The 72089-nt window shown below is 38.8% G+C and overlaps 2 protein-coding genes across 2 annotated transcripts; both read right to left on the reverse strand.

The window, feature by feature from the left end:
* Positions 1–231: 231 nt before the first annotated feature.
* On the reverse strand, positions 232–27588 carry LOC131981033 (BMP/retinoic acid-inducible neural-specific protein 3-like). The gene is made up of 8 exons (XM_059345321.1): positions 27201–27588; positions 26795–27083; positions 20403–20605; positions 13443–13645; positions 10366–10471; positions 8332–8568; positions 5480–5702; positions 232–1553 (listed from the first exon to the last, which is right to left on the reverse strand). Exons 2-8 carry the CDS (start codon positions 27049–27051, stop codon positions 419–421), a joined length of 2364 nt encoding a protein of 787 aa, XP_059201304.1. The 5' UTR covers positions 27052–27083; positions 27201–27588; the 3' UTR covers positions 232–418.
* Positions 27589–46197: 18609 nt separating this feature from the next.
* On the reverse strand, positions 46198–52772 carry LOC131980192 (serine/threonine-protein kinase pim-2-like). Its single transcript, XM_059344401.1, has 8 exons — positions 52573–52772; positions 51673–51996; positions 49652–49746; positions 49510–49557; positions 49185–49403; positions 46879–47059; positions 46618–46785; positions 46198–46509 (listed from the first exon to the last, which is right to left on the reverse strand). Exons 1-8 carry the CDS (start codon positions 52616–52618, stop codon positions 46418–46420), a joined length of 1173 nt encoding a protein of 390 aa, XP_059200384.1. The 5' UTR covers positions 52619–52772; the 3' UTR covers positions 46198–46417.
* Positions 52773–72089: the final 19317 nt, after the last annotated feature.

Below are 72089 nucleotides of genomic sequence, written 5' to 3' on the forward strand. Positions count from 1 at the left end.
CATTTCTGTGCAACAATCACAGTTTAGCGACATCTAAATCAAAACATGCCGACAGCTGTCAGCTTGTTTGATTATGCTGTCAGGCAACTGTCAATCAAATCTGATCAAACTGCCCACACACTGTCCCGATGAAGCAGACTATCAAATCTTAATTTATTAATAAATAACACCTCTGGCTGTTTTAAGTTGGATTCTGTTTCATATTCTAATGAAATACTTAAGATCTGAAAGTTTTCATGGGGCTTTAATCCATAAAACTACACTGAAATTATGAAAACATCAAATTTAATTGCACATAGTGTATGTACAACAAAGCCTTGAACAACATACCACACACTTGACACAAATGGATCCAGCTGACAAAGGATACAGGCCTGTTTGTGGCAAGGAAATAGTACAAAACATCAAATAGTGGCCATTAACTACAGAGTTTATTTGCCTCGTACTCCGCGTGGTTTGGCTGTCTGGCACTGAAAGCTTGCAGGGCAGTGAGTATCCTGGTCACGTCTGCACTGGACAGTTTGAGTCTGTGGCGGAGCAAACAGGCAAACAGATCCACGTGTGGGGCCCCTGGAGGCGAGAGCCGGTTAACCCTGTATCGCAGCTCCACCAGCTGCAGCAGGGCCGAGTCCTGTGATCCCTGAGTGTACGGGTAGTCTATCTGCAGGATCAGGTCCTGAATCGCCTCGGGGTCAAAGTGCACGCTGTATCCAAACAGCTGCATGCTGTTCACTTTCATGTAGCCGATGTTGTTAGACGGCTCTGTCGCCTCCAGAGGCTCATAGAACAGCGTCGTGTTCTTGCTGGCTCCTGTCGCTCCCACGGGGTCCCTGATACGACTCCTCAGGTAGAAATGAACCGTCTCAAAAAAGCTCTTCCATCTGTTTCCTAGAGTTAAAGTCCAATTATAGCAGTCCAAGGGGATATCCAGTCTGATCCGCTCCCAGTCAGGGTATCCGTGCTGACCTATAGGCATGGTCCAGCTCTCTGAATGGCTGCCTCCGAAGGGATTTACAAACAGAGACAACGCCGGCTCCAGAGTGCTGTTTCTGGTGAGGCAAAACTGCAAAGCGAGTCCGAGGAGCATGTGAACGCGGTTGGACTTCACCCGGTTGCTCTTGAGGGTGAGCAGCATTCTTTTCCTCCAGGACGGGTCAAACCAAGTGTTGATGCGCACGTCATTGCTCACAAACACGCCGTGAAGAGAGATGCGCGGGTCGCGCCGCTGGAGCAGGTAGCGCAGCTCCAGATCCTGCAGGTCACGGTCACTCTCCAGCCCCAGGTAGGGGTCCGTAGGGTCGGGCACGGCGGGGCGGCAGGCCCCCTGGGTCAGGGTGAAGCCGAGGTTGCAGCCGGAGCACCGCGTCCTGTTCTCTGCGGAGCAGGAGGAGCAGCGGGAGCCGTCGCCCACAGAGCAGGGAATGAGGCCCTGGCACGGCGGATGGTTGTAGGGGCAGGAGCAGCTGCGGCTCTCGTCGCTGTAAACACCCACCTGGTTGTTCTCACTGCAGTATAAAATGGAGAGGGCGTAGTTCAACCAGAAGAGCAGAGGCCTGCGGACGAAACGACAGATGCGTTAAACACTTAAAGAACTACGGTTGTCAAAAGTATCCATACTCAAAAAAGTATCCATACTAAAACGTTGTATCCGGATATGATACTCATTTTCAAAAGGATCAATAGTTTATTGTTATGTGTGTAAAGCATAGCAAAGGAAGGAACACTTAAGTTTTTTTTTATTTTTTATTAAGCTTGCCTAATATTGTGCAAAGCATACAACCTCAAAATATTGTTCTAATTGTTATTGTTTATTGTATTTATTTATTTTTTGCACTACCTCAGACCTGAAGCTTGTTATCATAGTTGCAGTTTCTTTTTGCACAACTGTTTTTTATTATAAATATTTAACCTGTGGTTCTGTTAATTTTTACATGTTGCATTTTCTTGTTAATAAAAATATTTCTGTTAAATTTTGGGGTCTTTGTTTTTATCCTGGTGGTATCGAAAATGGTATCGAGTATCAAATATTTTCCTGAGTATCGGTATCGAGTTGAAAATTTTAGTATCGTGACAACCCTATAAAGAACACAACTGGACTGGCTATCGCAGAATATCATATTCACAGTAGTTACTTTGAGTCCTTTTCATGTGTTTGTGATTATTCAGTGATGGAAGTGTTTTGCCCAAGAAGATGAATCCTGCCTTTCACAAAAAATATGTGTTGTTTTGATGTGCGGCAAAAACAATTTTATCCAAACTGTGACTCAGTTGGAGTTCAGGAAGCAAAATCTGATCAAAATGAATATTTTAATCTGCTGAATTCCTCTTCTGTGGTGCAGATGGATGGTGATGACACGAACAGATGCACATACATACATATTTCTCTGTCTTCTTTCATTTCAACTTTATGATACTTTTACAGCAGATACTGCACAATAACAAAGTTATTAAAATACAATTACAATATGCAAAGGCAAACCAATAAAACACAAATATCCTTTTGCAGTATAAAGAACTTACCCGGCAACCCTAGACAACTATTGGATTCTTTTTTACAGGCAGAAGGGGTGTGATAAAGACGTGTAATTGGATTGTGGACGGAGGAGGCAGTGGCTGCATTTGACTCAGGGGCTGATGGATCGTGTCATTTAGTTAATTTCCCTGCCAGAAATAGCGATCAACATGGAGTGTTCATGAGAGAGGCATAAATCTGACTGGAGTTATGACCACAGTGAAGGCTGCAGAAACAGACTACCCAGGTGGGAGTGCTGCTCAAACTGCAGCTGCAACAGTGAAAAAAACACACTAATAAATATAAGCAGAGGTATCATTTATTACTGGCCACAGCAGCTTAAATCCATTATTAATGGATGGTAGATTAATACTTTATTAAACTTTAATAATAGTTATTTTACTGTTAACAAACAATGAAAGGATAATGAACATTGTTTAATATGTATTTATTCATTATTTATATTTTTAATGTATTATTTAATAATTATTATGTTTATTTTTTATTAATGGTATAATGTATGTTATTTAAAATGATATTATTATTAAATAATTTTTATATATTAGATTGTTGCACACATTCAAGTATTTTCTGTACGATATACATGTTTCGTTTTTTAATAATTACTAAATCATTATTCTCTAAACATTGTTTGGATGCTATTATAAAGTTGCAACTGATGATTATAATTCATTATTAATGGATGGTAAATGAAAACTTAATTTAACTTTAATAATAGTTATTTTACTGTTAAACAATGAAAGGATAATGAAAATTGTTTAATATGTATTTATTAATTATTTATATTTTAAATGTATTATTTAATAATAATTATGTTTATTTTTTTATTAATGGTATAATGTATGTTATTTAAAAATTATATTATTATTATTATATATTTTTTTAAAATTATATTGTTGCACACTTTCAAGTATTTTCTATACTACATATGTGGTTTTTTTTTAATGATTACCAAATCATTATTCTCTAAACATTATTTGGATGCTATCATAAAGTTGCAACTGATGATTATAATACTTTGTCACATTGTTGATGGATCCGTTGTGAAGCATCTATAAACATAATTTAGATAAATATTATCAGTGGGTAAATAATCACTCTGTGATAGATCACCAAGAAAAGATTAAATGTGGTGAATGATTGTAATGCTTTTCAAGCCTTGTTAATTCAATCAAATGTATTTATATAGCATCATGTCATATATGTGTGCTTTACATAAGAAAAAACTGAAAAATATGTCCAATAAACAGAGACATCGGAGCATGCATGCACATAAAAAATGCACACAAGCATTCTGTGTGTTGGAGCACGTCTGAGCTCAGCAGGTACACTGATCCATTCTCTGCTGCATAAATACTGAAAGTCATCTCATGGGACTTTGAAAGTGGCACATGGAGGAGATTTCCACCTTGTGCCAGGACAGATCTGCTGGGATTGTAAACTGAGAGCGTGTCTGAGACGACTGTGGAGCCGTTACAATCGATACAAATGCATGCAGGAGTTTCTTTGTGTCAGTTTGGGACAAAAAGCCTCCGATCCTGTAGCTGTTGAAGTGAGTTGGAAAAAAGGCAACCTTGGTAAAGCTGCTGACACGACATTTAAAACTGATTACTCTGAGCTTTTTAATCCGGTCCCCTGTTTTCAGATATCTTCATGTAGTAATAATTTACTAATTATTATAAGCATCAGTTGCATCTAAATCATGGGTCTCAAACTCGCGGCCTGCGGGCCAATTGCCGCCCTTGTGACGATATTTTGTGGCCCTCACCTTGATATGAAAGTTTAATGTGAGTTTTATATGAATGGCACTTTACTGTGTTGTGTGTGGAAGGTCCCTTTAATTACTTTTTTTGGTAAAAATAAATGTTCACTCCATAAAATAAAAAAATAAAAATGTAAAATAAAATTTTCAATAACTCAATGTCATGTAAAACCATTGTATTTAATATGTAGGTCTTTCCAATGTACATAAAAAAAGTTTTAACATGCATTTTTTTTTACCTGATCTGTGAGAGGTATAGACCATTGCATTAAATATTGATTGAGACGGTTAGTAATGGAGTTAATAATGAAATATAAACAATGTTTATTGGGATTTTTTGTTTGTGTGACACTAATTAAACATGCCCCTGGTCAAATTGACCCCCGAACATTATTGCTCTTCCTGAGAAACGAACATAACAGGAAGGTTAACCTGAAAACTGGAAAACATAACAGAATTTTTTTTAAGTCAACCAAGTCTGAAAGGTCTAGTTTCCCATAGGATATGAAAAAAAAATCTTTTAATTTTCTGGCAGAAAGTTTTGTGTCAGAAAGCCATATCGCTCATTTGCTCCAGCCGTGGGTGGAGATACTCAGACGGGGGCTGTATATTCTAATGAGCCTGCATGGGACACAGGGAAGGGAGCCAGATCTGATCCAGGCAGCCCACAAAAACTGAATGAGCTTTCTTGTCGCAGCTTCCGAGCTAATAGGCACTCCAGATACCCGAGTGTACTTGTGTGTGCACAAGCTTTGAAAAAAAACGAGTTTTTCATGATACACCCCCTCTAATTAAAGTTAATTAACCATCAGTGTAGCATTTATTAATAATAGCTATTACTGTATCAAGTGTTGCCATGGAGGATTATATGAGGAATTTGAAGAGGCTGGTTTTTATTGTAGTGCGGTTTAAAAAGAGTGTGACTGTTTGGCCAGACATGATCCCGTTTGTCTTTCTCCTCTCGGTGGAGCGGAGGAGCAGCTCTGCTCCTGTCAGCACTTTTCACCTCACTCCACGACTACTTTTCTTCAAGTGCCTTCTAATAAGTACCGTCCCGCTCCGCTGCGTTCTCCCAGCGACTGGCGCATAAATCATTTTCATAATTATAAGTTTTTGGGGAGCACCTTGGGTTAACAGGCAGCAGTATAAATATTCCCCTCTCTTGTTCTCGTCTTGCCTCTTACCTCGGCCTCTGCAGCAGTATTTTGGGCTGCTTTCGGCACCTCTTGCTGAGGCTGAAGAGCTTGTTAGCCGTGCGGCGAGCTTTGGTGAAAAGCTGGTTGCTGCTGGTCTCCAGCTGCCTGTAGCGCTGGAGCAGGCTGCCATCCGTCCTCCACATGTGTTCCACGACAGATGTGTTTACAGCGTAATGGGTTGGCAGTTTCCCAACAAAGCTTCGGAACTCCTCTGACAGAAAAAAAGAAAAAAAAAAAACATGAATAAGTAAACTCTGCCTGCGGCTATGAGCCTCAGGGTAACAATATCCCCGAAAAATCTGTCTACTCCTCATTGTTTGTCCCAGAAAAGCAAACAGCTCAAGAAGAGAAACAACAGCTGCAACATGCCAAGAAAGCATGTTTTGTTATTTTGATTTTCTTTGGAGGGAGGAATGCTGATCTCATGAGCATGTCAGAGAATAAACTTTCATTTTTGCTCTCTGTGAAAGGATATATAAGTTAATCACCACCTGTTGCTGGCATACAGCACTGTACACCTTCAAAGCAACCAGTCGCTAATTAGACATGAGTGACACTGAAAGCACAATTGCTGCTCCTGCCTTCAACAATGTGGAAGTCAAGCCACTGTAACTCATATCGCATGTGTCAAAGGTAATCACAGAAATGATCCGAGTCTGAAAAGTTCCTTGACGTGTTTTGATTCTGCAGGAAAACTTTTTCAGCTGTGACACATCTGCATTTCACCCAGCGCGAATGATTACCACAGACGTGCACACATGAAAGCACGGCAGCATTCTCTTTATATATATATTGTTTTAAATTTAGAATACATAATTTAAAATTCCAAAATCCCGAACCTCTGCAGCGACACCACGGGGGTCCGTATCAAAGGTGCGCCACTATATGCTTTGTTGAAACATCAATACATCCCGCTGTGGCGCTATCATAGTATAGCTGAATAAACTTGGCTTGTAACAGCAGGTTCTTCCTCCACATTTCTGCCACAAAACAATCTATCAGTCGCTGCAAACAAATTGCTTTGTAAACGCCAGTCGAAGCTACTAATCTTCCGCTATGGTGTGTTTACGGTAATTATAGCACTGTCTCAAAATTAATGCAATAATACATTATTAGGTGCTTGGAAGCTGGCCAGGCTTTGTGTTAACTGTTGGTTCATTTATGTGTGTGAACGCCTCCTTGGAGTGCCCAGAGGCGAGGGAAATCACTATAGAAGCCGTGAAGGAGAAGAATACAGTGTGCTCTTATACGCCAGGCTTTTCACTCAGTGTCACATAATCAATGAAAGAGCTCAACAGTGGTGCAGGGGTTACATTCACCAGCCTTTATGATGAGCTCAGTGTTGCTCGAACTCAACAAGTTAGAGGAATAATGCAACGTTTTGACGTTATGATTTCATATCCGTAAGTCTCCCTCAAGGCATGTTTAAAAAATACGCCATTATGATTGATATTTTCTTTAACCCCTCGGTCAGCTGGTAGGCTCGGCTGACATTATTTCAGAGGCTGTAATGGGTTTAATTAATACAGCAGAGAAACTTCTGTCTAAGGAATCCATTGGTCCCAACTGTGTCATATCTTGGCGGGAAGTGTGCCAAATAACGCTCAACATTTTAGGGAAGTACTCACATGGTCATTTTCAAAGGTGTCCCTTGACCTCTGACCTCTGAAATGGGTTCTATGGGTGCCCACAAGTAGGGTTGTCAAAAGTATAGATACACAAAAAAGTATTGATACTAAAACGTTGTATCCGAAAACAATACTCATTTTCAAAAGTATCGAGTATCTGAAGCTTGTTATCATAGTTGTAGTTTCTTTTTGCACAACTGTTTTTTTATTATATATATTTAACCTGTGGTTCTGTTAATTTTTACATGTTCCATTTTTCTTGTTAATAAAAATATTTCTGTTAAATTTTGGGGTCTTTGTTTTTATCCTTGTGGTATCGAAAATGGTATCGAGTATCGAATATTTTCGTGAGTATCGGTATCGAGTTGAACATTTTAGTATTGTGACAACCCTACCCACAAGTCTCCCCTTTACAGACATACCCACTTTATGCCAATCTAAAGTACAAATGTGTTGTTTTCACCTATTTTATTTGAATATTTCTGCATACTGGAGTCCCTAAACAGTCGTGGAGTTGCATAAATTGGGTATGATTGGAAAGCTGAGATTCTTGTGGATCCAATAAGCTCAATCTTATTCATGTGTGATGATGTAAGACCTGATAATATCCATTTATTTTTACTGAGAGCATCTTTTAAAAACTACCTCACTGTATAAACTGAGCTGCTGTGACCTCTAGGATAATCACAGCCTCATGAAACTTTACAACCACAAACTAGGGACCTAGAGCATTCAGAGGATATATAGTTGTCCATATTTACAAGTGCAAGTTTTTGTTACCAAATCACAGCAGGGAGATTTTTCTGTTGAGGTCTTAAATGTCAAAATATGTCTTTGACTAATCTTTTTTTATGTGATTCTTCACCTCTGAATGGAAAGACTTTTTAATATATCTGTGTATTTTCATGCAATCCAGCCCTTAGTGCATTAAGATCACCAGAAGCATAATTTCCTTTGACACAATGACTGACAGGTCTCTTAATTAATCGCCTGGCAGCTGGTGGTTAACAGCCAAGAATACATTCAGAACAAGAACAACATGTGTTTTTTTTTACCATAGCTCTTAGTTTTAGATGTGTTATTTGCTTCTAAGAAATATCCTGAACTCAGAAGAATTTATAAAACCTTTGGGTTTTTGAAAGCACCATTCAAGCTGACATTTTCAGGTCTTGTTTTTTGGTGTGTCGCAGTGAATTAAAATCCTTGACTCACCGGATTCCTCAAACTCCTGGTTGGTCAGCCTCCAGGTGTCTCTGATGCGCAGCAGGCTGCTTTCCAGAGTCTCCAGGTCAGTGAGAGGACAGTTACACTGAGGAAAGTCCACAGTGCACTCACACCAGCAGTCGCTGTTCTGGCACACAAACTGGCCCTCAGATTTACAGCCGATGTAGTTGAGAGCCGCCTGAATGAAGCGGCTCTGCAGGTAGCCAGGTAGGATGACCTGCAGCCCTGTGGAGTAACGACGTACAATTGTAAGGTTTTTAAAAAAATATATAAATGATTATTGAGTGTAGATAAGATGTGAAGATGTTCAGCAAAGAGCTGGGTCTTTAGTCTCTTCTTAACCCTTTATTAGGCAAAGAACCGTATTTGGTAACTTCAGCTGATATCCAAAATAAAAAATAAAAATATTGTGAGAAAAAAGTTGCAAATTTACTAGATTAAAGTGGCAGATCTACAAGAAAAAAAGTTGCGGATTTAAGAGATTTAAAGTAGCAAATCTACGTGGAAAAAAGTCACAGATTTATGAGAAAGAAGTGGGAAAAAAGCAACTTTTCTCGCAGATTCACCACTTTAAATCTCTTAAATCTGCGACTTTTTTTCTTATAGATTTGCCACTTTAATCTAGTAAATTTGCAACTTTTTTCTCAACCCCATTTTGATATCCACTGAAGTTACCAAATATAGTTCTTCGCCTGATAAAGGGTTAAAGACTGAGAGGGACTCAGCAGATTGGATGGAAGTTTGTTCCACCACTGAAGAACTACAGAACTATATCTCAATAAGTTAGAATATCATGGAAAAGTTTATTTATGTCAGTAATTCAATTGAAAAAGTGGAAATACCACATTTTATAGAACCATTACACACAGAATGAAACATTTCATTTCTTTTCATTACAATGATTATGGCTTATATTTAATGAAGACTTAAAATTCAGTGTCTCAAAATATGTGAATATTACAAAAGACCAATTTTAAAAAGTATGTTTAATTTGGAAATGTTGGCTTCTGAAAAGTATGTCCATCTATTTGCACTCAATTCTTGGTTAGGGCTATTTGACTTGAACTACTGGAAATGGACTTTTCCACCATATTCTAATGTATTGAGATGCTCCTGTTTAGTGGAGAAGAGTCCAGTTTGAGACGTAGGGCCCTTCAGCTTCTTACTAACTATACGTATAAAAGACTGATATAATCTTATTAAAATGTATTTTAAGTATTTAAAACCAAGCTGTGTGTCTGAAAAGTGAAGCCAATACGGATGTGCCTTAAACCTGCATTCTTTCTAATTGTCAGCGGGGGGCGACTCCATTGGGTGCAAAAAGAAATCAGATTGTATAGAGGTCTATGAGAAAATGACCCTTTCTCTCGCTTGATTATTTGATCTCAGTAAACGTTTTCTTGAGTTTATTGTCTCAAAAAGTTTTGAGTCTTTTTTTAATACAGCACGATGTTCATTTTGTAAATGATGGTCCTATTTAGAATAAAATAGACGATAATGTAGGGTATGCTTTCAGGCTTGGCTACCATGTGACTGCCAGGTTGTGGTAGTAGCAAGTTGTTGATCAGTATACAGGTGTAGTAATGTGTTCAAACATTATAGCCGTTTAGCCCTAACTTGTTTGGAAAAAGATAAAAGTGATGTTTGGCGTTTTAAGTTTCTATACCTTACTGCAAATGTGTGAGTTGTTTTACACTTAGTTCTGTGGGGTTTATTCTTGACAGTCAAATAGTGGAAAAAAAGACCCTTGCTCAAATATTTATGTCTTGGAGCTATGGGCCACAGGTTAGGAGGAATCATGAAAAGGACATTGTTGGTTTGGGCTGTTATAATGTTTTTGTTGACAATAAAAAAAGATATAGAATGATGCAAGCTTTATCCTTCAAGGTTTATTTTGACATTTTGGGAAATATTCAGTCTTGCTGAGAGTTGGATGAGAAGATCGATATCAAGTTCATATCTGTTCAGTGAATATAAAGCTCGTGAGGATGTCACCATCATGATCGGAGGAGCAGATTTTACCTTGTAGCTGAACCTTGTTTTCAGGACTGTGAACCAGGACGGAGCTGACTGTGTCCAGATTGTCATAGTTGCTGCATCCGAGCGGACCAGTTCTGGTTTCTGTCACCTGCAAGGAAATCAAAAGAATGTCATTTCATTATGAAAGCTATACTAGTTCCTTCATCTTAAGATTTTGGACCCTGTGCCCACTTCACTACAAAGAACAATATCTTAGTTTAGTCGACAGTGATAGTCATAGGTGACGTCATTCCTCCATGTCCCCGTACGAAGTGACTCATTTAATTTGTGAGTTTTCAAATAACGATGGCCAGAAGAACATAAAAGGACTCCTCAAGAAGCATTTCATGTCTCGAGTGAATTCTGAATGCAATGAGTCACTGAAGTAATACTGACAGGTCTTCAATTAGAGAGCTCTTCCAGACAGAATACTTTGAAATCAACTTCCCTCAACTCAAAACTTTCACATCTCTGCTTATTTTTAACAGCAATTAATCTTTCTCTTAAACTCGGAATTATTGACACGCTGAAACACATAACTTACTGCGTATTAGCATAAGTTTACGCTCAGGATCCGTCCTATTTCTCAGCGAATCCTCAATACCGTGTGTGATTTTAATGAATGGCCACGTATCGCAGGTGCTGCTTTACATCCCTCATAAAACGCAGTATTTATCTCCTTCACTCGCTCGCTTTCTCTCGCTCTGATCTTCAATCTGCCTGAACTCCACACACACTGCAAAGTGGCAAATGAATGGAAGTCAGCCCGGCTGGAAATTAATGGAATGATATTTCTAATCCATCAAGCTGATGCATAGCCATAGGAACATGTTCTCAGTTCAGGGAGGGGGAGGGGGTGGAGGTGGGCGCACTTGTCTTCATCAGTGGCTACTCACTTTAGCATCTACGTTTGCCCCTCAGGCTGATTAATGCGTACACTCTAATGGCCACTTCAGATGATAAAATGGATGATTGGTGTTTTATAGTACAGAACGCACCACTGCCGCTCCGCTCTGCTTCTTTACTCCCCTTTTAAAAGCTCGATACCAGGAAGGTGGTGGCTTAGAGACCTCGTATCTTGCAATATTGTTTTCTGCTGCTTTAAAACAGTCAGTCAATTAGTCCGTTATGGGTGATTAGGCAAGACACGTTTGACCATCTAACTATAAAACTTCAACAAATTCATTTATCTGAGTGTGATGCAAATCAAATCAACCCCCGTTCCTTCTGCACACGTGAGTTTTATGTGGCAATAAACTGCGAGAGAGAGAAACAGGAGAGACAGATTTGCCGCACCCCTGCAGCTACAACAGGTGAATTTCCTGGTGTCGGGCCAATTCTGTAAATAAGCATTTGTTCTTAATCCCACCTGATTAAATGAGTTATGGAAGTAAATTCCCTGAGCTGGATTTAAAGGATTTGTTAGCTCATGTTATCTTCAAGTGGAGCTCTCAAAGTGTCATGTATTAAAACTTTTCTAAGTACTGAACTTCAGCAAATATTTGAAGTACTTCTTGTAAACTTATGCTCTTCTGCCCTCTTTGCGGGAGAAATGCTGTTGCTACACTAAAGCTACGTTTTACGGTTAAAGTAACTTTTCAGATACAGATTTTACACAAAAGCTAATTGATGTGTTGAATAAGAATTCAAATTTGTGAAATATGAATCCAGGCAGTAGAGTCTGGTTGATTTCCATTATGGTAGATTCAAAAGTAGCCTACACCAGCAATGTGTGCTGATGGCGTCACATCGCTAAATCCAACTTTTATTGATTAATCATAGGCAACATAACAACCTGATTAAAATAACATTTTGTCCGTTTGTAAATGTAGCCACTAGTGCGTGACATGCAGTACGTAATTTACTGCTGAGCCGTGGCAACATGAAGAAGATTAGTTAGTTAGTTAGAAAATTGAAACACATCAATACGGTACCATTTTGGAATTGGAGCTGATGGGAAAGGTGGGTTGAAAAACAGACTTCTTTTTCAGTGTTTGGCAAACTGGCTTAGAGCATTACTGCTACACGCTCTCTCAGTCTCATTATGTTCCACTCAGGGGCAGCTGCTGAGTAAAGGGCGACACCTAGTGGTGAGATTTGGTATTTCATACCGTTCCGCTCTGATACTTGGCTTAAAATTAAACCAGTTTGAAGCTCCACCTCAAACCAATCATCATTTCAGTGCATTGACATCCAGATCCAACGCTATAATAAAAGAACAGTGTTGGGCCAGACAGCATAATGACTACTTTTCATATTATAATGTAATATACAGGATTATCCTCCAAACAACATACGGACTAATATAAAATGAATCCCTCTCAATCCTCACTTATGGCCCAAAAGAAGTTTGAGGCAGTGTATCTGCAGAGACCCTGCCCTCTGTCTGCATTTTCTCTTTTCTTCTAATTTTGGGTTAGGGTATGGGTGTCAGCAAAAAGCCATTGGGCCCAACATGGGTGTTGAACCCCCAGCCAACAACCCTGTGTGTAACCGATTGTCATTCCCAGGTCTTCAAATACTGCACATCCAGCAGTTGTTAGTCTGCCAGAGAGGACCTAATGCAACAGACTCGCTCTACAAATCACTTGTGTGTGAAGCAGCATGCAGTTTTCTCTCCAGTGTCTGCTAGTGTTGCCAGTAAACACAATGAAAAGAGCCTAGACTACAAACGAGAAAACTTCAAAAACAAAATGAGATCCCAAAAAAAACACCAACCAAACAAAATCTTTGAGGTTGTAACTTCACGTAAATGACCTGAATACTTCATCCACTCTTGATCTCAGGCTTACAAGTTATGTAGATGTGAATGTACGTACTTTAGATGACCCAGGATTTCATCTGTGCTCTACTGACTCTCACCGAGTCCATTTACACCTACTACAGTGATTTTATTTATTGATTAGTGTCTTCGGCTTAACCCAAATCCACCTCAACGCTTTATATCTCACTGTCCACATGTATAAATGCTGAAGGCTAACAAACCCCCAGCTGGGGAAACTACACAGCTGCATGATTCATGGGCTTCATTTCGACCAGATTGCTGCTGTATTTACAGGTTTACGTGACTTTCCACATACCCGTATGGCGGTGGATGCGATCTGGAGGTGGTGCAGCCTGCGCAGGGTGCTCTCTCGGTCAGTGAAGTAGGAAGCAGCCAGCTGGTGGAGCGCCTCCAGAGTCACCGTCCCCGTAGTGTTTAAGTTGCTACCGTCGGCTCCGGTGGGCGAAGACTCCTGGCTTAGCTTCCTTTTGTCCACAAATATTGTCAAAGACTCCTCCCCTGGTGACAGTTGGGCAGAGGGAAGGAGACCTCCATTAGCTCTGACAGAGCAGCACTAATCACCTTTCATTAGTATCTTTTCAGATCGGATGGAAAAGCGCAGTAGTGATTAAGTGCTGTGGGGGAGCTGATGGTTTGGATGATTGGAGGAAAAGGCACGGACAAGGTCTCTGCGTCTATTAAAGTCCTCGGGAACAGAAACCTTATCCAAGATCGTTGATCAGCTTCCCCTAATTGTTCTAATTATCTTAATTATATTGGGCAAAAATTACATTAAATACAAAACAGATCGCAGATCTTCTCAGGAGGCAAGTATGTATATTCTGCACTGCAATTATTACATTCTTTCAAGCTATTATATCCTGATAATAATCTTTTCATTTTATCCTGAATGTTGAAGCATGTAAAGTCTGTCTCAATACAAACTCTTCATATTAATCATTTATCATTTCTGACGTTTGATGGTGAGATGGTTTATAGCCTCATGTGATTAATTGGTGGTATGGGCGCTATAAATAGCTACAGCTGTGCGTAATGACAGCTGTAGGAGAACTTTGCCAGTGTGACACAACTGGTGAACTGCACTGCTTCTGTTCTCTTCTTCTCATTGACGGGTCTAAAACGTTTTGGAACAGGCGTAAGCAGTGACATGCAAACAGATATTCAATTTGTACATCTATTATTAACTGCGGGAGTGAAAATGAGACACATGCGCTCGGTTCCAAGATGGCTATGATTTAAAGAAGAACAAGGCGTATAAATCAGACCACCCTCTCTCTTTATGGGTACGTTGAGTCGCCTCCGGTCTGCAGACTGCAGCGGTAGTGTTGGCGTCTCCAGACAAGGAGTCAGTTGTGCACCAACATTGGCAACCATTCGATGTATCAGAATGGTTAATGTAGCTAGCTTGTTACGACTTTTGATTGGCTTTCCAATTTGTGACGTACCTGATCTACCTAGCATTCATTTGAATTTCAGACTGTAGGGAAGACATTGATGTGCAAACAGCTCTCTAGTGACTAACTTTGCTCAGATACAAGTCAGTATAGTCAATAGAAGTTGGGGGAAAAAAATCGATACAGCATAGTACCGCGATATTTTGCGTGGCAGTATAATATTGATTCATGGCCACCAAGTATCGATACTAAGAGTTCCAACGGCCAGTGGGCCATCAGTATTTACGTTGTTTACTTTTTTTCACTTTTATGAATATAGTAGATATACTGGTATCATATGAAACTAGAAGATCCAAAGAATCTATAGGCACCATGTGGGTCAGGATATCCTGTCAGGAAGTTGTGGAAAAAACACTACAAAGTTAAGATGTTTTTATTTTTCATTCAAAAGAATTCAGAGCAGTGAAGCCTAAAGTTGAGGAAAGTTTGATAAAATGCTGCAGTTGTTGTCAACCAACATGTTTGATATCAGTTCAGTTCAGTTTAACTGAATACTTTGTTGGTCAGTCTGTGGGTTTGACTCTCATTGTGGAGAAATAAAAAGACTGAAGTGAGATGAACAGACTGAGAATTTTCTCTTATTTGAAAAAATAATTCTTGATTGAATTTAATTTTGTGGACACAAAATGCAGTGAAACAGTTAAATCGCAATATATTGTATCACAATACTCACCATGTTGTAAAACACTTAAAATCGCAATAATGTATACATACATACGATATATCGTATCATGACTCAAGTATCGAGGAGAAGTTAAGTTTATGCATTATGTAATTTTATTCTTAAATAAGACACATTTTCATCCCCAGGTTTAAACTGTAGAAAAATCCAATGCGTTATGTGCCTCTCTTCTACTAGTTTATCATACTCTGCTGCAATGATACAGTTTTTTTGCCAGGGAACCAGACAAATCTAAGTGCTCATGTTTTATTTGCTTTGGCTAGTTTTTTGTCTTTTACATTGGCTCAGTTGATTGCTTGCAAATTTGCAGCACTTATTAATGTACTCACTGCACTCATATTTATAGCTCTTGAAAAAGACATCTGCTAAATGCCCAGTCTCTTTTTGTCATCTGAAAGAAGTTGTGCATCACCGTGGCCTAATTGTTCAGTTAAATACATTCTCTCATACCAGTGTTTTGTATTTTATCTTGATACCATTTAAGAGCAAGTATCTGTATTTTTTTCACATCATACTTTTTTATGCATTTGTTCCCATCTCTATTTGTGAGATTTACGGATCTGGCCCCAGTACTTCTTTTATGATGATGCAATTGACTTTTTCTGGGTATTGATGCCAACATTTTTCCCAAACTGCCTCATCTACAGTGCTTCTATTGCATTGGTGGATTTCTCCACATTTCTCAGTATAACTTTAAATGTGTGAGCCAGTGTGAAATTGCTGCATTCAGCTGTGGGTAACTACATTCGCAGGTAAAAGCAATAGCATAGTGTCCACACTGTGACCTACATAACTAACAGGCCATTAACCCATCATATCTTGTTATGCGGGTGTTAGATAGGGTAAATCTTGGTGAGGGAAAAAACTGGCATGGCCATTTTAAAAGGGATCCTTTGACCTCTGACCTCAACATATATGAATAAAAATGAGTCTCCCCTTTACAGTCATGCCCACTTTATGCAAATCCTTCTGTAGGCTGATTCCAGCATGTTTCTACCAGTTTTCTACCTTTTTTTCTGGCAGTGTAGAAATGCTCTGCAACTTCATGGATCCTAAAACTAACAATTCTTCTCAGGTCCATATTCTACTTGGGAGTTTCCTGGAAGGAACACAGGGAAGAGTTTATAAACTATTGATTTTCAGAGATATTTTTTAAAAGGGATTGCTTGGTGCTTTGGGAAAAAGACTTGGTTGCCAGCACTCAACTCTAACGTAAGTTGTTAACTAGACATCAGCTATTGGTTTCCCTTTTTAGTCACCTTATATTTTGGGTAAATTATATATTTTGCAGTTATATAATAATTTTTAATAATAACTTATTCTAGTAAGCATAAGAAGGTACTTACTGTGTGCTCTGTTGAACTTGTGAATGTTATGTGTCACTAGATGTGGTGAATGGTAAACATCTCTTTGCAGTATAATTTTCTGTCCAGCTGCAAGCTCATGAGATATTTCACAGCCCAAGACTTCACAAGTTTCCTTTTTGTTTTTCGTTAAGCTTCATCTTGTTCTTTGTCAATTACATCAAAGAGACTGGTCTCCCCTCAAAAACAACCCAATAGGTTGTTTGTACTGGCAGCAAAATATGACCCATATTCACGTACTAGACTGCCCTCTAGCAGCCCTAGTAAATATGAATGAATAAATAACGGAAGTCGAATTCGGGGCTAAACCTAGATCAGTGGTTTTGTAGCCTAAACTCAACGAAACTGCATCCTTTTCCCCTTTTTTTTTTTTACAATACGTGTATTTTTAATGACATGTGCGCTACTTTTAGAACGCTCCACTCAGCACCCTGAAACGATCATATGTGTCGTTATAGGTAATATCGACAAACTATCTATTCTGTCGTTTAGGTTGTTCAATTTACAGTCATGCCCACTTTATGCAAATCCCGTGCAGTTTGTGATAGAGTTTTTCTCATGCAGTACAAGTATTTATTATTTCTGCAAACAGTCTTGGAATTGCATAAATTGGATACCACTGGAAAGCTGAGAGTCTTGTGCATTAAATTAGCCATTTTTAAAAAAAATCATGTATGATCATGTTTGTCCCCATAGTAGCAATGTCATGTGGTGAGACCAATGTTTTTTAAAACTTGACCTCACTGTATAAAATGAGCTGCTGTTACCTCTAGGATAATCACAGCCTCATGAAAACTTTACAACCACAAACTGGAGACCTGGAGCATTCAGAGAATGTTTGCCTTTCCCCCTTTGACAGTAACTGGGTTTCTCAGCAGTTTACAGGACAAAAGTGGCCAGCATATAATCACCAAAAAACATTTGACATTTTGAGATTGAATGTCCAAAATGTCTCCAAAATGTCAAAAGTTTTTTGCTATCAAATCACAGCATGGGTTTTTTCTATGGTGTTCCGCACCAAATCTGTGTAACAAATGGATCAACCAAAAAATTGCTGCAACAACAATGTACATCATAGACTCTGTTTATAGTAGACTTTCACAATTTGTTTTAATTGATAAGTAATTGTTATTTGATTTATGACTAGAACAACTTAAGACACAGTGTTGAGCTCCATCCTTCCCAGCTTTCAGTTGATGCACAACACTTCTATGTTGCATCATGTGTTGACCATTTATCTAGCAAGTGATATCCCCTATCCCCCATCCATCAACAACAACAACAATGGGGCAGAATGATTAGGGGTTAATAAGTAATAATTGTTTTGTATAATGGGCTGAGTTACCAGGGAAACACAGAAGATATCCTGGATTTCCTGGATCTTGTTCACAGTGTGTGCTCTTTAGCAAACTTTAACAACATTAAATCCTCCCTTAACTCTAACAGCATGTCAAGGCCATTTTGTCAATACAAGTTTCACTGGCTCGTTTCCCAAACTGGCCTCTCGCCACACTCTCGTCACTCCATATAAGGTGACATTTGCACTTGCAGTGCTCTGTTCTGTATTGAGGAGAAGGATTTACAGTAAATAAATGCTTAAACAGCAAAGCCCTCATCCAGTGCTGCTGGAATGCTGGATCTATGGTGAGAAATTGGCAAATTACCTTCATTAAAACACCTAAAATATATTTTACTTGTTAGGGCTTAATACATACTCCACAAGAACAGAGAAATTTGTTCTCCCAGGGCTGCAAGAACAGAATAACATAATTTTGTTCTTGCAGCCCTGGAAGAGAGAACAAATGTCTCTGTTCTTGACACATCATCTGGGCAGAACTTTGTTCTTCTGTGGTGTCTAAGAACTATTGTTTGGGTATGTATGACCCTGTTTCCATTTAGCAGTAACATGTCGTCTGAGTGATCCGTGATCCACAAGTGGACGGCTCTAAATACAGGTGACAACACTGTCAGGACGCATTGAGATTGGATGTCAAAAACCACATTCGGAGGTGGTTCAGGCCGCATGTGTCCACATTCAGACAGTAGTGAGAACCGGTATGTGACTCTTGTCCACATTAGGGACCGCCTACTCAACTGCCGCCCCCTGCCGGAGCAGAAATGTCCAACTCAGCTGGACATTTCCAAAATCCCCAAGATAAAAAATTACGAGTGCGTCTAACATCTTCGGTGATGTTGTTTTGACTGTAACACGCCAAAGAATGTATTGTTTTGATTTATTTTTCTTCTACTACTACTACTTCTACTTCTTTTTATGCAACACATTTGGTTTTTCGCAAACGGAAATGATGTACATGTTAATTTACATACAGAGCGGGGAAGTGGAATCAGATCACAAGTGTTCCCTGAAGACGCATGTGGAGATGCAGCTACTGCCAGGTGAGAACACACAGACTGAGAGCTGTCCACTTGTGTTCTGATCACACAGACCACATGTTACTGCTAAATGGAAACAGTGACGACTTCCCAGGAGTTCTGTGGTGGAGTTTCTCATGAAGTATGAAATGTCCAAGCCAGAAAGAACTTTTTTCTTGTTCCTGCCACCTCAAGAATAAGAACAAATGTGTCTGTTCTTGTGGAATTTGTAAAGCGATTTATTCTGATCGAATGCCCCCAGATGATCCTGTTTTCCAGTGCTTACAAAGACTGTTTCGGATCAAACTTATAAAAATGATTCATGTGTACGACTGCTAAATCAAAACAACTTGACTGTTGGTCGAACACCAGATGCTTTCTTAAAAGATCCCTCCAGCTCGACCTGCTCCCTATGAAGTTTAAAGGCTTTACAACAAAAGCACACAACTTCTGCTTTTGTTACTGACAAACAGATTCTCGTGGCTCTTGTCAGGTAAACACAGGTCATATTAGGCATTTGAACAAACAGCATCCTCCAAAAGGCAATATCAAAGCTCCCAAAACATTTGAATTGCCCTTTCTATTTTGACTTTTGCTTGCAGCAGACTTCAGTTGGTTACAGGACTGACAACATCAGCTACATCAGTCAAAGTCAGATAGAGTTGTTCCAGGTGAGATAAGAGTTTCACTGTTATGAAACTGTGTTGCATTCTGGTCTGAGGAGGTAATTGTAGCTTTGTCTTTTCCATGATGGATTCCTGCCTGAGAGATTTTTAAACCCTGCTATGAAATATTTAAACTACAAAGAATTGTTTTGTCTTCAGTTCTGATATCCTGAAAGCCAAACCGTATGTTTCCTGTGGATTTTTAAGCCAGTTACTGTATTTGTGGGAGAAACATAAAGGCACCGAACATCAAAATAATCCTGGATTTTCAAGGTACATCGCCAATAGCTGTTTTCAACTAAATTTAAATTTGGATAGTTCCTCTAAATCTAAGTTTCTTACAGCACACTTTTCAAACCAACACGTTAACATCTTCTAATATCAGATAATGTTTTACTTTGCTTTATTAAAGATAGAAAAGAAAAGTGAATTGCATGTAAGCTCCATTTAGAGAAACGCACTGTTTTGACAGCCAAAACAAAAACATTAAATCAGCCTTTCACTGCCTTCTCCAATTTATTTTTTGTACACTAAACCGGAGCGATTTGATGTTTCTTGTGAGCCAAAAAAACACTGATCCAGAAAAAAATTATTATATGCTTTGTTGTGTAGAAAGCAACAGACGGTAAAATCGGTGCCCCATGTGCAGAAAAAAGGAATCACATTAGAAGCTGTGTGAATGAGGCTTGCTTTGAAGCTCTGCGTACTCCACCGTACCTCCCAGAGTGGCAGAGACGAGGAGGTGGGTGCCATATTTCTTGATTAGACTCTCTGTAATCGTCTGGAGGGTTGGCCGCCTCCCCAGCTGGCGGATGGTGTGCATGAAGTCGGGGTCGAGGGGCAGAGCCAGGCCACCGCTGCCACCAAAACCGTCCCGCTTCTCCACCGCCAGGCTGTTGACCTTCCATCGACCAAACTCCCTGGAGACACAATAACACACACACACGCACACACAGGCACTGAGACATTTGCTCACTTGGCTCAGACCTCTCCTGGTGTATGAAGCCCCAGGCGGCTGTTTAACAAGCTGTGTAGAAAGCAAGGTGAATGTGTGTTACATGCATCGAAAGCTCATATATAATACTGTACAGCGCATTGACCGCACATGCATGCCCGTACATCATTAGAACACTATGAAGCTGTAATGTATACCTCGGGGAGCTGTAATAATGTGCCTCTGATGTAAAAGAAAACCACTTCTAACTCCCTGCTTGTATTATTTTTTTAACCAAAGGGACTATTAGATTGGTGTGGGCCTTAAGTCAATCAGGTTTTGGTTGGATAGTTATCCACTGTTAGATTATATACTCTCACTTTCCCCCGGGAATCACATAAAGTTCATTAGAGCAGCAACATGTTCATTTAATTCACGTTATTTAAAGGGACAGTACGGTATTTTTTTGAAGTGGGGTTGGATGAGGTACTTACCCATAGTCAGTGTATTACCTACATTTCATCCATTTATCCAGCACTCTTCATTTCAAATTGCCTGCCCACTTGTCCAATTTGGGGGTTTTATAGTAACTGGAGGGAGTTTTTTCCCCCCATCCAATAGTTAAAATCCTTCTGTAGGCTGATTCCAGCATGTTTCTACCAGTTTTCTACCTTTTTTTCTGGCAGTGTAGAAATGCTCTGCAACTTCATGGATCCTAAAACTAACAATTCTTCTCAGGTCCATATTCTACTTGGGAGTTTCCTGGAAGGAACACAGGGAAGAGTTTATAAACTATTGATTTTCAGAGATATTTTTTAAAAGGGATTGCTTGGTGCTTTGGGAAAAAAACGTGGTTGCCAGCACTCAACTCTAACTTAAGTTGTTAACTAGACATCAGCTTTTGGTTGCCCTTTTTAGTCACCTTATATTTTGAGTAAATTATATATTTTGCAGTTATATAATAATTTTTAATAATAACTTATTCTAGTAAGCATAAGAAGGTACTTACTGTGTGCTCTGTTGGACTTGTGGATGTTATGTGTCACTAGATGTGGTGAATGGTAAACATCTCTTTGCAGTATAATTTTCTGTCCAGCTGCAAGCTCATGAGATATTTCACAGCCCAAGACTTCAAAGTTTCCTTTTTGTTTTTCGTTAAGCTTCATCTTGTTCTTTGTCAATTACATCAAAGAGACTGGTCTCCCCTCAAAAACAACCCAATAGGTTGTTTGTACTGGCAGCAAAATATGACCCATATTCACGTTCTAGACTGCCCTCTAGCAGCCCTAGTAAATATGAATGAATAAATAACGGAAGACGCATTCCGGGCTAAACCTAGATCAGTGGTTTTGTAGCCTAAATTCAACAAACTGCATCCTTTTTTTCTTCTTTTTTTTTTACAATATGTGTATTTTAAATGACGTGTGCGCTACTTTTAGAACGCTCCACTCAGCACCGTGAAACGATCATATGTGTCGTTATAGGTAATATCGACAAACTATCTATTCTGTCGTTTAGGTTGGAGATCTTGTTGAAATGGATGCACATTGTCTCTAAAACATTGTGGCCGTGCAAGTAAACTCTCCAATGCATGTGCAGCAATGTTGCGTTTCCCTGGTTACTCCGGTTCCAACTGTACCAGTTACATTTAAATATCACAAATGCAGCAAATATTAACAATGTATTTATTTTGGGGTGCATGTTTTTTCTGTCCCTTTTGCCACTGATTGCGACCAATTGGTTGCCAATTTCTTAAAATGGTTGCCAATTGTAACCCAGTAACTTTTTTTTGTTGAGCCCTGTTTGCTTTCTTGCACAAGTACATTGATACCAAACTCATGTCTGTACAGTTAATATCAAGCTACTGCCAGGAGCCAGTTAGCTTATTAGCTTAGCTTTTACTTTGCTTTTTATACGGATTAAACAAACAACATACAATGTTTAAATAGGTGAACTTTAGAGGTGCTTGTAGGCAGATTTGACCTTTAAGCCAAAGTTAAGCTAGCAGTTTCCTTGTTTCTAATCCTTGTGCTAACATTAATGCTAAGCTAACTAGCTGCTGGCTGTAGCTTCATATTTACTGTAGAAACATGAGAGTGGTATCAAGTTAACTCTCACCAAGACCATTGAGCATATTTGTCACATATCAATTAGCTCCCATTTAATAGATAAATCAAACCAGTGGTGTTCAGGTGTAAAAACATACTCATACAAACATACCTGAGCTCCGCCTAACATAGCTAGAAGACTATTGCTAATCAGGATGACAAATATACATAAAATAAGCATTACACCAATCTGTTGGCATATTTATGTCTTAATTTTTCTCCTTAAGAGAAGTATATGGATATATATCGGGGGCAAATGAATGGGAAAACCTGAATAAAATTGTGGAGAAGCATACGAAGTGCAGATGCTTTTGTGGATGCTCACTGAATGGTTTGGTGAAAATTATGTGAATAAAAATGTTTTGGACCAACGCGTAAAACAATTATCTCCACCACCATCTCCGAAAATGAAATAAACTATCATTTTCACATCTATTTGGTGATGTCTGTGATGCCATATGTCCTTTTGTTATATCTGGCTCGGTTTGTTTTCCTCACCGTCTGCTGTAAGCAGGTGCTTTCATTGACATCAAGAGATTAAACTTCAAGTTGTTTTTTCCATAATTTGTCACCCAGATTCATATTTCCCAACCAAAATCCTAATTTCTATTTATTTTTAAATTCCCTGAGCTACTCCACAATATTTCCACCTCGTGCCTGGTGGGGAATCTTTGTTATTTGTCAGTGTTCTCTGAACAAGCTTGTCACGGCTTTAAATAACTCCTGCGCGGATAAAACAGAACTTATTGTAATGCAGCGCTGCGACTCCCACAGCTCCTGAAAGATGTAAAACCAAAATAAAGTCCCACATCATCGGCTGCCATCATTTGTTATCTCGTGCCCTTTGGACACAAGTCTCGCTGAACTCTCGCTATTCACAAACCGTCTGGGAGATACCGTTGTTACTTCTGTCTCTGTATCTCCCTCCCTCCGTTGCATCAGTTAATGTCTACCTCCCCCACCGCGCTGCCTGCTGCTCTGTGTACCTCCCTCTCCTTCTGGGAGGCAATCAAATCACTGCCATGAGAAAAATGATCGGCAGCGAAATAATTGGGGAACCGGGACAGTGTGGAGTGTGTCATTACAGCCAATCATCATAACGAGGGGACAGGCTGAGTGTCCGTCCCTGATGGACAGATGGGCGTTGTGGTTCCAGCCCAGGGTTTAGCCTTCAGCTATTTCATCAGCATGCACATATGGCAAACAGAGGGGTGTTTGCTGTAAGAACTCATCTATCTAAACATGACGGCATACTGTATGTACTGTAAGCAATCAATAATGTTGAATCTAGTTCCTAGGAGGGAAAACATTATAAAAGAAGCAGTGAGGAGCAAATCATCAGCATAATCACATGCTGCTGCATGACTGACAGCCACAAGATGATCATGTTGGTGTTTCAGTTATTACAGAGGTCAGAGGGACAGAATGGCAGTTTAGCCTCCGGGCTATTTGAAAAATACTGAGCATCTGCAACTCTGTAGGGACTCGTAAGATATAGCAAAGACGTATTTCTGAGAATTAATTTTTATTCTGTTCCGGATGTTATCTTGGAAAGGCATAGGTCAAAACAGGCAAATGAACTGACATCTGCTTGACATCAACTCCTCTGTCAGTTATCATCTTGTTACATTTTTTATCCAAAGTTGGGGCTCATTTCCGAGTCTTCCTCAAATTCCTTAATCCCTAATCCTTAAAACAGCCTTTGGGTTAGAAATGTGAGCAGGCAGTTTACAGGTCGCAGTATCGACTGCTTCAGGGTAAAAGACCCTCGAGCGGTAAGACGTCAGTGAGTCAATACAGATGGCTGCCCGCCTTCGACAGTCCAAGCTGTCCGCTCCTTTGTCACTTTCAATGATTTTCACTAATTATGGAAGGGGTTTGGAGAAGAAGAAGCCTGAAGTCAGGGGGGCATTGGGACATGTGTGCAGCCAGTCTATTGAAAAAATGCAGCTGTCTCTAAGAGATAAACACCAGAGTCTGAAAGATTCCACAACGGAGATAATGGACCAGTTGATTCGTGCACCTACAGATACACACCATGAAGTATTTCTTTTGAAAAAGATGCTTGGGCCTTGAGGCATTGATAAGTCACCTAGATGCTAAATATCATGCATTTCGAATGCTATCAGCCCATTAAATAGCCATTATCAGTTTTTACCAGTGGCATTATAATGCTTCAGGCAGAGAACATTGCAGCTACCCACACGCTGTGAAACAGTTTCAAACATGTGGTTAATGTTATGAATTGAAACACAACTACTTGGTTAGGTTTAGGAAAGATCGGTGGTTTGGATTAAAATGAGTCATGCTGCTCTCATGTTATTCCTAAGAAAAGTAATGTGCAGGATTTTGCAGTTATGCCATGATATTGTGCCCGATTTTGTAGCATACAGTCGACAGACTTTGACACCGGTATTTGTATTCTGTTGGGAACGTATTTACTCATGTTGTACACCACCGAGTAACTAGCCACAAGTTTTTTCTTTGCATAAACGTAACTAAGTCGGTCTGTGTTAAAATGTTACCAACTTGTTTTAACATCAATCATTACACATTTATTTTGAAGAATATTGCACAATCCACGTTGCACAAGTTTACGTAACAAATCATACGAACCCCATACATGAGAATACTCTAACTAGGAAGGCATACATTTGTTATGAAACGTAGGTCCTGCACATAAGTTAACTTCCAACTAACTTTAACATAAGTTCAAATAAGTCAATGTGTTGACTTTTGGTTTCATAAGGGACACACGCAGTGGTCACGTGTTTGTTACGAATACAAATACGAAAACTTTATTATCCACTGAGTGGAAATTCCTCTTTGGTTTCACCATAGACATGTCTCAAAACAAACAGAATAAATAGTAAGTATGTTACTTATGTGACGTAATTTATGTACATTGTGTATGTTAAGTTAACATACATAGATACATTAAAATAAGTAAACATACCGACTTTTGATTTCACACGTATACGTGTCACGTGACACGTATCTCCAGGGTCAGACTCCTGTGTTTGTTTGACCTCCTCCATATGTGGACTTTACCGTTCTTTATACTACTTCGTCTGACCTCCTACTTTGCTCTGGTCACAAATACTTAAAACCTTCCTGGGGTGATCCAGCCTAGCCATAGATGATAACGCCCTACTGAGCCAAATAGGAGGTAGACTAGGTTCATACCACCTCACATCTATACTCCCTTTGACAACTGATAACGGCCATTTAATCAGCTGATAACATTCAAAGCAGGTCCTCAATTTCATGAAAACTGCACCAATAAACACAAGAACCAACTTCACAAAAATGCCTCCTCTCAGCAGGATAAACATCACTCAGTATATACACCCTAACTGTGGATAGACCAACAGAATATGAACAGACACAGACTTTTGATTAAAAAGAACAAGCATACGTAATAACCAATATATCTAATTCAGACCCATATTATTGCATTTGTGTAACTTCAACGCTGACAGGAATGTATCTATCAATGTGCTATACAGTTGAGACACAGCAAGAATACAGCATATTTCATATTAAGGATACTTGTGAGGATCATTCAGACAAAAGCAGCAGCAGCAGCAGCAGTGAAGTGCAGCTCAGGGACACTGCAGGAAGTCACTAAAAAGATGTAACTGTCCACACACATTCAGGGGATTAACTCCTCCTGTATAGTCAAATGTCAAACCCTGAAGCAAAAACCAAAGCAAGGAATAAATCATAAATTGCTGCTATTCACATGACTGATCAGTTTTCACTCAGAGTATTTAAAGGCTTGAGCAAAGGGCACACTTTGCATCGCTACAGTGGTTCTTCAGATTCGCTCATCAGCTTGCAACTAATTCAGTGCAGGTGTTGATACCTGAGAGGGCAATCTTGAGAGTGTGCAGGTTTTTCAATCCAAACACTACAGCAGCTGCTTTCGCTGATTAGTTCCTATCTGGCTCAAAGTGCTCATCAGTGAAATGATCCAGAGGCAGGATGGGTGTGATGAAAACCTGCACACCTGAATGAAACATATCTATACATACAGCACACACAGATCTCTCCACCCGTCTCACCTGTAGATCTTGTATCTGGTGCTGAAGCCTTGCTGGTACCTCTCCGCAGCCTCCGTGAACTCCAGGGACTGGTGGAAGGGCCCTTTATCGGACAGCAGCCAGCCCAGGGAGCCGGGGGCGCCGTCGCTTTGTCCGGCGGCGGCTGCGGCTCCACCTGCCCCGGAGGTCCAGCAGCAGCAGCAGCAGAGCCAGAGGCTGAGAGCCGCCCCCTCCCATAGCAGAGACAGCCGCTTATGACTGATTCTCTGACAGCTCATGCTTCACCCAGCGACACCTCATTCTCTCCGGACTGGGGAAGAGGAGTGAGACAGTTTCACACATATTTTAGGGGATGAGAAAGTAGTGCGCGGCGCGAGTTAAATCGATCAAATGTGTTATGATGAATTTAAAAAAAAAAGACACTTACCTGATTTGCAATAGAAATGCGCTCTCAAGAATAAGTGAACTCTATCTTGCGAGAGCTGCGACTAAAACCTCTCCAGTTCAGCGATCCGTGCAAATTCATTAACGCGTGACGAGTCCTTTTTTTTTTTTCTTTCTTTCTACTCCAACTTGATTCCCGCAACTTTTATTTCGGGAGACGATCCGTGCATGCAGCCGCTCCACGGGCTCGAGTCACGGACGCACGAGGAGTTCATTCCGCTGTTGGCGTCCGTGCGCTCAGTGATATTTCCAGAGGTTGAATGCAAAAGGTACATTTCCCCATCCTGAGCGGAGTCCCTTTAACGCACCGCGTGATCCTTAAAGTTATTCTTCTAAAATTCTTGATAAATGTTGCGTGTGAGCTGTTATTACCCCCTCCTCCTCCTCCTCCCTCCCTCTGCAGAGTGAGCTGCTGGATGAATGAGCGCCTGCTTCTACACAGAGAGCTTTTTCTTCCTCACTTCTTTTTTTTTCTCCCCCCCTCACAAGTGAGATAGCAAGAGGGCGAGCAAGTGCATCATGATGAGGATGAACTATACAGTCTGAGTGTGTTCAAGTTTTCAGGACAGCAGAGTGGTGATGACGATGACGATGATGATGGTGATGAAGAGCTGCTCCCATCAGTCACCATTACCTTCACATAATGCATCCTCATTATTTGCCATCACAGCGTGTTCCTCTCTGTGTGATCGTGGCACATTAAAAGTGTTAAAAGGAGCTTGATAACAGGCTAATTATCTCCCACTGTTGTTTTTTTATTGTCCTGTGTCACAGCCTTGCAGCTCACATATTGCATGGTTCAGCCTTTCCAATGGTGACATGCACATTGCTGGATTTGAACAGTGCGAATAATTACAGGCCATTATCAGGGAACAAGTTCCTTTGGATGATTCAAGTTCACGAGTGCATGCTCATTCCGCCACCTCCAAACATCACAATTTGCATAAAAAAGCAGTTTCTCAGCATAAAAGGGTGCTTAAATTGCAAATTATGCGAAAGAAAATGTTTAACCTGTAACTTGTAAATGATCAACTTTGAAAGCTCAAAAGCGTGAATTCACATTGCTAATGGTATTTCTCAGACAGTGATGGGCGAGACAGGTGTAGGAACAGATGCTGATGTGGATGATGTCCCCCCCCTCCCCGCCCGCCCGTCTTCCTCGCAGCAACATCACTACTGCTTGACGCGCAGTCGACAAATCTTTTAGACATCTGAAAGCTGAACGACGTTAGGGGAAAGTTAGCTGCCACAAGCCTTCAAATTATGGAGGAGGAGGTACAGTAGCAGGGAGGAAGCTCTCTTTGTGTGTCTGTCTGAGCAGTGGATTTACTACTTACTTTACTTTACCCATAAAGTTTCTCCCTTTCTCAATTAACTTTTGCTTCAGAAGCCAAAATACTTCTTTCACATGACAGTTTTTGATGTTTGTTCAACATATGATTCTTCAGTTACAAACTTATTGTGTAAAGTCATTTCATCATCATGTCCATAGTCCCCAATTTACAATTATTAGATTATATATAAATCCAAGTGATTATTTTACCACTTTTTTTAAAATTAATTAATCAATTAATTAATAAATGTGGCGTCCCTATATATATATATATATATATATATATATATATATATATACATATATGTATATAATATTTAAACATTTGTAGAGAAATTGGGCATTACTGTGAAATTAAACATTTACAGGAAATCAAATTAAATAATGTGCAGACAAATCACCATTTGCAAAGATGATCTGAAAAACAGTGCAAAACAGAAAAAAAGTATAGAAAAGAAGTATTAACATTAACAAAATATTTTAAAATATGTTTTAGGGCTAATGCATGGCTAGTGAATCTTAGCTAACATTAGCATAAGCTATTCAAGTTAGCTTAGCATTAGTGATTGAGGCTAGTAGACTTTACGTCCCTCATGATAGAAAAATTTGACATCATTCCAATATGTCCAAAAGGGAAACATAAATGAAATATGTACTACACACCAAATTAATATTAAGCCCAGCCATGTTTTGATTAGTGTGTAAGTGTGTGTGTGTGTGTGTGTGTGTGTGTTAAATCGAAAACACTGTTCCATAAGCTACAGGAACATATTTTTGTTGAAATTTTGGGAAATATTAAAGTTAACATAAAAGGTTTTAAAATATGTTTGAGCCTGGCTAGTGAGTCTTAGCTAGCATTAACCATACAAATTAGCTTAGCATTACTGATTGAGGCTAGTAGACTTTATGTCGCTCAAGAAAGAAAAAAATTCGACATGATTCAAATATGTCTGAAAGGGAAACATAACTGAAATATGTACTATACACGAAATTAATATTAAGCTAACAACCCAGCCGTGTGTGTGTGTGTGTGTGTGTGAGGTCGACAGGTACCGTGGATGAATCTCTAATTAGGCTCCTGTGTCTGCTCCTCGGGGACTACAACAATGAAAAAAGCTAAACTCTCAGAGCCAGGAGTCATTTGATGTTGGGGCAATTATACTTAATGTTTGCCTTGAGTCCGTCGTCTTGCTCTTTCAAGTCGTCTTGTCATTATGCTTGTCATTCACACTGAAAACTGGATTGACAAAGGCCTCCCTGTGTTAAATGGGCTGCGAGGAGAGTGTCTGTTATCCATGATGGGGTTGAATCAATAGCCTACTTCCATTGATTCCCTTTTTCGCTTTAATGTTATTTGGCAAGCGCCCCTCAGGATGCCAGGGGACGTCTTTTTTTTCTTCTTTTTTCAAGCTCAAATGAAGACAGTCAGTTCAATAGCCAGGGATCGCATCTTCAAAGCTTAAATAGCTGTAGCCACCGTCAGTGCTGCTGACCGACTCAATCAACTAAAACACTTTGAAATTTAAAGCAGGGGGTTAGTTTTTCTTGTAGCCTCCCCAGGTAGCTGATCTTTGCATTTGGGGGACATCTGTAATGATAGAAAAGCCCGCGTTTGCTTGTGCAACAAAAGGAACACATTAATTATTCCAACTTGTAATTTGTGTGAAGAGAAAGGATAGGAGAAATGAAGGAGGCTAAATGAGCTTTTCCCTCCGGGCTGCAGACTGTTATAGTCTCTTGAAATCTGGGTCTTTGTTGTCTGTGTGTGCTGTAATTGAAAAGTTCCAGCCCCCTGTTTCTCTCTTCCTTCCTTTGCTTTCCTTTCGCTCTCTCTATCCTACTTTCTGACATCCCTTACTTCCCTTTCCACCACCCAAACCAGCAGTCTCCGCTTTTATTTCAGCGTCTTCGCTTCTTCTGTCTATTTGAATTCTCTGTCATCTCTCGTTTGACTCATTCCCTTCCCCTCCCTCTTCCTTCCCTCCCCGGCCGCCTGCTGCGCTTTAGGATGAATGTAGCCGATTTTGATCATTTGCGCCCCAACCATCCTGCTGAATCAACCTCTTCCAGCGGATGAGAAAAGGGCGGAGAAACTCAGAATTGTCCAGGAAGATGATGTGAAAGGGCTTGACGTGGCAGTGGTGTCAATACGCCTGAACACAAGCGCCTCCAGGCCGGTAACATGCAATGTGCCAAAGTAATCACAAGTCAAGAATGACATTGTGATTTCCTCCCACACTACAGGCCAGGGGATGGAGGTTCGACTGCACCTTATGACATGAACGCTTTGGCATGAAACAGGACTGTGTGTCTGTGCATGTGAAGCTTTGAAGGAATGGCATAAAAATAGCTAATTTTGCTCAAGAGCGCTGGCATCTCCCAAAGAGGTCTGCACATTTCTCTCCGTTCCAACTGATAACACGCTGCAGCTTCCCCCCTGACTACAAATGTTTTTTTACTGAGTAATTACTTCTCCTGCACCTTTTATTGTGAAAGAATGAATTGCAGTTGATGAGCAGTGTAAAACAGATCATAGCCACACTGTGTGCCGTGCACTCATTGTTCTTTGAAAGTCTCTCCAAAATGGAAAGGCGAAGCGACTTGGCAGGTGCTGAATGTGAAAGTCAAACAAAACGGAACGGATAATGACAAGGTCCTGGCTTTGCTAATTCCATTTAACCCCGGAGTAAAGACAGCGATTGGACCGAAACCTTTCTAGCTTGAGTAATTGGACAAGCGTCGAAGGGAAAGATGTTTGAGAAAATGCCACTTCATGCTTTCGGGGGGGCGTATTAGCAATCGTTTCAGCACATTAAACATGATCCCAACGTGGAGATTTATTAAAGTAAATTAACTCAGGTTTGATTAGCTTTCCTAGGCACTCCATGGTTGTTTGAGTGAACAAAATAGTGTGTCAGCTTCTCTCTCGCTCTTACTGTAAGTTGGTGGAGCAAACAACAAATGAAAAGTGCCGATGGATGTGAGAGAAAAATAGTGTTATTTCCCGAACGTTCCGGGGCCTACCTGGTTGAGCGCTCCGCAGCTCTCTTGGTTATTCAGGTCAGGGAACACACATGTCCGAGGCTTTTGTCAAAGCTTTGGCTTCTGTGGCCCAGCTGCTATTTTTGCTTCTTCCCTGTACATGCCCTTTCATTCTTGAGTCACACTGGAGCATTGGAGGGCTGACCTAGAATACTGAAAGCCTGTCACACAACAGGACAGGAACATCTGTGCACAGAAAAGGTAACTAAACCGTAACACTGCTCAGGAAATAAAAGTGCTTTTCTATCCATTTAATCGCCCCATAATAGCAGTACTCATAAAAGCACTTGTAGATGATTGGTGCCACTGAATGATATCGCACCCATGTGCAAAAAGCCCCCTCGTGGCCTCACTGGGTATTTATTGAACACAAAGAGTTCTGTTGCCTGCTGGTACTCAAAACCCTTAATATTTTTCTTTCTCTGATGATGTGGTAAAAACTTTAATAAAACCCCTATGATCTGCATATGCAAATCCCTTTACTTCAGAGGCAACATGTTTATTTACACCCTCCTGTTACTGCTGAATAAACTGGAGTGTCTTTGTCACTGTGAGGTTGTGGCACATAACCCATAAAAACTTTTTTTCTTTTTTTTAAACACAAATAAACAAGACATAATATACTAATTAGTAAGCTTTAAGGGTTGGCTTTTGTTACCTTTAGAAAGAGCCAGGCAAGCTGTTTTTACACTTTATGTGGAGTCAGATGAGTTCTCAATGAGTGTCTTTGAGTACAACTGAACACTGAACAAGACATTATTGGGGCCCTAAATGTCCCAGTTTAGTTTGACGAACTGAAAACTGAAATTGTGTGAGATTCAAGACGAAAACAGACATCATGAAGTGGTTGCGACCGGTCAATCATCTAGTTTACTCTACATAAGACAATAATTTACGAATTTATGATAATTTAAGAGTTACAAGCGTTATGCTGTATTGAAGAAGTATTGAAACTACTGAGTGGGACCATAAACTCATTATGAAAATGTTTACAGAAGTAATAAATCATGTGAGAAGTAGGGTCATTTTCTCATAGTCTGACTCCTTTTTACAGCCAGTGAAGTCGCCCCCTGCTGGCCATTAGAAAGATGCAGGTTTAAGGCGTTTATGCATTGGCTTCACTTTTTAGAACCCGAAGTTGCTGCTTGGGTTAACATTGTTAAATGGAAGTACTTGGTTAGGATTAGGTACCAAAACTACTTGGTTAAGGTTAGGAAAAAAAATCATAACCTGACGTATTTATGTACGGAATTAAATTTACAGATTAACTTAAAATAATAAGGTTCACTTTTGCCTTCTCATGGGACACAAATGTCTCCTGTGTCAAAGTACCGAATTTGTTGGATGCACCCACCCTAAACTGACACACATTCTTTATAATTACTGGAGCCACTAGATGTTCTCTTCTATTTAGCAAATGGTGCTTTTTTAAAACTCATAATCTACTTATGAGTGAAGGTGTTTAGTAAGAAGCTAAAACAAAAACATATATGAATGCATACTCAGGGATCTCCATAGTTGCAGTGATTCACAATAAAACATTTTTTTTATTGACTGTTCATTTTATAACATCATTGTCTGCTGACTCCTCATTCCACTTAACTAACTGGTGGGGACCAGACGTTATAAAAAAACTGCTTCTGTTGGGAACCTTGTTTCATTTAGGAGAAATTAGGCCTCGTACAAAATAACGAAATTCACTTTTGGCTTCTCATGGGACACAAATGTCAGTCTCCTGGGTCAAAGTCCTGAATTTGTTGATGCACCCACCCTAAACTGACATTCACATTCTCTATAATTACTGTGGCCACTAGTTGTTATCTTCTATTTACAAATCTAACACGACTGTTATATGATAGGTCGCAAACTGGATGAGGACATTCTTGTAACTGCCTTCAGTGTTTTGTTTTGTTGTTGTTTGTTTGTTTGTTTGTTTGTTTGTTTGTTTGTTTGTTTGTTTGTTTGTTTGTTTGTTTGTTTGTTTGCTTTGTGGGAGTGATAGAAATTCTCAGATCTAAGTTGTTTGATATACTATGGATGACTAATAAGAACTAAGTAAATAAATAAATAATAATAATAATAATACATATTTATTTATTTGACATTAAGTGGCTATATATAGAGATAAAATGTATTATTTGAAGTGTTGAGTATCAGGGGAGAGGTCTAGATAAATATTTTATAATTCAGCCTACTCCCTTTTTTTCCGAACCAAAATGATAAAAGGAAATGCGTAGTGAATATTAAGTTAACTGGTTCTTATTTCTATCTTATTACTTAGACGGGGCAGATGCATGTATATGTATAGGGCTATATAAACTGTATGTGTGTAAATGTTTATGTGTTTATGTACATCTGTTTAATGGTGCCTATGTGAGAATGTGTATGTATATGTATGTGCATCTAGCATACGCTGTTGTAGTTTATGTTGTTTATTTTTTTTCGGTTTGGAAAGAAGAATTCATAAAAATTGAATTAAAAATTAAATATTTAACTCTGTGAAACAGTCACAGTTTTACACATTTGAAACTGGTGAAGATACTTTTGGTTAGGCAGGCACCAAAACCACTTGGTAACACTCAAAAGAAGAAGATTGATACGTTACTTAAAATAACAGCTTTGACTTTTGTTTTGGCAGCGGACACGAACAATGGTCTCCTGGTTGAAACTGCTGTATTTTCTTTACCTGTCCATCTTCCCAACCACCGCCATAGGCGCACTTTGTCACTCTTTATACTGTACCACCTGAATTCCTTCCTTCTTATCGTGCACCTCCTGGCTCACAATTGCATGGTTTGTATACCTAATTATAGTGCATTGCTTTTCATTAGTAAAACCACGAGGAGTTAATGGTAAAAGCGTGCCATATTTAGTGCAAAGACATATTTAAATACTCACTTAGACAAAATGGTATCCATCTTCTCTCTTTTTTTGTTCGGAGAGGAATGAAAAGGTTATGCAGAGATAACCTTTTCTAATGTAAGTGCTTTAAATTACTGACAAACTTTTAAGTTCAAATTCACTTATGGGCAAGTAACTGTTAGAGTTTCAGTGCACTGAAAGAAATAATTGAATGCTATAAGAGCATTAGGTTTGGCAAGAAAACGAATAAAAGGAAACTGAACTTTTTACTTTGCCATTATGTAAATTCTCTCTCACTGGGGCGTCCATGCAGACAGCACAGTTCAAGAGAGGACAGTATGGTGACTTTGAGTCACTTTTGTGCTCACAGGAGCTTTTTTCCCCTTTAAATGTGATCGTTATTGGGGAATTGGTTGGTAATTTAACTGCATTTAAAGAAAAACGTAAATGTGATTAAAAAACTATATTATTGTTCCCTTCCTGTTTCGTTTTATAACTGAAACTTACTTTGGACATAATGATTGTATTTTGCAAGTTTAAAAAATCCCAGCAAGTTGCCCTGCACCAGTTAATAAGAGTCTCTTTAATTGTTAAAGTTTGGAGATGGCACATTCTGTTGAAGGTACACACAAAACAGTCTGATCCTTATGAGCCACCTTTTGACTTTTTTTTTTATTATGTTCCTGTAATCCTTCGAAATGGCATCAGTTTGAAAGAATAAATTAAAGCTCTTTTCTCATTAGAAGTCGAGCACTCACTATGACCTTAGCCTCGTGTTGAGGTTGATTGTTTTATTGTTTCCTTTATAAAAGAAATTTAGCACTTTTGAATCTCAGCCTTGAAACACAAAGCAAAATTGAATATTCATCTATTTCTTTTCAGGCTGAGAACATTTCTTTTTGACACTGATGAGGAACTGAAGGGAATCAGCAATTGATTATGTTAATTAATCAACACAAAAGAGTAGAGACATAGTGGATAATAACCATAATGTGTTCATAACATGTCTGCTATCATTCATATGAACAGATACAATGGTTAAAAACATTAACAATATCATACTGTTTTATCATGTTTAAGATGACACATACATTTTTTTTCCAATGCATTCTAGTTATCCACTTGTTTCATTCATTTTCATACAGCATGAAAATCAAATTGTACATCTCTTTATTAGTTTTCCAGCCCAGATACAATTAGGGTCAGGGATGGTTAATTTTATTATATTCGATATGTCTTCAGCTTTTTAATATTTTGGGATTCTCTAATAATATAATTGCATTTTTTTGTTTTATTACCTAATCATGGGTTGTATATATCTATATCAGCGTAATTTTGTGCACATTTGTACAATTCTATGATTCAACATCATTGAATCTTTTAACACACGCTTTTATCCAAAGCGACAACACATGAGTGCTGTATGTACATGTACAGTAAGTGCTATGCTATTGAGTTTGAGTCCATTAGGATGTAAGTGCGATTAGGGAGCAGGACAGTGCAAATAGTGCTTTTTTTTGCTCAATTTACATATGAGTGAAGATGTTTAGTAAAGAGCTGGGTCTTTAGTCTCTTCTGAAAGAAAAACATTTATGAATGCATACTGAGGGAACTCCATCTTTGTAGTGATTCACAATAAAAAAAATAAAAAAATAATTGACTGCACATTTTATAACATCATTGTCTGCTGACTCCTCACTTAACTAATTGGTACAGGGTCACACGTTATCAAAAACTGCTTCATTTGGGAACCTTGTGTCATTTAGGAAAAATAGGCCTTATGCATTAAAACTACTTAGTGTTCAGTTTCCGACATTTTTTGTCTTCTGGAGGGCGTAGCGGGTTCAAAAGATACTGATTTTATATGTAACTAGAAAAACTAAGGAATCTATAGACCCCAAGCATGTCATATCATGTCGGGAAGTTGTCGAAATAACGCTGCAAAGTAAGGCTATTTTGGCGACTTTCAAAGTGGTCATGTGACCTCTGATGTCATGCTATCTCAATGAAAATAAGCTCTCTGGGTTCCCACAAGTCTCCTCTTTACACACATTGCCTACTCTTGCCTAATCTTCAGGTTCACAGCTTTCAGATGATGTTAACCACTTCTATGTGGCATTTATTGATGACCTGCTATCTCCCCCTAAACATCCACTGCCCACAACCACCAATTCTAAAAAAAAAAAGGACCTTGAAAACAAACTGGTTCATGTTTTTTTGCCTTATTTTTGCAGTACGAATAAAATCAGAAAAACCTATGTGGCGTTTTACCCAAAGTTACCAAAGTTTATTCTTACCCACAAGAGAATCATATTTGATCTTAAATTGTATGTGCGTGCCAGGCAGTTTGAAAATAAACTCATATAAGGGCGGCCGACCTTTGTGCCATGTGCAAACCACAAACCAACATTAGTCAGTAAACTTAGACTAATGATAAGAAGGAAACGGAAAGGAAATGACACACAAAGGCAGCAAAAAGAGGAAAGGAGATATTAAAGAATTCAGAATATTTTATCCACATTTACAAATGAATCAACACTCTCAAAGAAATACATTTACTTTCAAAAGACAAGATGAAAGTTCTTAAGCTCTTAATCAAAAGAATGCCTTTTCAATTTTTTGTCTTTTCACAGGATAAGAAAAGTGATCTGCTGTCATGTTAAAAAGTGAAATGAGTCACTGGCTGCACACCATGGTGCACTGCAATCTTGTGCAGGTCATAGCAAAGCATGGTTATTATGTGCACTTGTTCAGGTGTGAATAAAAGCTTGCCACCTGTTGTTTCGATATTTCCACCTCCTTTCAGTATGAGTGCACATCAGATTTTGGATAACGGCCACTATTTGCTGGATCTGAGTGTTGGTAAGTGTTGTTCTAAGTGACGGTAGCAGCAGATTTCCCGGATCACCTAAATTAAAAGTTGGATTCATGTTGAAAGGTAATAATGTGGACTAATGCAGAGTCATTAGCTGGTTTGTCATTTACATGGGCATCATAGAAATTATTACCAAAAATAGCTGCTTTAAAAAAACATTGCGCTTGTTTATACAGATCAGTATCTGTGGAACCCAGTAAATATTAAACTCTTCATATTGACGTTAAAGCTTGTCCCACAGTATGCTGTGTTTTCCCTGTTATCCCTTAATCTTTTCTGCATATGTACTTTTAGTACAGTTTACCATAAAGCATTTTGCAGATAGTTAAATTATTTAAGAGCAGTGTTTTCTCTAGGATTTTTTACAGCAGCAGGGGTAAAGGGTTATCTGTCCCCTGGATGGTGTGCACGTGTAAATATCAATCTGCAATTTAGAGAGTATAAAAAATGACACTCGACTGCAAAACAAGCTTTAGAACCAGTGTTCTCCACAGGATTTTCTGAGACAATGATTGGGGGGACCCAAACAAAGTAGGGGGGTCCGTTTGCATGCTCCCCCGGAGAAATTTTTGCCCTTGTAGTATATTTTATGCTACAAATCATATATATTTTATTTTACTTGTAATATAAGTGTTCTGCTTTACTAAAGAAGCCCTTGTCTGACCTTTTGTTCAGAACAGAACTGTAACAGCTGGTTCAAACCAGAATAATTAACTTTAATATCTGGGAGTCGTCAGACAGTAGAGGCGTTGGAATTTTTGAATATAAACAAGTAGGTTGTATCCTTTTAAGGTTAAAAAGTAGACTTAGCAGCGTGCTCGTTCCCGCTGCGTTGTGTATGGGCTGGAACATTCGAATTAAATTATCTTACACACAGACAGCCAGACAAAAGCCAGAGAGAACTGAGGGCATCATTGGACTTGGGACCACCTTCTTTCAGCAGCCTTGAAATTGACAAAGTTCTCCTCCGCTGTACCTAGGCAGTGTATTCTGATGTTTGATATTAAAGAAACTTAAAGGAACTTCGACTTGGTCTTTAATCCACTTTTCTCACTCACAGACTCTGTGGTGGATTCTTTTAACACATCCATGTGCTCTTATTTTGAAAGCTACATGTGTTTGGTAAATGGTAAATGGTAAATGGACCTGCATTTATATAGCGCTTTTCTAGTCGCTTTGCGACCACTCAAAGCGATTTACACTACAGACTGCACTCATTCACCCTTTCACACACTCATTCATACTGGTGGCAGAGGCTACCCTAAACGGTGCCACCTGCCACCATTGGGAATTCATTCACACACCAATGAACACAGCATCGGGAGCAATTTGGGGTTCAGTATCTTGCTCAAGGATACTTCGGCATGTAGGCTGCGACGGTTGGGGGCCAACCGACTCTACCGACTGAGCCACAGCTGCTTTTATTTTAGATGCGGATCTAACACGTTCTTACCGTAACGCTTAGTAAATACATGCACCGTGAAAACAAGCGGAGGCTGACTGACCGCAGTGTGCTTTGTTCTCTTCCAGTAACATTAGCTAGCCATCCGCTCTAACAGGCAGTCTAACCTCACTCAGAAACAGGAGTATTACTAACAGAGTGCTCACAGCCTACCGCTGTGGTCACGGCTACAGAATTTAAAAAAATAAAACAATCCTCTATTCTGAAGTATAGAGACTGTATCCCAAATCGGACACATGCAATCCCGCACTTTCCTGTGTTTTCATGGTCATTTTGAATAAGATCGCCACCACCAGTGTAGTTATAATTGATTTGTACATATTTAAATCTACATGTGTAATTTTATTTATGTAGATGGAGATTTACATGTCTAATTACAATATGAAAGTAACTCTGATGACAGAAAGCAGTTAGAATATTCGGGCGACGCTCTTAAAGTACATCTCTATTTTTTCTGTACTGTATTTTATTGTGAAGGATAGAAGTACGGTCCAGGTGTATTGATCACAGTTTTATTCATTTGGCTTACCCAGAAACATCCAATTTCCCCGGAAAAACTCAGCCCCCCCCATTATTTTATTGTTTAACAGCGAGGAGGTCCAAGTGTCCGATGTGGGATACAGTTAGCACACGGCTAATTCACCAGCGTTAGCGTCCTTGAGCCGACTCTGGTAAACCTGAGGCTAAAGTACACGGTAAAAACAATATACGGTTTGAAAGATAAGAAGTTAGACTTAAGTTTTTACACCATTTAACTAATCGGAAGCATAACATGATCATTTATATTAGTAGTTAATGTGAACTTTTCATAGAATCTCAGCCGAACAGTGTCTGATATGGGATACAGTTACGCTAGCTTCGGGCCGCCTCTACTCAATTAATATAGTGGAAACCCTGAAGAAAACGGCTAACAAACATTTTGTATGTTTTTTTAAAAATCTAATTAAATCCAGATGACTTCTTCCAGTTCATCCGTCTGCCCCTCAAGCTATAAATACGATGTTGTCATGACTTCCACTTTGAGCTGTGAGAAAGCCTCTCTGCTGCAGACATGTCATGTAACGGAATGCAATCAGTGCTTCCTGCATACTTCTCGAGCTGCACTTGTTTTCTTCCTATGTTTGAGCTCGCTTGAGTTCAATAAGCCATGACAGTGAACATCATGTATGCTTTTTTGCCTCTGCTGCATTATCATCATGAGATAATGTTGTTGTTATTGTAGCTTGATTTAAAAGCCTTGACAAAAAACAAAACAGCAGGATGTTCACTGTGATGGATTATTGATCTCAAGCAATAAACACATCTCTCAGTTTTTGTGGTATAAGGTGGCTGTCTGGAGGAGGGAAAAAGTAAAACGACTCTTAAAAATTGTAACTTTAGCATACACTGTAATAAATTATTCTGTAGTCATTTCATTTTACTTAATATATTTGATAAAATGTATTAAATATAAATGCGTCCTTGATGTTGAGGCAGTTGTTTAAGTAACTTTAATATAAAAATGTTTGAGATAGAATCTACTTATTTTGATCACATTAAATATAATCTTTATGTGTATGTGATTCTAAATCAAGAGAATTTTGAATGAATCCAACACAATAGAATTAGTCCGTTTTTAATTGACAGGCACTTCCTGTTAAGTTGTTATTAACTCAACTTGTAACGTAGTTAGATTTAATTAATAATATTGCGTGCAATCTGTTGCCTCAATTTTATTGAGTAGCTATTGTTTATCTTTTTTTTCTTTTTTACAGTGTAGTCTTGTGACAGTTTTGCTCACTCCTTGTCAATACAGTCGATACAGTTGTGCTAATTCGTTTTTCTCTCTCTCTCTCTGAATCATTTAAAATCCTTACTTTTCTCAGCTGCAACTGTGAAACGCTAATGAACTTGCACTTCTCAGGCTGCATTGATTGCACGGTTGACCTCAGAATCGGTGTCATGCCCGCCGGGTGTTTCAGTCAGACAGGCGGTCGCTCAGAGACACAAAGAGAGCCACTGAGGATTATATGATGGACTATTCCAAACTATATGGAAGAACAAAGACATCATTTGATTATTATATGAGATGAATGTTACGAGCGCTCTATCTGACAGCCGCCCAATGCTCCTCATGCATCATAATTGCTCATAATGTATTTTCGTGAGGAAAGCTTTGCAGAGCTTTGCTGAATATGTAATGATCCCTCTGTCTGTGGCGCATTAACACGTGGAAAGAAAACATCATGAGCATGTTGCCGGGGCGCTGCCATTTGAATACATCACATCACGTCTAATCCAAACAATTGCTAATATGTCCGTCCTCACTGTGGGCAAAGCTGTGTACACATTCTGAAACCTGTCACACCGTCTCCAAATAGACGAGTCCGCCGGCTCTCCTGAGCACCTCCAAACTTTTTCAAACTGTACAGGTGGCAGTTTTCTGGAACAAAGTGTGACCTTCAGCTCTCATTATATTAGGCTGTGTTAGTCATTCGCTCGAGATGGGAAATTCAGTTGCCAAAAGCTTTTCTGCAGGAGACACCCACTGGCTCATTACACCAAAAGAATATATAATGATGTATTCTAACAGCAAGGTCAGACTTATCGTGTGTCCTCTGGTCTGAAGAGACGGATAAATATTTTTTCTTCAACATGGTTTTGTAACAACTCTTTTGGTTTGATATTAATGATGTTGCGATGATTTGTTAGTATTGAGAAAGTTTGTTTAGCAGAGTGAAAGGACCTTTTCATCATGTTAACAGCATGACTGTATGAATGACAGTGTTAAAAATCGACTTGAGAAGTAATTGAACATAGAACAGAAACTATTTGATGGATTTATGACTTTTGAGTATCTACAAAACTAATAACAGTCCCATCATCAGGCTCACACCTCTACTTTATGCTTAATACTAAATAGCATATCTTAGCATGCTAATGTGACCGACTTAATAATGAGATCAGTGGTCACATAAACAAATCGATAAAAAGTATAAAACTTTTCAATAATCTGTTTGTTTATTAGTGGTTTATATTTACCAGCCGCCACAGCATGTGGTTGGTTGTGTTTTCACATTGTGTGTGTGTGTGTGTGTGTGTGTGGTTACCTACTGCAGCAGGACTACCACAGAAACAGTTTTGAGGACTTCACTAAGTTGTCGTATGTCTTTCTGTGGACAGATTTTGTCTTCTGCCATACCGTCACAACTGTGCACGATGCAGTCATGAAACTTGTGTGTTCAGGTGTGTAGTTGAGATCAAAATAAAGGCCGAGGTTAAAGATGGGCTTGATACAAGCGGGGACGCTAAAAGTAGAGAAGTAGAGAAGGGGCCATTGGCTGCAGGCTAAAATGTATCATAGACTTGCCTTTATAAACTATGGATGTAGTTTCTGTGATGACACCCATAGGTCTCTGGAGAGTTATATAAAAACTAACCCCTGTTGTCATGAAAGGGCAAATAAGGACCAAAACTGTTTGTACCAGCCTGTAAAAATGTCCTTTTCTGTTGGGTATTTGACCATTGGGGGTCTGTGGAGCTAGCCTCAAGTGGCCAGTCGTTCGCCTGGGTGATTATATGATCGCGATAAATTTCAGGTGGATTGCAGTGATCAGCTGTGAGCATATTTACTCTATCAAATATGTCGGGAATGTGTGTGTGACAACAGCCAATTAGAGTCGACTTTATATTTGTCTTTGTTCATCTTATTTAATTACTTTAAAATTACTTTTAATTTTTAATTTACTTTTTTTTATTTAATTCATATGTTAATATACTATTGAACTAATCTCTAGTTTCCTTAGTTTCCAGTACAGATGCTTTAAAACTAGCAATTTAAAAACAATGTTAATTTTTTTGATAATAATCAAGTTTGGAGGACATGAAAAAATATATATTGTGATAATTTTTTTTGTCATAATGCCCAGCCCTAGCCAGTCCTTCAACTGTATTTTTTTTTTTTTTGCAATTCTGCATTGGCTTCACTTTCCAGGCTGCTTGGAACGTAGCCTCCAAACGTAGATAAGAGCATCACTGGCATACTGAAGAAGCATCAAGACTTCACTTAGTAGCTACCGAACAATGAATGATAAAGGTTAAGGTGAGGTTCAAAAATAGGGTTTGGGCAAGGGACATCTCATTATTCATAACATGAGCGATATCTTCTTGTGTAATGAGGATGACATGAAGCCCCTTTATGCCCTTGGTCCAATTCGGCATTGCGGCTTGTGTGATTCTCCAGCAACATGGTCCCCAGTCTTATTTATTAGTAATGGGACATAATAGTTCTAGGCCACTGATTTTCAAGCGGTGTACCACAGCAGGCCTGGTGTGCAGTAGATTTCTTTTTTAATTAAAAGAACTAGATGTGTGTGAGGAATAAAAAGAATAAAGGAGTCAGTTTTAGCTTCCCAACAGGTCCAGAATCATCATCACTGATGATAGAAATAGCACTAACTATCATAATTTCTGTATGAAACAGTTTCAGAGATCATAACATATTAACTACATTAAACAGACAGTTTTAATTGGAGTTCAGTGTGACAGTGTGTCAGTAGATGAAAGCACCTTGGCACAGCTAAATATCCATAAAACCAACAACAACCTGTGGCTTCATTTATTGAATAGTGTTGCGTTCATTAGTTCAATAGTTAAATTGACACAGCCAGGCTCACTGGTTCTCTGTACGGGTCTTTGTGCTAAACTAACGTAACAAGCTACTTCAGCTTGATATTGAACATATGAATATAAATATTTGATTGGAATTAAAACTTTGCAGACAGTCACAATTTTTGTCCAGTGCTACCCCCGCGACCCGGCCCTGGATAAGCGGAGGAAAATGGATGGATGGATGGTTCACTTCAGCATAATACCTTTTGTCTGAACCTTCAGATGGTTGGTCAACCATTTACTAAATCATCAGGTTTCAAGATGAGGTTCTGAAGTGAAGAAAGGTTTTATTTATTTACATATTCCAAGCACTAACTAATAGTCTAGACGGATTTCAGAAAAAAAAGGCCTTCTGTAAGAAGTGAGTCAGGAAGTAGTCGGGAGTAAAAAAAAAATGGTTCCAAAGCGAAATTTTGAGTTTTTGACCTTCTAATTTACATATCAAAATGGCCGCCAAATTGCCCATCTTACACAGTCATTGGACCATTTTCCCCTATTTTTTTTGTAAGTAGGAAATCAAAATGACATGCAAAATACCAACTTTTAAGGTGAAGGTCATTTTTTAAGGCTGACATAAATATTCAATCAATATCACTTTTAAATGTTCCCAGTGTATTTATGACATGTGATGTATTCAATATTCCATAATATTCCCTTGAACAGTTCCACAGATCACATCTGACAGGACATTGGTCATCACCCTGACATGCACACATTGAGAGTACACTACCAGGCAATGGTTTGGAGAAATGCTCACTATGCCAAACCTGAGCTTCCTTCACCCTTGGAAATGGGATGGAAACATGGCGATTCAGGACTACAGCCCATTCTTATGTCACAGAATCCAATACCTGAAAGTTGCCTGGAAATGATCCTGTGTGCCTGTAAAAAACAATGCACAACACGCCAGTGCAAATGCCGAAAATCGGGGCTGTTATGCACTGCAATGTGTGCATGTCAGGGTGATGACCAATGTCCTTGTTTAAATGTGGAGTTGTGGTCCTCAAGCAAGATGTGATCTGTAGAACTGTTCAAGGGAATATTATGGAATACCTCACATATCATATATACACTGGGAACATTTAAAAGTGATATTGATTGAATATTTATGTCAGCCTTAAAAAATGACACAAATAATGCTTAATTTCATCTTAAAAGTTGGTATTTTGCATATATATATACATAATACTTAAATTCCTCATCTTGATTGCCTACTTACAAAAAAACTAGGGGAAAATGGTCCAACGACTGAGCAAGATGGGCAATTTGGCGGCCATTTTGATATGCAAATTAGAAGGTCAATATGAATATGATATGAAATATGTAAAGTAGGTTGGTTCCCGACTTGTACCCATAAATGCTCCTCACTTTCACTTTTTGGACAATTCCGTCTACACTGTGTTCCAAATTATTATGCAACTGAGTTTTTTCTCCGATTTTCCTAAATAGTCGATGCAAATGACAGTCAGCATAATTTAAGTCATCAACCGTTAGTTTAATTAATTCTAATGTGATTGGACAAACCTCCCAATGATAACAGTATTTTTTCAAAAATAAAAAACTTAAAATGCACTGTTCCACATTATTACGCACGACAGAGTTTTATAACATTTTATAGGTTTTTAAGAACTGAAAATGCTCATTTTTGGATTTTCCAGCATTCAGAGGTCATATTTACTGAAATCAAAAGCTATTTCAATCAAAATCACCTTAACAGGTCAAGTTACATTTTAACATAGGACCCCTTATTTGATAGCAGCTTCACAATTCTTGCATCCATTGACCTTGTGAGTGTTTGGAGAGTTTCTGCTTGAATTTCTTTGCAGGATGTCAGAATAGCCTCCCAGAGCTGCTGTTTGGATGTGAACTGCCTCCCACCCTCATAGATCTTTTGCTTGAGGATGCTCCAAAGGTTCTCAATAGGGTTGAGGTCAGGGAAGGATGGGGGCCACACCATGAGTTTCTCTCCTTTTATGCCCATAGCAGCCAATGATGCAGAGGTATTCCTTGCAGCATGAGATGGTGCATTGTCATGCATGAAGATGATTTTGTTACTGAAAGCACGGTTCTTCTTTTTGTACCATGGGAGAAAGTGGTCAGTTAGAAACTCCAAATACTTTTCAGAGGTCATTTTCACACCTTCAGGGACCCTAAAGGGACCGACCAGCTCTCTCCCCATGATTCGGGCCAAAACATGCCTCGCCACCTCCTTGCTGACGTCGCAGCCTTGTTGGGATATGGTGGCCGTCCACCAACCATCCACCACTCCATCCATCTGGACCATCAGGGTTGCACGGCACTCATCAGTGAACAAGACTGTTTGACATTTCATTTTCATGTATTTCTGGGCCCATTGCAGCCGTTTCTGCTTGTGAGCATTGGTTAGGGGTGGCTGAATAGAATAACTGACAGAATAACTGATAGAATAACAAACATTACTTTGTAATGGCATTTTAGCAGCTGTTCTCTTAATCCGATGTTTTTGTCTGGCAGAAACCTTCCTCATTGTGCATTTATCTGCACGAACCAATGTGTGCTCTGAATCAGCCACAAATCTCTTAACAGTAGGATGATCACGATTAAGTTTTCGTGAAATATCTAAGGTTTCCATACGTTGTCCAAGGCATTGAACTATTTCGAGTTTTCGGCAGCAGAGAGATCCTTTTTCTTTCCCATATTGCTTGGAAATGGTCATCTGCTTAATAATGTGGAACACCCTTCTTAAGTAGTTTTCCCTTAATTGGGCTTACCTGGCAAACTAATTATCACAGGTGTCTGAGATTGATTTCAGTGATCCAAAGAGCCCTGAGACACAATACCATCCATGAGTTTAATTGAAAAACAAAACATGTAATCTTTATGACACTTAAATACAATTTGCGTAATAATTTGGAACGCGGTGTAGACTATAAGACCAAAGGATGGAGTTCTTTGGAGTCAGTTGGCTCAGCCCAATGGGTGGTCGGTTGTGCAGGATTAGGAGAACCAGGGGTGCAGCAGAATCTGCTCCAGAGTGCCGCGCTCCTGAGGGTTCACAGCCAAACACACCTTCAACAAGTCCTGGCAGTCTGAGAAGAAAGCAGAGTTTAAGCTGCAGTTCTTTGGAAAATGGAAGGAAGGAAATAACTTTTCACACTATAAGTACCACAACTCAGGACGGTATTGAGGCTTCTTACCTTTGGACAGCATAGTGTTTATGGTAATTTTCTTGCGAAGGAATTTTCTTGTGGTGAAATGGCTGTCCACCAGTTCATAGAGCAGAGCGCCCAGCTGCCAGACTGTGCTGGGGCCCGCCTCGTATGTGCTAAGCCGGAAAAACTCTGGAGGGATGTAGGCAGTGGTTCCTACAATACACAGAGAGAAACATATCATGAGTAAGATTGACTGATCAGTCCAGAGATCAACTGATGGATGAAGAGCAGAGGCCAGCAGCGTACCACAGAAGGACTTGTGTGGTATCTCCGTCACCAAGCAGGCACTTCCAAAGTCTACGATTCTCACACGAGGGACATCCGAGCTAAAATCAACGAGGACATTTTCTGCTTTAATGTCCCGATGGAAGACTCCACAAGAGTGCATCTTAATTGCTGCTTCCACCAGCTGCTTCATGATGTTCTTCTTCATGAGATAAAGAGAAACAGATGAGTTGGAGCAGAGCGGAGAAGGAAGTGTAAGGAGACACTTAAACCATTATGGGACAGTTTTGCAGCTTTCACACAAAAACGTTAGTGATTGAGTTTGGTTTAGGGCTGCACGATGTGGGGGAAAAAACCCATTATCATTATTTTGCACGTCACGGCTGTGTGCATCATCGATTAGTGTCCTCTGGAAACACTTTCCATTGTGTATGAGCTTCTTGCAGTGCTTTTTCTAACCTGGCGTTAATGGTGTAGTGGGTTGTAAAGTTGGTTATTTTTTTCTAAATGCTACACATAAAGATGTTTCTTAATTTGCTAATTTTTTCTCTATTTGCTGCGTGTTGAGCTCTCAGGGCCGACGTACATTTTTCATTTAAGGAACCCTTTATAAAGGTGGATTACTATTAAGTGGTAACCAAATAGGCTAAGTTTGGTATGCACTGCATTGACGCCATTTCTAATGAGTACACTGTGCAAATACAGAAAAATCTGCATTCAACTTTTCCACATAACAAATACACACATGTAGTCTGGTGCGAATGATCCGCTAGATTGGAGCTAGTGTCAACAACTAGCGAATTTCGGGTCTTATTAATTTCTGCATTGGGTAGTTAATGTCATCTACACTATCATCTTCAGAGCATTCAAGACATATTGTCTTTTATTTAAAGGTTGAGGTTGTTGTTATGGTGTTTGTCGTACAAAATATGGATGTTGAGAAATAAAATCAATACTCTGGTGTGCACCAAAACAACCGGTCCGAGACCTCTTGCAGAGAGGGTTGCGGTCCGTTTCCAAACGGACCCTACTGCGGTTCTATTCCACTGTGAACAAAAGCCGATCAGAATCCGACCCAGTAAAAGGAAATGAACCAAAACGCAGTGGATTGTGGGCCACCTGTGTCGCGGAATTTACTCAGATAATATTATAAAGAGACTCTGGCTACCACTGAGCTAAAGCTAATTTGTCATTGCAGAATTATCATAATTGCTCAAAATAACTTAATATGTACCTTTGTGGTAGAAGCAGATCATTGTAGGAGCATCAAGGCTCGCCTTCTCTGATTATACAGCTGTCTGATCGCAGCTCGTTGTAAATAATGGATCAACACATTATTGACGACCCCGAGCCTCAACAGGAGCTCCTTCTGAGCGTTTCTCTCCAAATTAGTTTGGTCGGAACACCAGAGCAGATTAAGGCCAGTAAAATTAAACACACTCAGTTTGCGCTAGGTTCCACGTTGCTTTGTTTAAATTTTTCACCGCCAACTTTTCAACCAATAAAAAATAATAGTGTGAGTAGATTTCCAGCTCTCCACCTTCATACACGCCCCTCTTCAAATCTTTTTTCGTTATTTGGTCCGCTTATATTTCTGCACTTTGAAAGCAAACCAGACTAAATACAAAACGAACCAAATGAAGCAAATTTCACTCTGATTGGGACCAAGGTTATAATAGTTTTGGAATTTTCATCAGTTTTAGTTTAAATTTCATTGTGAATTTTTGTTGTCAAATTCAGTTAGTTTTAATAAATTTTTAGAGTGAGTTTGCTAGTTTTAATTAGTTTTTATTTTTTTGGAAAATGCTTCGTTTTAGTTTAGTTTTTATTAGTTTTAGTTTTTTCGTAATGGGGTATTTGTTGGGTGCCAGATTCAAAAAAGTCACAATAAAGCTTTTATTTCCTTTGTCTGATCCATCTCAGCCCCAATAAGTATATTAAGTCATAAAACCAGATAGATGAAATGGATTTCATATCAACCAAAAAGGTTTACATATGAAAAAAAAGTTGACAAAGACGAAAAATGAACTTTAGTTAGTTTTAGTTAGTTTTGTAACCACACAATACAGTTTCAGTAAGTTATCGTTTTTTAAAAAACTCTCGTTTTTATTTTTATTTCAGTTAACGAAAATGTTTTTTCAATTCTAGTTTTCATTATTTCGTTAAGTTTTCGTTAACTATAATAACCTTGATTGGGACGAACCAAACGGACTCGGGTCTTAAAACTCTCCTCTGACACTGACAAAATTCAAAATGATCTCAGTGCAGCTTTAAGGTCACCTCTTGCACACATAGACACAAAAACAAGCTCCAGCCAGCTCCAGTACCTTTGCCTGGTCTTCCCTCAAGAACAAATTCTTATCGAGGTAGGCCAGCAGGTCCTCACAGGGGACTGGTCTCTCCATGACAAGCAGGACCTCTGTGCCCAGATCATACCAGTCTAATAATGACACGGCAGCATGTTTCCCCAGTGACCCCGCTCCACCTGCCACTCTCAGCATGAGAAGCCCCTCCAATGGCACCATGTGCGTCTTTCCATTTATAACCTACAAACAACACAATGTTTCAGTATAGATGTGGGTGTTTGTGGATGTTTTTCTAGCAAAGTTCAACATTGATTTTGGTGCTGAGACATCAGATCAAATCACTCACCACTGGTCCAGTCTTCACAGCAGCTTTAGGGATGCGTTTGATCGCCACCTACAGGACACAATCACCACAACTTTAGTTGGTGCAGGGAGAGACAGCTGTGTGTGCATGTGTGATGTGAGAGTACCATATATTTATTACTTACTGGTAAGTTGTCAGTTTTTCTTTCTCCAGCATAAACCGTTCCTTGGCCGCCTTTTCCGAGCTTGAGAAGCTGCAGGTACTTGGCCTCAAATTTTTCTTCAAACACAAACACAGATTCATGTTTTAATATTTTTAAACAAAAGATGAGCTTGATGGTTGAAATCAGTTATTGTTAACCTGTGGTTCAGTAAAGTCTTCTTCTAGTTTTTCCCCCATTATAGCTGACAAAACTCACTTAAAAATCACAAACTTTTGCTTGTTTTGTATTAGTTTTCTTCAATCACAGAGGCAATATTTTGATATTTTGGGAAATACAGTTAATTGCTTTTTAGCCAAAAAATTAGAGCCAAAGATACTGCTCTCATGTCTGTACGGTAAATATAAGACTATATATATTTAAAGCTCAATCAAGAACTAATTGAAATATACTTTAAAAAAAAAACATTGCAAAGTCAATATCTCTTTTTAATTTAATTATTTAAAGTATAGAAGGGATCCTATTCATTTTTATTTTGTCTCATTATTATACTTATTTACTTATTTTTCTTTTTGTCCTATTGTCCCTTGTTTCATCTGTTGTTGCTGTTTTGCCTGTATTAATGAAATCAATAAATAGATTTTTTTTAAAAAACATGACCTAATACCACCAGTAGCAGGTTAACTTCGCTTAAGACGAATAGCAGGGAGAAGCACCAGCACATCTAAAGCTCACTAATTAACACTTTATATCTTGTTTGTTTTAGCTGTACAAAAAGGGTGAAAAACATGTTGTAGTTTTCCAGGGATTGTGTGCTCGCCTGTAGAGTGCTGCAGTGTTGACACATGTTTCTAAGCCAACCCATGAGTTAGAATCACCATGTTTCCCAGTTTTTTTCAGCATAAATGCGATTGCCAGAGTAAATTGCAAGTGTTATAAACACTACAAACGACCTACACCACAGTCATATGACTTCAACAACAACACCATATACGTAGACAATAGAGGTGGGGGAACTATTCATCCTGCATAGTATCGCAATATTTTGCGTGGCAACATTATTCATTGCCGCCATGTATTGATATTTAGCCGACGAGCCATATTTTTTTATGTACTTGAGATACTGGTATCAGATGAAACTAGAATATCTAAGGAATCTATAGGCACCATGTGTCAGGATATCATATATTTTGCGTGGCAATATTATATCGATTCATGGCCGCCAAGTATCGATATTCAGGAATATACTGGATTTACTGGTATCACATGAAACTAGAAGATCTAGGGAATCTATAGGCACCATGTGTCAGGATATCCTGTCGTAATAAAGCTGCAAAGTTAGGCTTTTTTTATGTTTCAAAGTTGAGTTAGTTACATGTTTGATATCAGTTCAGTTCAGTTTGACTGAATACTTTGTTGGTCAGTCTGTGGGTTTGACTCTCATTGTGGAGAAATAAAAAGACTGAAGTGAGATGAACTGACTGAGAATTTTCTCTTATTTGACAAAACAATTCTTGATTGAATTTAATCTTGTGGACACAAAATGCAGTTAAACTGTTAAACCGCAATATATTGTATCGCGATACTCACCATATCCCAAAATGCTTAAAATCTGGATAAAATATGTATGTTTACATAGTTTGGACGGGTTGGTGGTCCTTTCATTGTCCTAGTACTTGTTACTCTGTTCAATCACAATAAAGTTGAATCTCATCAAAATGGTATTGTGGGGCCTCTGGTGATTCACACCTCTAGTAGACGATGACCTTTTTATATCCCCAACAAACCTCTGTATCTCAGTTAGTCACCAACCAGAGACTCCCTTATCGGCTTATATTCTGTTGTAGAAGAAAATCTCTCAAGCTTGTTCTAACCATAGACCTTATTTCAGGCAACAAAACAAAAACTAATCGAATGAAATTGAATTTAGATGAGGGACCCAGAAGTGCAAAATTGCTGACTCAGTTCTGGGTGTTAGGAGTCCGACTACACACAGTATATGCTCACACACTCTCCTCTCATTCTCTTTCACACTGTCAGTGTACCTCTGCTGGTCCTGACGGAGCAGGATGGCGTCTCATTGTTCTGCCGGGAGGTTGAAGGGCTGCAGGAGCTCGGGGAGACTTCACCAGCGTTGGTGTCGTAGGTTCCAGTTCTCCGCCTCTTCGGGGGGGGACCCCTTTGGGTGCTGGCTTTTCTCTTGGTCCCTTTAGCTGTCACATCCTCCACTGGCACCTCAGCGGGTTCACTGGCACACCTCTGCCTTTTTCTGGGTGGCTCTGAGTAATTTATGCTGGCCTTGCGTTTGTTACGTGTCACCCTACAGTCGCCCATGCAGTAGTTGGGTTCAGTAGTGCTGCCACTGCTCTCTACACATGAAATAAACCCAGATAACTGGTTCATATTGCATGATTCTGCAAAACTCTGTATTGTAAGTTCAACATTGTTTTGTAAATTTTTACTTTTTACTCCACAAAATTTATTTCACAGCTCTAGAATAATACTTAGCCATTAAGCCTACTGACTACCTTCATTTGTTCAGTTCATTTGGCTTATAAATACTTTATTACTTTTACTTGAGTCCAATCTTGTAACACTGGACTTGTAATAGTGTTTTTGAAGAGTAGTTCTGATACTTTAAGTGATTACTAACTGTTATTTAGCACACAGCCTACCTGCAAAATAATATTATCACACTGCAACTAAAGTCCAGCTGATAAAGTCACTATGTAGAGTCTTTCAAAAATGATTTATCAAAACAAGTGAAAAAAGTGACTATGAAGTCACAATTTAACTCGTTTAAAGACCCTTCTGTTTGTATGTTGAGACGAGTAAGAATAAACCAGGTATATATACATACTTAAATCAATATCAACAAAGTTCACGTCTCTTCAAGAAGACAGGAACTTTCTGTCTACAGTTATTTAACAGGATTTCACACTCACTTGAACCATTCTCTGAGTCCAGAGAATAAAGAGTCTTTTCATCCATGTTGCTTTGTAAGCGCTCGGTACAAATATTTGAGAAAATATTTCACTGTATCAAGAAGAAGTATCAAGAAGTTGTGTGTCTCTCTGCTGATAATATGTGAGTGTGAGTGAATTATCATCTCTCTGAGAGTTCTGAGGTTCTGTGTTCTGATTTTTTAAGATCAAGGTTCTATTCCGTGACAATACTAATGGAACACAGGCTGAAATAACTAGAGTGGCCAAAATAACTGCTAAAAACACAAAATAGTCCAAAAGCTAAATCAAAAACAATAAAAAGAGACTAATAATGATTATCTCTGGATTGTTTGGGCACTGTAAGCACAACATCATAATGGTGAATGTGTTATCGACTTTTTTTTAACACACATCAGATAGTTATGGTCCAACATTAGCTTTTATTTGTAGCCGTTTTTCTATTCACCTGATGAATATAAGTAATATTCTCTCAAATTTAAGTCCTGATTTAGTCTCCACCAACTGAAAAGCACTTTTCACTTTGTTTAATAAACTATTTACACTTTTATATAAAGACACTTGCACATTTGACCTCAAGGTCACAAATCCGCCTCTAGGGATGGGCGTTTGTAAGAAACCTGCCAACTCGAGAATCTATCACATTAAGAATCAATTAATCAATGAATCGCTATGTTTTTATGCATACTCCTTATAAATACTCCTCCTTATATACTACTAAACATACTATATATATATACTAGATATATATACAGTCCTATGCAAGAGCCTGTTTTAGCATAGGACGCTTTTATTTTCAAAGGACGAAAAGGGACTTCATGTTGATCGTTAAACTAATGTTAACTCTCGTGAGATTAAACTGTAAAGATAACGTCAAGGAGTTCAATGTTTTATGTTTTAGCCCCCGAAGAGGCATGAGGTTAGCTTCCACAGTAATCTTGTGTATTTACATGTGTTTAAATAAGTTTTGGATCAAATTGAATCTCGTAATTTATGCTAGCAAGGTTTTATACCGAAAGCTAGTTTTGCTCCAATTAATACTCTTGTATTTCTGTGTGTTTTATAATTGTTTTTGCAACTCTGAGTTTGCAAACTGTAGCTTTATCCAACTTAATTCTCAACTTATTGGCTTATTGATGTACAACCACAGAACTGAACGCTCGGCTGTGTTTCAATTCAGAGTACTGATATGCAGTCAGAGATAAAAATTAAAATAGAAAAATACACAGATCGATCAAATTCTTAACGACCGTTAATCATCATTGATTAATTATTCCAATCCCTACTTTGTCAAATAAACTATTTACACTCGCTATCAAGACACTTGCACATTTGACCTCAAAGTCATAAATAGTTTCTACCAGAGGCAGGGACCAAGTGTCCTTGTAGTGCATGTTACAAGTAGGTCTCAAGTCTTTACACTCAAGTCCCAAGTCAAGAAAAATTAAGACAAACGGGTCCTGAGTTTTGTGTTTTAAGTCTTAAACAACTTGAATGCTCTCTTTACCAAATATAATGCCATTTCAATAACTTATGAATGCTTTTTAATGGGCAAAACTATTCACAATAATGATATTATTGCTGTATCTGAAGTGCTATCAGTCAAATTCATCTTTAATCATGTCATGCTTTTTCTTTTCTTTTTTTCTTCAAACAGTTAACAACTATGAACAGTGAAAAGTCAACCACATTAACTGATGAACAAAAAAATCAACAAGGTGCCTGATTATTTGCAGGATATTATCATACAACCTCAATGCCCAAAAGTTGGGACTTTGTGCGAAAGGTAAATAAAAGTAGAACGCATCAAATTCAGAATTCCAAGTGTAAATTAACAAAAGAAAACATTTTTTTTTTTCAGTTTGAACATTTAAAAAAACAAAAACTAAATGTTTTTATTTGAATATATGTCATAAAGAATCTGTAAATGTCACATTCTGTTTCATTTACACTTTAGACAATGTCCTAATCTTTTGCGAATTGAGGTTGAATGTGTATTATAACCATGACATGAATTACATTTTGAAAATATTACAGTTATTGTTAGTACCAGTATATTGACACAACAAACTGTGACTAAATAAATATGTTGAGAATGTACCAGTATAACTATTCATTTAAGTGTAGTGGAAGAACAGTATAATAAATCAGTGTAATACGAATTACACAGAGTTACAAAACTGCATTTGTACATATTTCAATGGTTATTTTGATACGTGAGTCATTAGGTGTGAGGAAATTGTGTGTCGAAATCCCTAATTCACTAAATACTCATTTCACACTAAACTAAGATGCTAAACATTCTGCCGGTGTGTCTGCCAACTCTTGTGTTCTTTTATTCCCATGAAGCACCTGTTTGTCTCTCCAACGTAGCATCTTTGTCTCAGAACAAAAACTAGGACACATTTTCACCAGGACATCATGTTATATTTTCCATTTGGCAGTGAGTTATGCCACAGTAAAGCCTGTTATTGACGTGAGGAATTGTTGGGTTTTTTGTGCTCAAAGACAGACATGACATTCACTCTGACCCCCTTGCTGTCAGGATAATCTGCCCTGTCAGCTTTCATAAAGAACCAAAGGACACTAAAAAGAGTCCTTTGACTAAAACTAAGCCTCTTACTTGAATTTTAAGTCTTGGCTCTTTTCATGTGCTCTTCCTCTCCCATTCCCCGTCTCATATCTGTCTGTCTACTTATCTATTAATCTCTGCCCCCAGCCTCTCACACTCCAACCTGTCTCACAGCTGTTTGAGGAGAAGGCGAAATTTGTTGTTAACACTCCTGCTTCACTTTCCGGAGGTTGGTTAAAAATCTGTGCCAAGATGCCATGTTTTCTGTCACTCACTGCTCCTCTTGTCTGCAGCACACGTCTCATTATATGGAAATCGCTCACTCCCTGTCACCGTAACCTGTGTAGCAGCCGCTGGTCCTCATTAACCTCCTCCGCTGCCGTCGTCTGCCGTGACAACTCTTGCACCACATACGCCATACATGCTTTCATGTACTGGGTTCTTAGTGAGTTGCAGACAGCGACTGTGAGATTACGCTGTCCAGTGTATGAAGTGTGTCCAATCCCCCCCGCCTGGAAAAGAGATCAGGAATGAAGAGAGCGCGACAGTGGGGGTGTTTGTGGACTATTTCTGTTTTTTTTTTTTGCTTATGAGTGTCATTTTGAGCTTTGGACTTTTGGGGAAAGTGAGGTCATTTTGGCCAGTCCTCACTTCACCCGGTTCACTTGGGAGTCGAGGATTAGGATTTTTGGATTAGGGATTCATTTTTAAATTAGGTTTTGCTCTGGGTAAGAGTTCGAGGCAGGAAAAAAACTCACAGAAGTCATGTTTAACACCTGCTCATTGAGATTGAGTTCACAGACATCAGTCGATATTTCCTCAACCCCATTTGGAAAGGTTGTGTTAGATTATGCAATTTTACAGAGATTTCATGTTGGATATGTACTGGAGGTAGGAACCACTAGATACCATGACCCATGATACGATTTTATCCCGATACTTGAGTCACAATATGATATTATTGGGATTTTAAGCATTTTGCGATATGGTGAGTATTGGGATACAATATATGAAGATTTAACAGTTTAACTGCATTTTGTGTCCACAAAATTAAATTCAATCCAGAATTGTTTTGTCAAATAAGACAAAATTTTCAGTCTATTCATCTCACTTCAGTCTTTTTATTTCTCCACAATGAGAGTCAAACCCACAGACTGACCAACAAAGTATTCAGTCAAACTGAACTGAACTGATATCAAACATTTATTGAATGGGATTTTTTGAATGAAATATAAAAAAGCCAAAATTTGCAGCGTTATTTCGACAACTTCCCATCACAACATTTTGACACATGGTGCCTATAGATTCATTAGATCTTCTAGTTTCTAGTTCCACCATTTACAACATACCTGGATTACTCCATTTTTAATACATAGTTATATATTATAACTGTCCTCTCTTGTAGATCGCAGTAGTTCGTTTTTTCAAAAAGGATTTTCCTGTGTGGTCCCTCATCCATGATTTGAATTCCCCAAAGAGACATCAGACAGACAGACAGCACAGTCAACCTCAGCAGTTTGACATTATATAGTCCAAAAGTTTAAATTTGTGTTAGAAGGGCCATCTTATTTATGCTCTCTTCAAAGTCACCAGACTCCTTTGACAACACAATAATTTTACCTTGCAGAATACAACATTTGCAGATCTATTGCTGCTTTGATTGATTTGTTTCTTTGTGTCATTGTGAATATAAACTAACCCTTTAAAGCACCAAAGTCACACAGATGAGCAACTCCTGTGTTGTGCGATGGTAAAATGACTCTTTTTGTCAATGGAGTCTGGTGGCTTTGGAGCAGGGGTGGGCAATTAATTTTCCCAAGGGGCCACATGACCAATACCACGAAGGTTGCAGGGGCCGGACCAAAACTCTGAACTAAATTCTGCTCAATATTAATGTAATCGCTTTATAAAATATAGTAAATTATCTGGTTTTGAGCTGCTACTGATAGGAATTCATGTTATGATAAGACTGTTAATGTGGAGTAAATCAAGTATAGCAGTAAAAAGTAGTAAATACTCCAATCACTATATCACTTTTCCATTTATTTTAAACACAACTGTAAATGACCTTTAGCAAGGTTCCTATTTATGTTTTTGTGTTATATAGATTGTTTTTTCATGTTTGTACATTTTCAAGGTGTTTTACAATGTTGTGATGCTTTTATTTTGAAAAGGTGTCGTCCAGTGTAAAACGGGTGCTTTAATTTTGAAAGGTAGTGAGAGGAAATAACCGGTAGAATGGTTAAATGAAAAAACGAACGAACGGTAAATAGTAACGAGTGCTTAGTAATTCATATAAAGTTGATATAAAGTTAAAAAAGGCTTCTATAGTGGCTGATTGACAGGACACAAGGTTTGTTAAAGTTTATTTTATTCTGTCATACATATTAGTGGCTATATTTGTTGTCTTAACTATAGTAAAAGTGCTTGTTAGCTCTAGTGCTAATGATAATGTTTGCTATTTTTTTCAAAATAAAAGCACTGCGTTTATATTGATTTTTTAATTTCTTGGTAACCTCATGCGGGCCGGACAAGGACAGCCAACGGGCCGAATGTGGCCCGCGGGCCGCCCAATGCCCAGGTCTGCTTTGGAGACAGCTTCAGTTCACAGTCTATAAGGGCTGTGTGGCAGCAAGGTCAAGCCGTGAAAATATTTTAATCGTAGTGTAAACTTATATTGATTTTTTTTTTTTCAAGTGGCTAAAATAGGTTTTGCTGCTGCCCCTGTCCACAACAGTACATTGCTTAACTTCTGTGCCGGTCCTCCTGCCTGCTTCTCCAAAGTGGGCCGTGCTGACCGCAATCTACTGTAGATAATACACCAACTATGGATAAATAACTCATATAATCCATCTTTAAAAAAAATCCATACTGTGCCTTTAAGCATGATCTTCATAAGTCATTATTTAACATAGCAAGGAAATCTTATTTATATTTAACCCGTGTTTGCACTGTATTTCTAATGTCTCCCTACTATATTTACTCTCAACTAAAACATAATTATCATTTTTAACATTGTTTTTATGTAACTAAAGCACCTGGGAGATAGATCCAATTATTGAGGACACAAAGGTCGTATCCTCTGTAATATTAAATATAACACCTACAAAATGACTTGGCACAGATTTTGAACTGACAATTATAAATTCCCAGGGAATAAATTCTCATGACTTTGATGATCATCTCGTCAAGCAGTCACATCTGGTCACATTTATCCAATACTTTGGTTTATGACCAAATATCTATAAAACTTCTGACAACCCCTCCATCATAACTGTAAAACATTACACCTGCTAAACAGCAGCATATTAGCAAGCTGTATATTGTGTAAATATTGTGATTGTCTTTCATAATTTCAGTCAAAAAAAACATTTTGTGGGTGAAATTCTGCTGAGGGGAATTTTGGACTTCTTATTTTAGCATTTCTAAAATCTATGCATTTGTTAGAGAACCATTGTAACCTATTTAACCTGTTTAACATGCTAAAATATATTTCTTTAATGTGCAATATCTTTAAAAATGCAAAGCACTTTCAGGAAACAAAAAAACTAATATATATCCATCCATCCATCCATCCACCCACCCACCCACCATTTTTTATATTCTTTATTCTATCGTCTAGATCAAGGATGGGCAACTGGAGGCCCGAGGGCCGCATACAGCCCTCACCCTCACTTGAAGTGGCCCTCAGTACAACTACATGCATTTGAGCATGAAATCTAAAAAGTGCAGTGTAGAAATGCACAAAATTACTTCTTGCAATTAATGTTGGTCTGCTGTTCTTGCACTGAATATAAAAGAAATCACAGTTTTTTATTGCTTCAAACCTTTTGTCATTCTATGTATACTGTTATACATGCATTTGAGCATGAAATAAGTTAAGTTACTGCACTGTAAACATATTTAAAATTGCAGTTTCATCATATCTATTTAAATGCACGGTCCTATATGTGGCCTTGTGGTAGTGTCGATGAAAAACTGTGGCCCCCTCCAGCATTTAAGTTGCCCATCCCTGGTCTATATCTATGTGTCTGTATCTTGAGCAGCTGTGATGACTAAATTTCCCCACTGCGGGATAAATAAAGTCATATCTTATCTCATAGTATGAGGTAAACACAATAACCAAGAGTTTAAGTTCCCTATGTCTTGCATAGTAGTAAAAAAACATTGACCAAGACAGCAATTAAATAAAAGACAGAATGCATGTGGCAAGTGAAATAAGCGGAATATAAACATATTTTGTAGGGTAGAGTTGTTATGTGTGAGAACTCTATCTGGCCCTCAGGCCTTTGAGCTGCACACTCTGTTTGGGTTAATGAGTCATGATAGTCCAAGCAGCAGAGTCTGGATCTACATCAGCTGGACTGTGTCCGCTCTGCAGCCTCTGCATTTTAATAGACAGGTTCACTGAAGGACAGCCTTTGATGTACTCCAGCACACAAATACAAATAGTAAAAAGACTCGGGAGACTTCATACCTGTTATCTGAATGATGATGCATGCTGATGAGTGTATTTAAGGCAGACGATGACACATTAACTCAGGTTATTAGTCACTTTTTATCGAAAGGGAGAAACATCTTGTGCTGCTGCTGTGTTGTCAGTGGCTGACCTGAGATCACCGATATCCCAAGGGCATTCACCAACACATCCTTTTATTCTCCCAGAAGAGAGCAGTCATACGGCATTTTGATTTATTAACACTTTGAGGTGCAATGTTAGCACACAAAGGTCTCTTTGACTGCTCATTGTCAGTTATTACTGCTGATGTTTACGCAGCGGTGACCAGCATACAGATTACATCAGAGTCCTGGTCTGGAGGTAATGGTGCTGCCGGTGTGACTCAGGCTGGGGGGAAAAAACAAAAATGGGCAATGGTGCGCAGAAAGTTTTCTACCATATATAGGACAGCCTATATTGCACGACATCCTGTTTTCTCAATTTTAAGGGCATCTGATAGTGCATTTTATTATCATTTCTCCAATGAAATGGCACCCTAGAGGGCACTTTAGTGCATTTTCTCTATTTAAGGGCACCCATTACTGCCCTGCATCTGTTTTTTTTGTTACTGGAAATGCACCCTAAAAGGCACGTTATCATATTTTCTTCAATATAGGTGCAGCCAAGAGGGTGCTTTATCATGTTATTAGAGGAGAATCCAAGAGAGCACTTGTATGCATCAGTGAAGCCAATGGGGAAGTGCCTTGAACCTGCATTATTTCTTATGACCAGCAGGGGGCGACTCCACTGATTGCAAAAAGAAGTCAGATTTAAGAGAAGTCTATGAGAAAATCGGCCTACTTTTCATTTGATTTATTACCTCACTAAACACTCATGAGTTTGTGGTACCTAATGTTAGTGTAGGGGTATCTGGTTCAGATACACATTGCCTCCAGCAGGGGTACCACAATATTTAGAGGTAAAGCTAATTTAGGTCAATTTTGCTATCTAAACTAAACTAAATTAATATTTAATACTTTAAATGAATTAAAGTTGTTTTGGGGCACCACCTATTCACTTAGGAATAGGAAAAGATAGCAAATCATAGTTAATCAGTCTCATAAAGTTAACAAATTATCAATTTGGAACATTGATTATTAATTATGAATATAATTATAATCAAATTACCTTATTAATATTTAGTAACGGTTGAAGGAATTTTGAGTTCTTCTCATAGCAGAGGTTTAGCAAATCACTCATTCATGTGCAACATTAAAGGGAGGAGCATATCAATCCAAAAACATATTTATTCTAAATAAAGCAAAGCAAACAGAACACACAATAACTAATCTAAAAGACTATTTACAGTGGAAATGTGGGTGAGGAAGAATGTGTAACAAAATGGCTGCCGAAAGGCGGTCATTTAAATAAATCAAAATGGCGGAAGCCCTTTTGTTCTTGAACAATAGACCATGCGGTCTTGAAGGTCTATGTGTTGCAGGAAGCCAAATTAAAGTATGTTTCATGTGGATTAGTGTGTGAGCAAATCAAATGAGTTATAGTTAATTTACATGTACAACTTGAGATATGTAGAGCAACATTAATCATACAACTTCAAGTGATCTAGCTACACAAAATATCCCAACACATATACTTAAACACACAGATCAACACCATTGATTAAAGCTTAACAAACTTGTTCTTACTTACTAACTGCCCAGTACTATACCACAGAGTCCAGAGTTGAAAGAGAAGCAGAAATCCTTTTGAAGAAGAATCAGCTCCTGGTTGGGTTTTGGTGGTTGTAGCGTTGTTTGCTGTTGGCTCCAGAAGCTTGGTGAGGGTCTCTGTAATTATGTCCAGTATAGATCACAGGCAGGAAACTTAGAAGCGTCGTGGTGGGCCCACTTGGTTTGGGGCCTCACCGGCCTTCCCTTAGAGCTGGAGACAGAGGGAAGTCTGATCTTCCTCCTGGAAGATCAAACCAGGACAGCAGGCATGCTGTTCCTCAGGAAGTCGAGAAGAAAAGAGAAAGAAGGGATGGCTGCAGGACACTTTTGTGTCTCAACCTGGAAGTTGTATTTCCTGTTGGTATCAGCCAATGAGACGCCTTTAGGTATCTCCAGATACCTGTGGGGGTGGGGGTCGTTTGTCTTTGTTTGGAGGGGGACAAAGAACGACCTCCATCTTGAAGCATGGAGAGAATTTGTTGACACATATCTCACTGCATTCAGTCTTTAATCCAAATGAACCTTGTGGAATAGCTGTGACCCCTACATTAGTTTCAAGTCTTTTTTAAATAATAAAAATAATAATAATAACTTCATTTATTTAGCACCTAAAAACAGCAACTTATGAAGTGCTTTGACAGAGAGCAGTTAATTACACAGAGACTATTGCCAAAAGGCTGTGACCCCTACATTAGTTTCAAGTCTTTTTTAAATAATAAAAATAATAATAATAACTTCATTTATTTAGCACCTAAAAACAGCAACTTATGAAGTGCTTTGACAGAGAGCAGTTAATTACACAGAGACTATTGCCAAAAGGCTAAAAACAATTCTTAAATTCAAAGAAAAACAACAAAAGACAGAGCAGGAACAATCACAAGACATTCTCAGATACACAGAAAATAAAAGGTCAAAGGACTAAAAAAGTAAAAAGTGAAGAAGTAAAAATGAGTATTTAAATAGAAAGCATTACATAAAAGCAAGGCAATAAAAGTGGCTTTAAAGAAGTGATTTAAAAGAAGTTAGTACAGCATGATGATCATTTTGTAATGTCTTGTCTCATTTATGGTAAAATAGATGATAAAGCAAGTTGCTACCTTGTCATAGTGTATGTTTTCTTCTAAGAACTTTCACCCTTAACTGTGGCATTTTAGTCTCGTTTAGTCAGGTTTGCCCTTTGATAACCACCTAGCTAACACTAGCATTAACTGATGATTCACCATCATTCCTGATGGACCTGCACTTATATATCGCTTTTCTAGTCGCTTTTCTGGACCACTCAAAGCGCTTTACACTACAGACTGCACTCATTCACCCGTTCACACACACATTCATACACCCATGCCACCATTTGGAATTCATTCACACACCGATGAACGCAACATCGGGAGCAATTTGTGGGATCAGTATCTTGCTATACTATACGGGAGGCTGTTGGTAGAGTGTTCGCCCACTGATCGGAAGGTTGGTGGTTCGATCCCCGACCATGGCAGCCTACATGTCGAAGTATCCTTGAGCAAGATACTGGGCAGGTGGCACCAGTGTGCCCTGGTAGCCTCGGCCACCAGTATGAATGTGTGAATGGGTGAATGAATATATAAGTGCACCCCATTTACCATTTACCATACTGTAGGCTCCCTTCTGCCCACTTGCTGCTGGCTGAAACCAATATGGCAACCACCAAAATGCCAAACTGGAGGCTTCTAAACCAATGGGTGATGTCATGATGACTCACCTCTCTTTCTTTAGTCTGCCAATGTTGTGGAACACATTATTGGTATTTCTGCTCTTCAGTTGAATACTGGAATCTCCACTGAATTAAGCGCTTGAGGTTTTGGAGAGATAAAAACAAACTTTCACATGAAAGAATACTTTTTCATCATTACAGTAGCATGTGATGGTCTGTTTACAGCAACCCCTTTGATCAAAAGGATTCTAATTTTTACAGCTTTAATCATTAAGATTAACAAACTTCATAGTAAAGTGTAGAATTTAAGCGAGGATATAAATAGAAGGGGATCAAAGTGTTGTTGTTTTTTCCCTTTGTTTTGAAGTGGAATGCTTTCATGAGCCCCTTGGGTTTTTAATATCACCTGCACAAGTTTCATTCTATTTCCCCTCTGTGTGTGTTTTGCCACTGTTCTTCTAATTGTGTTTTTCTTCTAACTTCGTCCCCTTCTGCAATAAAATGAGCAAAACTTGTTAACCTTGGAAGAGCACTCTTCTGCAACACCAATGTGACAGAACATCCCACACAGCCGAAACTGATAAAGTTCAGCAGCACTTTAAGGTAAATTTCCACCTAACTTTCAACCTTTTGTTTAAGATGGCACTCTTGTAAGCAGAAGTGGATTTCAAGGACCTTTCATGGCACTGAGTGCATAAAGCCGCAGACATTTTTCAGAGCGAGTATCTCATTTCACGGTGAGTTTGTGGTGTGGTGTGGTGTGTGTGTGTATGTGTGTGTGTGTGTGTTTTGCCTCTTGGCTGTTGGAGGCTGGAGGAGAGGTGGCAGGGACTCGGAGTGCAGGTCAGGAGGTGCGGACACCATCATCGATCCCTCTCAACTGGATCCCCGGGAGCTCTGGAGTACATCTGAGAGGAGCGTGTGTGTGCGTGAATCTACAATCTACAATGTCTTTGTGTGTGTGAGTATCATGAGGAGCAGATTGGTGCAACCTCACTCCGAGTGGCTTAAAATAGAGTGAAATTCCTTCAGGGGCGTTAGAACAAATATTAGTTCAGAGGGATGTGAAGCTCACAAGTGATTTTTATGTGTAAGTGAGGCAGCAGTTTAACGTGAGAGCACTGCTGCCCTGAAGGAAACAAAACTCCACTTATCACAGGACTTTTCAAGTTATCACACATAATGACAAGTTTCTATCTGCATATTTGAATCGGGGGGATCTTCTGTCTGATCTCATTAAGGTGATCCTACTGGTCTGTGTCAACGAATTTCTGTGTCTTGCCTCTAAGCTCCATATCTGGTGTAATAGAAACCCATTTACAGATACCTCATTAAGACAAAGCCAAAGAGAAAGTGCTAAAATACCAGCAGTGAGGCTCATCTGCATTCCAAATGTGCAACACAAATGGGTGTATGAAATGAACACCGGCACAAGGCGTGAGTCCCCATGCTTCACTAAGCTAAATTAAAGAAATGTTTTCTGTACACACACACACACACACACACACACACACACACACACACACGTGGCACACACAAGCATGAACGCACATTTTTGTCTGCAGCTTAAAAAGAAACCCATCAAAATATTTCTTATAGCTGTGGAAGGCTCACGATCAATATCGAAAGTGGTGGAGCGTAAAACTATGAGAAAATAAAGAAGAGTGCAATTCAGAGAAGGGATGTTTTGTTTTTTTAAAACTTTTTTTTTTTGCTCTTTTGGCAACTTCAGTTTTTGGCGTGGAAGGAATCTGTGTCTCACATCGCAGTATTGATCATAGCTGTAATCATTTGGGCTTAATATCTTGTGAGTTCTCATTTCATTAATTATTTAATACACCGGCCAAAAGATACCTGGAAGCAATAGATCTGATGGCAGCCACTGACTCTGGGCAATTGTTACACACAGTCTTTTTATCAGTGAGGTCTAAGAGTTGTTAGCACATCCAGCAAAGATTGATTTTACCCTTGAACTTCTCAGTTGGTTTCACTCAAACAACTACTTGATGAAGAAGTAAAATGATCTACTATTTTACAAAAAAATACAAAAAACAACAACTTAGGCGTGGCAACTTACAAACAAAGAGCTGCAGAATGGACGCAAAATCCAAACAGTGGTCCGTGGAGGAGACAAACTGCCTCCCTGCAGTATGGTCATCGGCCGAAATACAAGAGAAACTGGAGAGGTTTTCCAGAACTGAGCCAGTTTTACTGAAAATTCAACTGGAGATGGCTGCAACAGGGTACCATCGTACCATCGAGCAGATTACTAACAAATTAAAAAAGATGGAAAAGGACTACAGGGACCAAAAAACCCTGTGGAAAAGCAAACGGCCCCGGAGCTGGTTCGAAAGTTAAACCAACTGCGAACACAAGCACCGGCTCCGAACCCTGGACCTGCTCTGGTAGAAAAGCCCAATAAAAAACCTAACCCAAACCACTAGAGCTGTCCGAAGATGGTGATAGTGAGTTGTTGGCCCCAGCGTATTTGACTGAACTCATACAGGTTCACAGACCGACCAGAGCTCTGAGTCCTACCTGGATGTGCCTGAATGCTAAAAACAAAAGGCAATCGCTCTTTTGCAGGGGCTGCCCCTAAACTGTGGAACAGTTTACCGCTGCATATCCGGTCGTCAAAGACTTTGGACAATTTTAAATCTTCTCTTAAGACTAATTTTTTCTCCCAGGCTTTCGAACCTGCGTGAGAAGAAAGTTGTTTCTGTGTGTTGTATTGTACATCTCATGTCATATATTATTAGATGAAATTGTCTTTTATTTTTATTTGTGAGTTTATTGTTATTCAATTATGTATCTTGTATTGGATTGGATTTTTTGTTGTTATTCAGTTATGTAAAGCACTTTGGTCAACCTTAGTTGTATATAAGGTGCTCTAGAAATAAACGTGACCTTGACCTTGTTAACGCATGGGTTATGGTTACAGTTAGAGCTTTTACAAAAAGGGAACTTTAGCTGAATTTTAACCGGCTCTATGTCCCTTCAGCGAGGGCAGTACATGTGGAAGAATAGCATCTGGTTTCCCTCCAGAGAAACAAAACAAAGGGGCGGAAAGTAGTAGGAGTAGTAAAGTTAACGTAGTAAGGCAAAACAAACAAACGTGGAGATATTAACCTGGAGTAAAATAACAGAAGAGCAAAAGAGGAAGGCTGAAGAAACGGGGGACAATGGAGATGAAAGAGGAGGGGGAAAGAAGAAAACAATGACTTTTAATTGGAAATGGTCAGGTTAGAAGTGGTTAGTATTTGAAAAAGAATTGAATATCACGTACTGTAACGATTACTGGGTCTACAGACACTTTTACAACGGGAAAAATTTTGGCTAGTGGAACATCTGATAACTGGTAACTTTAAAAATTTAGCTGGTGATCAAAAAGTTAATTTAAAGTCCTGATCATTTCACGTCATCACTTCATTCATCTGCCCGTCCTCCAGCGACACAAAGCCGGTTGATAACTCAAAGTTTTCCCCTTACGTTAAAAGATCTGAGGACTTGCAGCTCTTTCTTATTCCTGTAAATTAGTTCTGCTGGATGAATGTGAATGGCCTTGTTCTGCACGCAAACATGAGCCATTATTTCCACTGATTAGGCCCCATTGTATTTCGAGTCATGTTCAGCGCTCGCGGTCTGAAGTCTACATTGTGCGCTAGGCAGCATCAAGGTCCAAGTGTCTCAGTAAGTGCAGCAGGTAAACAAACCCTTTCTCAAGTCATCACTTGAAGCGAGGCTGTTTCTTTCACTCAGGTCTGTTTCCTTACATTTTGTATCAGTTGTTGCCAGCTGCAGGTTAAAAATCAGAGCACAACGCGTGGCAGCAGATAATCTTGTCTCTTAGTCCCTGCTGATTAAACGCGGTTTAGATTCGACCTGCATACAAATACTTCTGCTTACATTGATTTTGACAAACAACACAAGCCCCTTATTAAAATTGATTTGCAATTGAATGTGATTTAATTTAAGAACAAACAAATTGCCACCATTTTCCCAAAACTTATTTTGTCCCTTTTTTAAAGAAATATTTTTTGGCCTTGTCCACAGGCATGTTAACTGATTTAACAGCAACAAATGTTGCTCTCACATTAATTACGTGTTTGGAAAGCTGAATACAATGGCATACATGATTAATACCCGTTGTAAAAATTGTTCATAGCTTTGTTGCCTCAAGGCTTGAAAAGCTATTTTCACCTTGAAAAAACATCTTGTTTCTTTTTTTGTGTCTTTTATTTGTCGAGCAAACAGACAACCGGACTGTCCTTTGCAATTCATTATTAAAACAATAGCCTGCAGGGATGAGAAATAAATAGCTACAAATAATTCATTTAAAGTAAAAGAAAATCCCATCTCGGTTCTGGCTCGCTGCTGCAACAACAAAGGCAGAGATAACAACCTGATGGTGGTGATTATAAACCATGTGCGGTAAAAACGGAGCTCAGCTATAACAAAGACTAAAAAAATAATGCACAATCCTGTGTTCAGATCAATGTCAAATCCCTCCTGTACCAGTCTGATTGAGAAATTATACCAACTTGGCCATTACAACCCTTCATAGAGTATAATTTATCAGTTTGTTTAAAAAAAAAAAAAAAAAAATACAGGTTACTTTGTCCAGAAGGCACTGCTAGGATAAGGAATGCAAAAGCATACAATTATGTTTGACTCCATTTGCATTTGTTATTTACAAACACATCATAAACGCAGCTACCGTACAATTATAATGACTGCAGAAGTCAGCCCTTCATGTGACTTGTGTTCTGTGGGAGGGTGAAAGCACGCTTTTAATGTGATTGATGTCAAAGTTTCACCATTAATTATTGTATTGTGATTTTATAGCTCTAGTGGCTTGGCAACACGGTAGTTCATAGTACCATATGTTCAGCACTGAGATCTCATGATGACTTTATAGCTCTGAGTGAGCAATAACCTGAAATGATTATTAGTAGTAAATGGTTGAAGTGTCTTGGAGATACTGTAAACGGTGTCACTGGTTTGCTCAGTGGGTTTGTCATAGACAAAGCATCACTGTGAAAGTTTTTTTTTTTTCTCCTCTGACAGACTGAATGATCTACCTGTGTTCGACGAGGTCACAAAGTCATTGACACTCAAATTGAAAAGTAGTAGAAAAACAATTGCTTCATAGCTGCGGTTGTAAGGTCACGGTATAGCTTTTGTGTCGTCTAAATGAAAATAAGCTGCTGCTGTGTTTCTAAAGTCAGCATTCTGTGCATACATTGAATATCAGGGATGTTTCCAGTGTTTCTTTGTGTATCTATATATTCTCTGACATATTTTCAGAGACTGGAGTTTGCTTCAATGTGTTCAGTTTTCTTTTAACTTCTTGTCTTTCATAGCTTCATTTTGAATAGCATTTTTGGAGTCACGGCAGGACGTGAATCCTTTGATTTCTGCCGCATTTTTCAGAAAATACTAACGACATGTTGTTATTGATTGAAGCAATTATGAAGGTAACAGCAAGAGTTGAAATTATGCTTTTAAAGGCAGAAATTGGAGATGAGTGCATCTCAGCATCTCTGCTTTTATACCAAAGGAATCTCTTCTTTGTCTGTATCTAGTTGAAAGATGTTCAGACTATAATGTATTTTGATCATACAAAATAAAACATAACGTCATTTGTTTGATTATTATTATTATTATAACCTTTATTTAACCAGATGAAAACCCATTGAAATCAGAATCTCTTTCACAAGAGTGACCTGGCCAAGAGGTCAGCAGCACGCAACATAAAAATAATTTCAGGGACGTGACAGTAGACATTAAACATACAGTTAAAACATACAGTTTTCATGGTGCAGAAGTGTTTTACAGTAAAAAGGGCAGGAACTGTAACAAAAAAACAATTAAAAATGTAAAAACTAGGGTTGTCACAATACTACAATTTTCAACTTGATACCGATACTCAGGAAAATATTCGATACTCAATATCATTTTCGATACCACCAGGATAAAAACAAAGACCCCAAAATTTAACAGAAATATTTTTATTAACAAGAAAAATTCAACATGTAAAAATCAACAGAATCACAGGTTAAATATTCATTAAATAATAATAATATTAAATAAGCTTCAGGTCTGAGGTAGTGCAAAAAATAAATAAATACAATAAACAATAACAATTAGAACAATAATTTGAGGTCGTATGTTGTGCACAATATTAGGCAAGATTGATAAAAAAAAAAACAATAACTTAACTTAAGTGTTCATTCCTTGGCTAGGTATCGATAGTTTTGAAAATGAGTATTGTATCCGGATAGGACGTTTTAGTATCGATACTTTTTTGAGTATCGATACTTTTGACAACTCTAGTAAAAACACAAACACTGGTCAATGGTCTCACGCTGTCTCTTCCTCAGGATGGAACGGAAAGCTCCAAGTGGGAGAAATTCAGACGGTTTCAGTTCAGTCTGTGAGGTATTCAAAGTCGAGGGTTAGGGTTAGCTAGCAAAAGCTAAAAGCTCTTTTTCCATATTCAGTCCTTACACGAGGAACAGATACAAGAGTAGTGCAGGAATGTAAGCATATCAACTGTTTTTTCTCTGTAATAAAGAGCACTAATAGGGAGGGATCAAGCCTAAGAGAGCCTTATAAACCACACTGTAAAAAAAGATAAACAAAAGCTATTCAATAAAATTGAGGCAACAGATTGCACGCAAGATTATTAATTAAATCTAACTACGTTACAAGTTGAGTTGATAACAACTTAACAGGAAGTTAAGTTCTATTGTGTTGGATTCATTCAAAATTCTCTCGATTTAGAATTACATACACATAAAGATTATATTTAATGTGATCAAAATGAGTGGATTCTATCTCAAACATTTTTTATATTAAAGTTACATAAACAACTGCTTCAAAATCAAGGACGCAATTATATTTAATACATTTTATCAAATATGTTAAGTAAAATGAAATGACTACAGAATTATTTATTACAGTGTAGAGTCAGCCAATGTGTGTATCTGCGTGTACTCAAAGAAGGTCCGATTTCAAATACAATTCACAATGGTGGGTGAGACGACTGCAGCCAGTAACAAATCTCAGTGTTGAATGAAAGACAGTGTCCAAGGACTTGAGACATTTGGATGAAGCACTCAAATAAAACTCGTCTCCATAATCGACAAGAAGGTCGCTGTCACTAATTTCTTCCTCACTCTGAGGGAATAGCAGGTTCTATTTCTGAAAAAGAACACAAGCTTCAGCCTAAGTTTAGTGACCAAGTTGTTGATTGCTCCTGATCAAGAATAAAACCCAAGTACTTGTAATGTAAAACCAGTTCTATAGGTTTTCCTTTTTGATTTGGAGTCTTCAGTGGTGGCACCCTTGAACGAGAGAACACCATGAGCTTGATGTAATTATACAACTTGAATTTTATCCATAATGCTGCATGTTAGTCCTTCACACACCCCTGCCCATACCCCTGCACCACTTTTATGCTAATGACACACAGTTGTACGTCCCTTTAAGCCCTTGAGACCTTGATGCTATGAAACCCCCCGTTTCTTTGCGTAATTGATTTCAAGCATTGGATGGCTAGTCATGTAAAACTAAATGAAATAAGACTGAAATTTTAATTTTAGGATCTCCAGATATTGCCCAAAATGTAAAAACCCTACGCTAAGAACCTTGCCATTTGATCAGATTCGTAAGTCATGATCTTAGGGTTTAAAACAAGGTCAAGCATGTTTCCTTTTAGAAATTTTAAGATAATAATCCATGCTTTTTATTTCTTCTTGCCTGGAGTCAGACGATGTCACAGCTTCAGCTGGTGCAAAATGTGGCCGTTCAAGTTAGTTTACTCCATATTTAACTGTCTCTGCACTGGTTAACAGTGAAATTCAGACAAGATTTAATAGTTTGTTTTCTAAGCTCCTAGCAAATCTCACTGACCTTTTACATGCCTGGCGTCCTGCGAGAACACTAAGGTCATCTGATTAGCTGCTGCTTTCCATCCCAGATAGTCGCCCACCCCTTTTTTCTCTTGTGCACTTGGGTCAACTGCAGGTTGTTTTTAAACTGTGCCATGCAAATTAAATGACTTTATTTATTGTAACAATGCCGATTGGTATATAATTAATATAGTGAAATATCAGTTGAAGATCAATTGAAATAAGCCCTTTTGTAACATGTTGTTGAAGGGGTGCTTGAGTTCATCGGCGCGGCTGTGGGGAGAACGCTCTGTACGATCTATACACACTCACTCACACTTCCAGGTTCATCTGACCCAATAAATTCAATTGTCTATCCGAACACCTTTGCAGGTGCAAGCTGGGAATTCAAAAGAGTGCTGCTTCGATTGCACACACACATACACTCTGTGTATTACTGCTCATTCACAGTGTTTTCTAGGTGTTCTTGCCTTAGGAACACTCTATTACTTCTGTTTGCTCACCCCGTCTGCTAAGATTTTCTTCTCAATTCAACTGAATGGAGAAATATTTCTGAGTGAGGAACTTCTCTAAAGACGTAAGGAGCTGGTCCTGGGGTTTTTTTTCACTGCTTTATGACTTCCGTCTCTTTCTGATTTTCTTTTGTTGAGCTTTTGATAATGAGAAACTTTTAAATTTGCCGACTTTCACTGACACTGCATCAAGACCGCAAGGCTGCACAGTGGTCATAATGTTCCCTCTGTTCAGAGTTAGCATATTCTTTCTGCGTCTGACTTTTTCTCCATCTCTCTTCAGACACATCCACATTAAGTATTTGGAACGTCGATGCCCTTGAGCAAAGCAGTGGCTTTGAGTGCTGCCATGTAGCTCATAATATTTAGAAAGGGTCAAATGAAGAGGACAAATGCTCTGCTTAGCCTGCTGCCCCCGCGTCCCGGCCCAGATAAGCGGATTTGGATGCATGTTGGTTATTTTTATTTTTTCTTGGAATAATGATCTTGAACAGATCATTGAGAAATATTCTGACATTTTGGGAAATACACTCATTGACTTTCTTGCTGAGAGTAACATACCATCTTCATGTCCAGTGGTGGAAAGTAACTAAGTACATTTACTCAAGTACTGAAATTAAGTACAATTTTGAGGGACTTCTACT

Source organism: Centropristis striata, chromosome 11, assembly GCF_030273125.1.
Source record: "Centropristis striata isolate RG_2023a ecotype Rhode Island chromosome 11, C.striata_1.0, whole genome shotgun sequence".
In the NCBI taxonomy this organism is placed as follows: domain Eukaryota; kingdom Metazoa; phylum Chordata; class Actinopteri; order Perciformes; family Serranidae; genus Centropristis; species Centropristis striata.

What these genes read in the sequence shown, in the direction of transcription:
- LOC131981033 (XM_059345321.1), bottom strand. Translation starts at nt 27,051, where the DNA reads ATGAGCTGTCAGAGAATCAGTCATAAGCGGCTGTCTCTGCTATGGGAG. An exon ending in CGTCTCTGCCACTCTGGGAG is followed by an intron (nt 13,646 to 20,402) that starts GTACGGTGGAGT and finishes AACTGTCACCAG; the next exon opens with GGGAGGAGTCTTTGACAATA. An exon ending in TCGCATCCACCGCCATACGG is followed by an intron (nt 10,472 to 13,442) that starts GTATGTGGAAAG and finishes ATTTCCTTGCAG; the next exon opens with GTGACAGAAACCAGAACTGG.
- LOC131980192 (XM_059344401.1), bottom strand. Translation starts at nt 52,618, where the DNA reads ATGGATGAAAAGACTCTTTATTCTCTGGACTCAGAGAATGGTTCAA. An exon ending in CTCCGTCAGGACCAGCAGAG is followed by an intron (nt 49,747 to 51,672) that starts GTACACTGACAG and finishes TTGTGTTTGAAG; the next exon opens with AAAAATTTGAGGCCAAGTAC. An exon ending in GAAAAACTGACAACTTACCA is followed by an intron (nt 49,558 to 49,651) that starts GTAAGTAATAAA and finishes TGTGTCCTGTAG; the next exon opens with GTGGCGATCAAACGCATCCC.